The sequence below is a fragment of the Mobula birostris genome, unplaced genomic scaffold (assembly GCF_030028105.1).
Source record: "Mobula birostris isolate sMobBir1 unplaced genomic scaffold, sMobBir1.hap1 scaffold_1743, whole genome shotgun sequence".
In the NCBI taxonomy this organism is placed as follows: domain Eukaryota; kingdom Metazoa; phylum Chordata; class Chondrichthyes; order Myliobatiformes; family Myliobatidae; genus Mobula; species Mobula birostris.
In genome coordinates this window covers 15,054-81,765 of record NW_027274788.1, presented here as the reverse complement: position 1 = coordinate 81,765, position 66,712 = coordinate 15,054, and the positions used below count along the sequence as shown (strand labels likewise).

Here is a 66,712-nt window from a genome sequence, read left to right as displayed (position 1 = left end):
CATTGTTCCGTGTTTAACCCATCTCAAAGACCCCTGACGTACCCGGGTCAATGGCTCAGTGTTCTTCCCAAATCGAAGTCCCTAACGCACCCCACTCCCATTGTTCAGTTTTCTATCCATCTCAAAGACACTAACGCACCCCCGTCCATTGTTCAGTTTTCTACCCATTTCGAAGACCCCTGACGTGCCCCCGTCCATTGCTCAGTGTTCTACCCAAATCGAAGACCGCAACGTACCCATCGTCTATTATTCAGTGTTCTACCCATCTCGAACATCCCTAATATACCCCCTCCATTATTCAGTGTTCTACCTATCTGAAAGACCCTAACGTACCCCGTCCATTGTTCTGTGTTCCACGCATCTCTAAGACCCTAACGCATCCCCGCCGTCCATTGTTCAGTGTTCTACCCATCTCGAAGACCCCTGACGTACCCGGGTCTATGGCTCAGTGTTCTTCACAAATCGAAGACCCTAACGCACCCCCGTCCATTGTTCAGTGTTCTACCCATCTCGAAGACCCCAACATAACCCCGTGCATTGTTCAGTGTTCTACCCAAATCGAAGACCCGAACATATCCCCGTCCATTGCTTAGTGTTCTACACATCTCGAAGACCCAAGCGTGCGCCGGTCGGTTGTTCAGTGTTCTACCCATCTCGAAGACCCCTGACGTACCCCCGTCCATTGCTCAGTGCTATGCCCAAATCGAAGACCCTAACGCACCCCCGTCCATTGTTCAGTGTTCTACCCATATCGAAGACGCCTGACGCACCCCCGTCCATTGCTCAGTGTTCTACGCAAATCGAAGACCGTAACGTACCCACCGTCCATTGTTCAGTGTTCTACCCATCTCAAAGACCCCTAATATACCCCGTCCATTCTTCAGTGTTCTACCCATCTGAAAGACCCTAACGTACCCCGTCCATTGTTCAGTGTTCAATCCATCTTTAAGACCCTAACGCACACCCCCCCGTCCATTGTTCAGTGCTCTACCCATCTCAAAGACCTCTAATATGCCTCATCCATTGTTCAGTGTTCTACCCATCTGAAAGACCCTAATGTACCCCGTCCATTGTTCAGTGTTGTACCCATCCCTAAGACCCTAACACACCCCCCGTCCATTGTTCAGTGTTCTACCCATCTCGAAGACCCCTGACGTACCCGGGTGCATGGCTCTGTGTTCTTCCCTAATCGAAGACCCTAACGCACTCAACCCACATTGTTCAGTGTTCTACCCATCCCAAAGACCCTAATGTATCCCCCTCCATTGTTCAGTGTTCTACCGATCATAAAGACCCAAACGCACCCACCCGTCCATTGTTCAGTGTTCTACGCATCTCGAAGACCCTAATGCACCCTCGTCCGCTGTTCAGTGTTCTACCTTTCTCGAAGACCACAACATAACCCCGTCCATTGTTCAGTGTTCTACCTGTCGCGAAGACCCCAGCACAACCCCGTGCACTGTTCAGTGTTCTACCCATCTCGAAGACTCCAGAGCTAACCCCGTCCATTCCTCAGTGTTCTACCCAAATCGAAGACCCTAACGCACCCCACGTCCATTGCTCAGTGTTCTGGACATCTCAAAAACCCTAACGTACCCCGTCCATTGCTCAGTGTTCTACCCAGCTCGAAGACCCCTGACGTGCCCTCGTCCATTGCTCAGTGTTCTACCCAAATCGAAGACCGTAACGTACCCACCGTACATTTTTCAGTGTTCTACCCATCTGAAAGACCCTAAACGTTTTCCGTCCATTGTTCAGTGTTCTACCCATCTCTAAGACCCTAACGCAACCCCCCACCCGTCCATTATTCAGTGTTCTACCCATCTCAAAGACCCTAACATAACCCCGTTCATTGTTCAGTGTTCTACACATCTCTAAGACCCTAACGCACCCCCGCCGTCCATTGTTCAGTGTTCCACACATCTCGAAGACCCTAACGCACCACCGCCGTCCATTGTTCAGTTTTCTACCCATCTTAAAGACCGCTAACGTATCCCCGTCCATTGTTCAGTGTTCTACCCATCTCTAAGACGCTAACGCACCCCCGCCGTCCATTGTTCAGTGTTCCACACATCTCGAAGACCCTAACGTGCCCTCGTCCATTGTTCAGTTTTCTACCCATCTTAAAGACCCCTAACGTATCCCCGTCCATTGTTCAGTGTTCTACCTATATCGAAGACCCTAACATACCCCCCTCCAATGTTCATTGTTCTACCCAAATCGAAGACCCTAACGCACCCCCGTCCATTGTTCAGTGTTCTACCCATCTCGAAGACCCCTGTCACACCCCCGTCCATTGTTCCGTGTTTAACCCATCTCAAAGACCCTAACGTAGTGCCGTCCATTGTTCAGTGTTCTACCCAGCTCAAAGAGCCCTAACGTGCCCCCGTACGTTGTTCAGTGTTCTACCCATCTCGAAGACCCCTGACGTGCCCGCATCCATTGCTCAGTGTTCTACCCAAATCGAAGACCGCAACGTACCCACCGTCCATTGTTCAGTGTTCTACCCATCTCAAAGACCCCTAATATACCCCGTCTATTGCTCAATGTTCTACCCATCTGAAGGAGCCTAACGTACCCCGTCCATTGTCCAGTGTTGTACCCATCTCTAAGACCCTAACATAACCCCGTCCATTGTTCAGTGTTCTACCCATCTCTAAGACACTAACACACCCTCCCCCGTCCATTGTTCAGTGTTCTACCCATCTGAAAGACCCTAACGCACCCCCGCCGTCCATTGTTCAGTGTTCTACCGATCTCAAAGACCCTAAAGCACCCTCGTCCGCTGTTCAGTGTTCTACCCAAATCGAAGACCCTAATGCACTCCCGTCTATTGTTCAGTGTTCTACCCATCTCGAAGACCCCAACACAACCCCGTGCATTGTTCAGTGTTCTACCCATCTCGAAGGCTCCTGAGCTACCCCCGTCCATTGCTCAGTGTTCTACCCAAATCGAAGACCCTATCGCACCCCGTCCATTGCTCAGTGTTCTACCCAGCTCAAAGATGCAAACGTAACCCCGTCCATTGCTTAGTGCTCTACCCATCTCGAAGACCCAAACGTGCGCTGGTCGATTGTTCAGTGTTCTACCCATCTCGAAGACCCCTGACGTACTCCCGTAAATTGCTCAGTGCTCTGCCCAAATCGAAGTCCCTAACGCACCCCCGTCAATTTTCAGTGTTCTGCCCATCTCGAAGACCCCTGACGCACCGCCGTCCATTGTTTAGTGTTCAACCCATCCCAAAGACGCTAACGCACCCCCGTCCATTGTTCAGTGTTCTACTCATCTCAAAGACCCTAACGTACCCCCGTCCATTGCTCAGTGCTCTGCCCAAATCGAAGACCGTAACGCTCCCCCGTGCATTGCTCAGTGTTCTACCCATCTCAAAGACCAAACGTACCCCCGTCCATTGTTCAGTGTTCTACCCATCTCGACGACACCTGACGCACCCCCGTCCATTTCTGACTGTTCAACCTATCTCAAAGTCCCTAACGTACTCCCGTCCATTGTTCAGTGTTCTACCCATCTCAAAGACCCTAAGATATCCCCATCCTTTGCTCAGTGTTCTACCCATCTCAAACACCCTAATCTACCCCCGTCCATTGCTCAGTGTTCTACCCATCTCGAATACCCTAACGTACCCCCGTCTATTGTTCAGTGTTCTTCCCATCTCGAGGAAGCCTTACAAGCCCCCCTCCATTGTTCAATGTTCTACCCATCTCAAAGTCCCTAGCGTACACCCGTCCATTGCTCAGTGTTCTACCCAAATCGAAGACCCTAACGTACTCCCGTCCATTGTTCAGTGCTCTACCCATCTCGACGACCCCTGACGCACCCCCGTCCATTGTTCAGTGTTCAACCTATCTCAAAGACCCTATCGTACCCCTGTCCATTGCTCAGTGTTCTACCCATCTCAAAAACTCTAACACAGCCCCCGTCCATTGTTCAGTGTTCTACCCATCTCGAAGACCCTAACGTACCCCTGTCCATTGCTCAGACCTAAATCGAAAACCCTAACGCACCCCCGTCCTTTGCTCAGTGTTCTACCCATCTCGAATACCCTAACGTACCCCCGTCTATTGTTCAGTGTTCTTCCCATCTCGAGGAAGCCTCACAAGCCACCCTCCATTGCTCAATGTTCTACCCATCTCAAAGTCCCTAGCGTACACCCGTCCATTGCTCAGTGTTCTACCCAAATCGAAGACCCTAACGCACCCCCCTCCATTGTTCAGCGTTCTACCCATCTCGAAGACCCTAACGTACTCCCGTCCATTGTTCAGTGTTCTACCCACCTCGACGACCCCTGACGCACCCCCGTCCATTTCTCAGTGTTCAACCCATCTCAAAGACCCTAACACAGCCCCCGTCCATTGCTCAGTGTTCTACCCAAATCGAAGACCCTAACGCACCCCCGTCCATTGCTCAGTGTTCTACCCATCTCAAAGACACTAACGTAACCCTGTCTTTTGCTTAGAGTTCTACCCATCTCAAAGACCCAAACGTACCCCCATCCATTGCTCAGTGTTCTACCCATCTCAAATTCCCTAGCGTACCCCCGTCCATTGCTCAGTGTTCTACCCAAATCGAAGACCCTAACGCACTCCCGTCCATTGCTCAGTGTTCTACCCATCTCAAAGACACTAACGTAACCCTGTCTTTTGCTTAGAGTTCTACCCATCTCAAAGACCCAAACGTACCCCCATCCATTGCTCAGTGTTCTACCCATCTCAAAGACCCTAACGTAACCCCCTCCATTGTTCAGTGTTCTACCCATCTCAAAGACCCAAACGTAACCCCGTCTATTGCTTAGAGTTCTACCCATCTAAAGACCCAAACGTACCCCCGTCCTTTGCTCAGTGTTCTACCCATCTCGAATACCCTAACGTACCCCCGTCTATTGTTCAGTGTTCTTCCCATCTCGAGGAAGCCTTACAAGCCCCCCTCCATTGTTCAATGTTCTACCCATCTCAAAGTCCCTAGCGTACACCCGTCCATTGCTCAGTGTTCTACCCATCTCAAAGACACTAACGTAACCCTGTCTTTTGCTTAGAGTTCTACCCATCTCAAAGACCCAAACGTACCCCCGTCCATTGCTCAGTGTTCTACCCATCTCAAAGACCCTAACGTAACCCCGTCTATTGCTTAGAGTTCTACCCATCTAAAGACCCAAACGTACCCCCGTCCATTGTTCAGTTTTCTACCCATCTCGAGGAACCCTGACATGTCCCCATCCATTGCTCAGTGCTCTGCCCATCTCAAAGACCCTAACCTACTCCCATCCATTGCTCAGTGTTCTACCCATCTCGAATACCCTAACGTACCCCCGTCTATTGTTCAGTGTTTTACCCATCTCCAGGAACCCTGACATGCCCACGTCCATTGCTCAGTGTTCTACCCAAATCGAAGACCCTAACCTACACCCGTCCATTGCTCAGTGTTCTACCCATCTCAAAGACCCTAACGTACTCCCGTCCATTACTCAGTGTTCTACCCATCTCAGAGACCCCTGACGTACTCCCGTCCATTGCTCAGTGTTCTACCCATCTCAAAGACGCTAATGTACTCCCGTCCATTACTCAGTTTTCTACCCATCTCAGAGACCCCTGACCTATCCCCGTCAATTGCTCAGTGTTCTACCCAAATCGAAGACCCTAACGCACCCCCCGTCCATTGTTCAGTGTTCTACCCATCTCGAAGACCCTAACGTACTCCCGTCCATTGCTCCGTGTTCTACCCATCTCTAAAACCCTAACACACACCCCCGTCCATTGTTCAGTGTTCTACCCAACTCGAAGACCCTAACGCACCCTCGTCCATTATTCAGTGTTCAACCCATCTCAAAGACCCTAACATACCCCCATCCATTGCTTAGTGTACTACCTATCTCAAAGACCCTAATCTACCCCCGTCCATTGCTCAGTGTTCTACCCATCTCGAATACCCTAACGTACCCCCATCCATTGCTCAGTGTTCTACCCAAATCGAAGACCCTAACCTACTCCCGTCCATTGTTCAGTGTTCTACCCATCTGAAATACTCTAATGTACACCCGTCCACTGTTCAGTGCTCTACCCATCTCAGAGACCCCTGACGTACCTCCGTCCATTGCTCAGTGTTCTACCCATCTCAAAGACCCTAACGTACACCCGTCCACTGTTCAGTGTTCTACCCATCTCAAAGACCCCTGACCTACCCCCGTCAATTGCTCAGTGTTCTACCCAAATCGAAGACCCTAATGTACCCCCGTCCATTGTTCAGTGCTCTACCCATCTCGAAGACCCTATCGCACCCTCGTCCATTGTTCAGTGTTCTACCCAAATCGAAGACCCTAACGCACCCTCATCCATTGTTGAGTGTTCAATCCATCTGAAAGGCCCTAACATACCGCCGTCCATTGTTCAGTGTTCTACCCATCTCAAAGACCCTAATGCACCCTCACCCAGCAGCAGCTCCGTGCAGCTACCATCCGTGTCAAGAACTTACCTTTGACCAGTATTTTCCTCAATCACCTTAAAAATATGCTATTTTGCATTTGCCATTTCCACCCCTGGGGAATTGTCTCGGACTATCCATTTGATCCATGACTTATTATCTTGTACACCTTAATTGAGTCACCTGTCATCCTCCTTCACTCTGGAGAAAAGCCTAGCTTGTTCAGCTTAATGTCATAAGACATGCTGTCTTTTCCAGGCATCATCCTGGTAAATCTCTTTGCACCCTCTCTAAAGCTTCCACATCCTTTCAATAATGAGACGACCAAAGCTGAACACAAAATTCCAAGTGTGGTCCAACCTGGTTTTCATATAGTTGTAACATTACCTCATGGCTCTTGAATTCAATCCCCCTCATTACAAAGGCAAACACACCATATGGATGTGAACCCTGGGATTGTCTCAGTTCTCGTCACACCTGCAAAACTGAGCAAATCTTGCTCTGTTTGTTAGCTGGGACAAATGAGTATGGGCAGATTGGTCTGGCCGATGCACCTGGCAGTGACCTGGTCCACCGGTGTGCTGGATGGAGAATGGGGCAAGCTGCAGACCCAGGGTCCATAGGAGTGAGCAGGCATTTCCTGCACCACACAGCCATTCAATATCCTTTTTAGCTGAGGCAAACCAGAGTTTCACTTTTGAAATGCCATATTCAGAAATGGATATGCTCAGCTGGCCAGACAGCATCTGTGATGACAAGATATTTATTTCATATTTTTCTCTACGGTTGTGGATGGGAATGGATGATGGGTAAACCTTGGGCAGTTTGTGTAGTCACTCTGGCGGGGGGGGGGGGGGGGCTGTGCCTGTCCCTGCAGGAAGTGATGGTGAAGGGGTAGGGCTGTATCAGGACAGACAGCTGAGCTCATACAGTGGAGCCTGTGTGGGGAAGTCAAAGGCCCGATGCCTGTGAATCTACCATTCGACTGGAGGCTGAAGGTGAAGACGGCCTGTGCTGAGGTTGGTTCTACATGTGCATGGTTCGTACTCTAATGTGTCACCCCCAGCACATCCTTGTTAATGCAAATGACACAATTCACCTATGTTTCGATGCAGATGTGATCAATAAATCCAAAGCTGTCTGATGCCAGTCTCCCATCAGTATACAGAATGGTGAGCCATCCAGCCCCAATCCTGGGCTTCAAATGGCTTATCCTTCGGCGCGAGAATCCCACAGCTCAGAAACAGGGTCCTTGGGCCATCTGCTCCATGCCGACCGGATTCCCGTTTGCTTGTGCTTAGCCAGGTCCCTCTTATCTGTGTGCTGTACCTGTCTGAGTATAAAGCAGCTGTCTCCTCCCAGAGAACAGCTGCTCCCTCTCTCCACCCAGCAAGGTTTAAGCCCAGAGCCCATGAGTAAAGACACAATGTGCTTTCAGAATTTATTGGGGTGTTCACAATGTTGCAGAGAAACAGTTGACACAATCCTGTGCGTCAGGAACATGGTGAGTTACTCAGAGCCAAGCCGCTCATCGACAGAGAAGCTGGGACCCTCGGCCAGGGCTGGAGGGTGCAATGAGTTACGGTTTAGCCTCCAATGGCCAGAACAGGGCAAATTGGTCCCATTATTCCTGACAGAGCATCTGCTAAGGGAAGTCGAGAAGAAGAGACATGGAAACCGGCCAGGGAATGTGGGGGGGGGAGAGGAAGGGACGGCAAACGGACTCTGGGTACTCACCAAATGCAGGCCAGCTCTTAGGTACAGGGTCTCAAGCTTACTGAACTGATCAACAAGCACTGAAGCTAGATTGGATTCCCAGCAAAACTACATAGGTCTTATGAATATTAGAGAAATTATTGACCAGGGACAGAGCACCGCTGGAACTCAAAGTAAACTCTTTCTGAGCTAGAACGTTGACAACCAAAGATGTGACTGCAAATGACTGTTGGGTTTGCATGAGTTCTCCTGACCCAGCCGGGACAAGTCTGAGAGACAGGTGGAGTGGCAACCTTCACTTTAGACTGCCCACTGTGGATGTTAGCACTGCTTTCAGGCTGGGAATGATGGGGTCAGGGTGGTGAGGTTGGGAGGAGGTTGGCAATAATTTGAGGTTGGGAATAGGTTGGTAAGTTTGGAATAAGTTGGGAATGGCTTGTAAAGGCTAGACAGGCTGGGTGTGGTTGGGAGTGGGTTTGAAGGTTGGGAAGGACTCGAGGTTGAAGTGGGATGGGCTGGATTTCAGAAGATTGGAAGTGGGTGGCACAATGATTCAAATGCAATCAGTTTCAGAGAGAGCCAGCAAAGGAATCTGCATCTCTGTGTCCAGCCACGTGTCTGAAATGAATACACAATTTACATTCCTGTGGGCTGGTTCCTCCCCAACTCCAGATGTCTTAAGAGCTACTGCTTGTGGCTGTTAAAGTATTTGACGAAGGTGCAGACAGGTAAAGTTGCCCGTAACTGGCCATTCTTCAGCATGACGGGTCAGGATAGTACAGCACATTGGATTGGAGGGTTTGATTACAGATCGGTTGATCAGTTTGGCTCCTGCCAGTTCCACTCGTCAGTCTGCGCACAGAACTGGACAGACCAACCAATTAGGGTTGGCCAAGGAGGCGGACTCCTCAGTAACCCGCGGACTGTCCTCCTTTCCGGTAGTCTGACACAGCATCCCACCTTCCTCCGTTCCGCACGATGGCTTGGACCACGCCTGCTGCTGTCAGCTTGGTTACGACATTCAGCGCCTGGTTTCTCTCCGTCAGGCCCAGCTGTACCTCCTGAAAGCAACAGCAACATGTAATTTGCACTAGCTCCCGGACAGGGGAGGATTTTGTGGAGCATGTGGGGAGACATGCGGATAGGCGCAGTTAGACCTGGCACGTGGTGCCAGTGAGCGGTAGTGGTCCTGTGCTGACTGTAGTCTGCCCACTGCCCAGTCAGACCAGGCCTGATGCTCATCCCCTACAACAGGGATCCTGCCAATTACACAAGCCCACACCACTGCAAGGGCAGACCACCTAAATCTTGCCAAAACTGTAATCTCACAGCGCCTGGTGTCTTCCACCCTTCCTCCTTGTGCCTGTCCTCCTCTTACACACCCCCACTTCCCCCATTACACCCCATTCCACATACACCCACCCCCATTTTCCCCCTTACACCCACCCCCACTTCCCCTACACCCAATCCCACTTCCCCCTACACCCTCACCACTTACCTCCTACACCCACCCTCACTTCCCCCCTACACCCACCCCCACTTCCCCCTTACACCCAACCCCACTTCCCCCTTTACAACCCCCCACTTCCCCCCTACACCCCCACCACTTACCCCCTACACCCACCCCCACTTCCCCCTTACACCCACCCCCCCTTCCCCCTACACCCCCACCACTTACCTCCTACACCCACCCCCACTTCCCCCTTACACCCAACCCCACTTCCCCCTTTACACACCACCACTTCCCCCATTACACCCCCACTCCACATACACCCACCCCCATTTTCCCCCTTACACCCACCCCCACTTCCCCTACACCCAATCCCACTTCCCCCTACACCCCCACCACTTCCCCCTTACACCCACCCCCACTTCCCCTACACCCAATACCACTTCCCCCTACACCCCCACCACTTCCCCCTTACACCCAATCCCACTTCCCCCCTACACCCACCCCCACTTCCCCCTTACACCCAACCCCACTTTCCCCCTACACCTACCCCCACTTCCCCCTTACACCCACCCTCACTTCCCCTACAACCCCACCACTTCCCCCTTACACCCAACCCCACTTCCCCCATTACACCCCACTCCACATAAACCCACCGCCATTTTCCCCCTTACACCCACCCCCACTTCCCCTACACCCACCCCCACTTCCCCCTTACACCCCCACCACTTACCTCCTACACCCACCCCCACTTCCCCCTTACACCCAATCCCACTTCCCCCCTACACCCACCCCCACTTCCCCCTTACACCCAACCCCACTTCCCCCTTTACACCCCCCCACTTCCCCCCTACACCCCCACCACTTACCCCCTACACCCACCCCCACTTCCCCCTTACACCCACCCCCACTTCCCCCTACACCCCCACCACTTACCTCCTACACCCACCCCCACTTCCCCCTTACACCCAACCCCACTTCCCCCCTACACCCACCCCCACTTCCCCCTTACACCCAATCCCACTTCCCCCTACACCCTCACCACTTCCCCCTTACACCCACCCCCACTTCCCCCTTTACACCCCCCCACTTCCCCCCTACACCCCCACCACTTACCTCCTACACCCACCCCCACTTCCCCCTTACACCCAACCCCACTTCCCCCTTTACACACCCCCACTTCCCCCATTACACCCCCACTCCACATACACCCACCCCCATTTTCCCCCTTACACCCACACCCACTTCCCCTACACCCACCCCCACTTCCCCTACACCCAATCCCACTTCCCCCTACACCCCACCACTTACCTCCTACACCCACCCCCACTTCCCCCTTACACCCAATCCCACTTCCCCCTACACCCTCACCACTTCCCCCTTACACCCAATCCCACTTCCCCCTACACCCACCCCCACTTCCCCCTTACACCCAACCCCACTTCCCCCTTACACCCACCCCCACTTCCCCCTACACCCCCACCACTTCCCCCTTACACCCAACCCCAGTTCCCCCCTTACACCCACCCCCACTTCCCCCTACACCCCCACCACTTACCCCTTACACCCACCCCCACTTCCTCCCTTACACCCACCCCCACTTCCCCTACACCCCCACCACTTACCCCCTACACCCACCCCCACTTCCCCCTTACACCCACCCCCATTTCCCCCTACACCCAATCCCACTTCCCCCTACACCCCCACCACTTACCCCTTACACCCAATCCCACTTCCCCCCTACACCCACCCCCACTTCCCCCTTTACACCCCCCCACTTCCCCCCTACACCCCCACCACTTACCCCCTACACCCCCACCACTTACCCCCTACACCCACCCCCACTTCCCCCTTACACCCACCCCCACTTCCCCCTACACCCCCACCACTTCCCCCTTACGCCCAACCCCATTTCCCCCTTACACCCACCCCCACTTCCCCCCTACACCCCCACCACTTACCCCCTACACCCACCCCCACTTTCCCCCAACACCCACCCCCACTTCCCCCTGCACCCCCACCACTTCCCCCTTAAATCCAACCCCACTTACCCCCTACACCCCCACCACTCCCGCCAACACCCACCCCCACTTCCCCCCTTACACCCACCCCTGCTTCCGCCCTACACCCACCCCCACTTCCCACTACACCCACTCCCACTTCCCCCTACTCCCACCCCCACTTCCCCCTTACACCTACCACCACTTCTCCCCACTTACACCCACCCCCACTTCTCCGCTTACACCCACCCGCACTTCCCCCTTACACCCACCCACTTACCCTACACTCACCCGCACTTCCCCCTTACACCCACCCGCACTTCCCCATTACACCCACCCACTTCCCCCTACACCCACCCCCACTTCCCCTACACCCCCACCACTTACCCCCTACACCCACCCCCATTTCGCCCCTACACCCACCCCCACTTCCCCTTACACCCACCCACTGCTCCCTACACCCACCCCCATTTCCCCCCTTACACCCACTGCCACTTCCCCCTACACCCACCCCCACTTCCCCCTTACACCCACCCCCATTTCCCCCTTACACCCACCTCCACTTCCCCCCTACACCCACCCCCACTTCACCCCTACTCCCACCCCCACTTCCCCCTACACCCACCCCCACGTCCCCCACACCCACCCCCACTTCTCCCCTTACACCCCCCCTACTTGCCCCCTACACCCACCCCCACTTCCCCCCATACCCACCCCCACTTCCCCCTACACCCACCCCCACTTCCCCCCTTACAGCCCCACTTCCCCCCTACTCCCACCCCCACTTCACCCCATACCCACCCCCACTTCCCCCCTACACCCACCCCCACTTCTCCCCTACACCCACCCCCACTTCCCCCCTTACGGCCCCACTTCCCCCCTACTTCCACCCCCACTTCCCCCTGCTGCTGGTTAGCCTGGCTCGAGGAGAGAGGGCAGCAGGTTGAGTTCAGACTGTACCTATGGGGTCTGAAACTGGGAACAGGGTCAAACAGTAAGTGGAGCACACAGCCGATTTGTGTGGGAAATGCCACAGGTTCTGGGACAATGGGCAGTAAAAGAGCCTTCCAACACAAAGATAATGTTCATTCAGTCTCCTCTTCGTCCTTGGTTGATCCTTAGGATAGGGCAACACTTCACCCCGATAACCTCCTCATACTTTGATTAATAAACTCAAATGCGATTTCATCAAAGGTTTCAGAAAGTCTGAAGTGCACTTCCAGTCTGGTAGTCACAACTGCTCCGCCCAAACTCAGAGTTAACACTGCAATGCCGGACGAGCTTCAGATGGTGGGGGTGTGCTTGAGACCACTGGCTTCATTTTGTTGGGATGTTGGGGGGGGTGAGACCACTGGCTTCATTTTGTTGGGATGTGGGGGGGGGGGTGAGACCACTGGCTTCATTTTGTTGGTCAGTCCCAGCTAACGTGCTCTTGCAGTGTAAACAGGCATCAGGAAGTTTTGCTACCTTTTCCGTGGTTTTAAGGTGGCCAGTGTAGCGTCAGGGCCTAGCCTTTGTCTCGCCAGCACAAATCGCAAGTCTTCACGTGCAGTGTCAGCATTGGCGGAAAGCTCATCACTAATCTTCCAGAACTCCTCTGCAACTGGATCGTCAAGTTCCTCATCGGCAATCGTCAGTAAGGATTGGTAAAGATATCTCCTCCTCACTGACCATCAACACAAACGCGCTTCAAAGCTGTGCGCTCTGCTGCCTGTACGCACATGATTGTGTGGCTAAGCACAGCTCCAAATTCACCAATGATACTTCTATTATTGGACAAATCGCAGGTGGTAATGTAGGACGTCTTGCTGAGTGATGCAACAACAACCTCTCACTCAACATCCACAAGAGTAAAGAGCTGCTGTAGACTAGAGGAAGGGGAAGGAGAGTAAATATGTGCCAGCTTACATCAAGGGACTGACAGTGGAGCATTCCACAGCTTTAAACTCTTGGCTGGTAACATATCAAGTGACCTGTCTTGGACCCAGCACATAGATACAATCGCAAAAAAAGGTGTGCCTGCATCTTTCTCAGGAGATTAGAAAGGTGTGGCTTGTCGCTGAGCACGCAATCTTCTACAAATATCCTGGTTGCATCATGTTCTGGTGTGACAATTCCAAAGCATGGAGGTGGGAAGCTGCCGAGCAGTGGACCCAGCACAACACGTCGTGAGTATCTGATGCTACACACCCGTGATGCTGCTGCAAGCTTTTCACTGCACTTGTGCACACATGTACTTGTGCAAATTACAGCCAACTCATCCTGAAGGCTTGTTTCTCTCCGGCAGCCTAGTTGAAGCATGATGGCTTTCTTCACCAGTCAGCTAGGTTACACCTAACAACCAGCAGTCTGACATCCTGAGGTGACACACAAATGCAGGATCTGTCAGTCTTCCTTTCTCAAAATCAAAGTAATTTGGTTATCTAAGTACATGTCACCATACACTATCCTGAGATTCATTTTCTTGTGGGCATTCACAAGAAAATAAAGAAATAGGACACGAAACCTGACAGCACTGTAAAATAGAATGTATAAGAAACTGTGCATAAACAAAGACTGACAAACAACCAATGTGCAAACGAAGACAAACCGGCAATATAGCTGCCAGGGGTGATGGGAGAAGCAGATTCCTTAGGGCATTCCTTAGGTACATAGATGACGGAAAGAATGGAGGGCTATTTGGAGGAAAAAATTGATCCTAGCATATGTATAAAAGTCATAGGCTGAAGGGTTGGTGTTTGTGTTCTGAGTCCTATAATGCAGAGAACAGGAGTTAGACCATAAGACCATAACACATAGCAGGAGAATTGGGCCATTCGGCCCATTGACTCAGCTCTGTCATTACATCATGGCTGAATTATTATTCCTCTCAACCCCATTCTCCTGCCTTCTATCCGTAGCTAATCAAGAAGCTATCTGCCTTCACTTTAAATATACACAGCTGCCCATGCCAATGAATTCCACAGACCCACAACCCTTTGGCTAAAGAAATATCTCCTTCTCTCTGTTTTAAATAGACATTCCTCTATTTGGCGGCTGAGACCTCTGGTCATAGACTCCCCAACCATAGGAAACATGCTCTGCACAATTATTCTGCCCAGGCCTTGTAATATTCAATAAGTTTCAATGCAATATCCCCTCGTTCTCCAAACATTCAGTCAGCACAGACACAAAGCTGTCAAACCCTCCTCATACTTTAACCCTTTCACTGCTGGAACCTCCTCTGAATCCTTTCCAATGGAAGCACCACTTTTTTAGATTTAGATGATTTAGATTCAACTTTATTGTCATTCTGCCAAGTACAGATACAAAGCCAATGAAATGCATTTAGCATCTGACCAGACATGCGAAGAATAGTGTTAATTACAAAATAATTGTGAATAAAAGAAGTGCTGCAGCACACAAATATAAAAGTACTGAGACAGTACAATACAGATGCAATACTGCTTAGCGCTGTGATGTGAGGTTCAGCAGGGTCACAGCCTCAGGGAAGAAGCTCTTCCTGTGCCTGCTGGTGCGGGAGCGGAGGCTGCTGTAGTGCCCTACAGGACGGGAGGAGAGTAAAAAGTCCATGGTTAGGGTGAGATGCGTCCCTGATAACGCTTTTCACCCTGCCCAGGCAGCGCTTGTGGTAGATGTTCTCAATGGTGGGCAATTGGGTGCCGATAATCCGCTGGGCAGTTTTCACCACATGCTGGAGTGCTTTGCGGTCTGATATGGGACAATTGCCATACCACGCTGAGATGCAGTTGGTGAGTATGCTCTCAATGGTACAATGGTTTCTTAGGCAAGGGGTCCCAAAAACTGCTCACCAAATGGGGTCTGACCTAAGCCTTATAAAGCCTCAGCATCACATCCTTGCTCTTGTACTCTAGTCCTCTCAAAATGAATGCTAACATTGCACTTGCCTTCCTTATCACCGACTCAACCTGCAAGCTAACCTTTAGAGAATCCTACACAAGGACTCCCAAGTCCCCTTGCACCCCTGATGTTTGAATTTTCTCCCTGTTTAGGAAATAGTCTGTCTTTATTCCTTCTCACAAAGTGCACTTCCCCACACTCTGTTCCATCTGCCACTTATTTGTCCATTATCTCAATCTGTCCAAGCCCTTCTGCAGACTCCCTGATTCCTCAGCACTACCTGCCCCCCCGCCTGTCTTTGTATTGTCTGCAAGCATGGGCGCAAAGCCAGTTCCATCATCCAAAATTGTTGATACTGAATGTGAAGGGGTACTGACTCGTGTGGAATACGACCGGAGAAGGTCCCCTTTATTCCCATCCTTTGCCTCCTGCCAACTAACCAGGCAGAGATAGATAGGTTCTTGATTAGTCAGGGCATCAAAGGGTATGGGGTGAAAGCAGGAGAGTGGGGATGACTGGAAAAATTGGATCAGCCCATGATTGAATGGCGGAGCAGACTCGATGGGCCGAATGGCCTACTTCTGCTCCTAAATCTTATGGCCTTATGGTCTTCTATTCATGCTAGTATCTTTCCTGCAACACCATGAACTCTCATCTTGTTAAACAACCTCAAGTAGCACCTTGTCAAAAACCCAAGAGAAAAAACATCCATTGGCTCCTCTTTGTCTATCCTGCCTGTTATCTCCTTAAAGAATTCCAATAGATTGATCAGGCAAGATTTCCCCTTAAGGAAATCATGCTGACTTTGGCCTATTTTATCATGTGCCTCCCAGTAACTCTAAACCTCATCCTTAATCATGGACTCCAACATCTTCGCAACCATTAAAGTCAGACTAACTGGCCTATAATATCATTTCTTCTACCTACCTCTCCTCTTAAACAGAGGAGAGACATTTGTAATTTTCCAGTCCTCTGGAACCATTCCAGAATCTAGTGATTCTTGAAAGGTCATTAGTAAAGCCCCCACAATCTTTTTGGCCACCTTTCAGAGCCCTGGGGTGTGTCTGTCCGGTCCAGATAACTTATGCATCTTTCAGCTTCCCAAGCACCTTCTCCTTAGTGACACTCACTGCTTCCCCTTGACACGAACTTCCGGCACACTGCTAGTGTCTTCAACAGTGAAGACAGATGCAAAATACTTATTCAGTTCATCTTCATTTCCTTGTCTCCACTTACTACCTCTCAAGTGACATTTTCTGGTGGTTTGATATCCACTCTTCCCTCTCTTTTACTCTTCATATATTTAAATAAAATTTTGGTATCCTTTTGCTTTTATGCTGTTTTTGACCTCCCTTGTCAGACACAGTTGCCTCATCCCCCCTTTAAATTCTTCAACTTTGGGATATGTCTATTCTGCACCTTCTGAATTACCCCCCAAAACCTCAGCCAATGCTGCTCTGCCATCATCCATGCTAGTGTCCCCTTCCAATCAGCTTTGGACAGCTCATTTCTCATGCCAGTGTAACTTCCCCTACTCCACTGTAATACTGATACATCTGTCTTTATCTTCTCCCTCTCAAACTGTCAGGTGATTTTTATCTCATTATGATCACAGCCTCCTAGGTGTTCCTTTATGTTAATATCCCTAATTTAACCTGGTTTATTACACAACACCCAATTCAGAATTGCCTTTCCCTGAGTGGGCTCAATAACAAGCTGCTCTAAAAACCATCTCATAGGCATTTGACAAATTCCTCTCTTGGGATCTAGCACCAACCTGATTTTCCCAATCTACCTGCATATTGAAATCTCCTATGACTATCATAATGTTGCCTTTTTGACATGCATTTTCTATTTCCCATTGTAGTTTGTAGCCCACATCCTGTCATGGTCCGGATCGGGTTCCCTTTAAATTTCCTTTGTTGTGTTATGATCGGGAGCATTGGCTCCTTGTTTCCCTTTAATTCCCTGTTTTCCTGTGTCCCTCGGGCTTGGTGATTAAAGGCAATTTACTCTTGACTGAACCGGCAGTTTATAAGTCTCTGGCTTTCAGCCATTCGGCGCGAGAGCGTTATGGAGCGTAACCAAGTCACTGAAGCTAGTGCGAGCCAAAGTCATCTTGTCGAAGCCAATTAAGTTTCTTGCCGGAACAAGCGAAGTCTCTTCCTGAAGCAAGTGCCAGCAAGCCGCCTTTCCTTGCCAGAGCAGGCCCGTCAAAGTTAACCTGCCGGGGTGAGTCCACAGCTCGCCGCTGCTTGGAGCAAACTTTTGTCCAGATAAAGAACTGTCTATCGTTGAGTCGGGAACTGTCTCGTTGTGTTCAGCATTCTGTGTCTGAGTCCTGGCCCTACGTCCTGTTCCCAAGGAGGGGTCCCGGCTCTGTGTTCCTGTCTCTCAAGTCCAAGCTCAAAGGTTCAAGTATCAAGTCCATGTCTGGGTCCCGAGTTCCATCTTCCAGTTCCAAGTCCAAGTCAAAGCTTTGTGTTCTTGTCCTGTGCAGGAGTTCCACGTCCTGTCCTGTAGCCACGTCTTGTCCTTGCCTGGATCCGGGTTCTGAGCCCGAGTCAAGACCCATTTTCCGGGTCCCTGTCCAGTCTCTGGCTCCGTATTCTAGCTTAGGTCTTAGTACCAAGTTCCTTGATCTGGTCTTGGTTTCCTAGTCTTAGCACAAAATAATCTGCAGATGCTGGGGTCAAAGCAACACTCACAACACGCTGGAGGAACTCAGCAGGTCGGGCAGCATCCGTGGAAAAGATCGGTCGACGTTTCGGGCCGGAACCCTTTGTCAGGACTTCCTAGTCTTAACCTTAGCCCAGGCCCAGAGTCCCGGCCTAAATCCAGGACCAGCGTCCCGGCCTAAGTCTGGGGCCTGAGTCCCAGCATAAGTCCAGGCCCAGAGTCCCAGCCTAAGCCCAGGTCCAGAGTCCCAGCTTTAGCCCAGGGCCTGAGTCCTCGTCCATTATGCTTATTCCTGCTTCTGTTTTGCTCTCTCCTTGATTTCTCTCTGTTCTATGCTTGCGTCATGGCTTTCCTTGTAATTATTAATAAACTCTATTTAGTTAACCCTACAAGACGTGTTTGTGTCCTGCATGTGGGTCCACCCTTGCTCCGCACCTGTGACCCATCCTGCCTACTGTTCGGGGGCCTATATACAACTCCCATCAGGGTCTTTTTACCCTTGCAGTTTCTTAGCTCTACCCACAAGGATTGTACACCTTCCAACCCTATATTACTTCTTTGTAAGGATTTGACTTCATTTTTTTACCATCAGAACCATGTCACCCCCTCTGCCTCCCATCCTGTCCTTTCCACACTAAGTGTATCCTTGGATGTTAAGCTCCTAACATCTTCTTTCAGCAACGACCCAGTGATTCCCACAACATCATACCCGCCAATCTCTAACCACATTACATGATCATCTGCCTTATTCCATAAACTGCATGCATTCAAATATAGCACCTTCATTTCTGTATTAAACACCCTTTTCGATTTTGCCCTGTTACACTTCAACTCATCCCACTGACAGCAATTTTGCTCTATCATCTACCTGTCCTTCCTCACAGACTCACTACACACTGCATCTACTTGTATAACAACTGCCCCCTCCTCAGCCCCATTACTCCAGTTCCCATCCTCTGCCAAATTAGTCTAAATCCTCCCCAACAGCTCTGGTGAACCTGCCTGCCAGGATATTGATCCCCCTGGAGCTCAGGTATAACCAGTCCATTTTGCACAGATAATACCTTCACTAGAAGAGGTCCCAGTGATCCAGAATCTGAAGCCCTGCCCTCTACACCACTCCCTCAGCCACTCATTCATCTGTACCATCATCCTATTCCTGCCCTGACTAGCATGTGGCGCTGGGTGTAATCCAGAGAACACTACCCTGAAGGTCCTTGTCTTCAGCCTCTTTCCTAACTCCCTCAGGACTTTGTTCCCCATTCTGCCTATGTTATTGGTTCCAATATCCTCTGGCTGCTCACCATCCCTCCTGAGAATCTTCCACAGCCACTCTGAGACATCCTGGTTTCTAGCACCTGGGAGACAACACATCATCCTGGTATTCCTTTTGTGACCACAGAACCTTCTGCCATTCCCCTGACTATCGAGTCCCCTATCACTATCGCTCTGCCTGACTTTACCCTTCCCTGCTGAGCGTCAGAGCTGGCCACAGTGCTACTGGCCTGGCTACTGCGCCCTGACAGGCAGCCTATCACACCCTAGCTGTATACCTATTGCTGAGGGGAACGGCCTGAGAGGAGCCCTATACTGACTGATTACTCCCCTTGGTTCTCCTGGGGGTCACCCATCCACTATCTGAAACCTGCACTCTGGGTGTGACAACCTCAGTAAAAGTCTTAGCTATGAAGTTTCCCAGAAGATCTCAAGTACATCCAGCTCCAGCTCCAATTCCTTGACCTTGTGATTCAGGAGCTGCAGATGCAGTTCCTGTAGATATATTTATCAGAGAGACTGTCCGGTACGCTGAAGTCCCACATCTCACAGGAGCTGCATTTCACTTCCTGCTGCTAACTTCACAAGCTTGAGTTCTAGTCTGCGCCTGTTCTCACCCAAGCTTGTTGAGACAGAGGCTGACCACTCTCACACTGTAAAACGTTAGAACTTCAGAAAGTGTTTGACAAGAACAGGTTGTTCAGCCCAACAAAGCTTGCCAAATTCTTATTCACAAAGTGTGTGAAATAACTATGGAGTTTAGATTTGAAACTCTCTAAAGTACTACTCTCAACGACACAACTAGGTAGTTTACTCACTGTGTAAAGAAATGCTTCCTGATGCGAGTCTGCAATCTCCCCTTAACCAGTCTCCACCTGTGACCTCATGTCCTTGATGATGGACTGGTCTTGAAGTAGCAGCTGGCATCCACCTTACTTATACCCGCAATGATTTTGAACACTTCTATCATGCCTCCTCCCATTCTAGATCTACTTCTTCATAGATTTAATTCTTCCAATCTTTCTTCATAGCTCATGCCCTGCAGACCTGGAATGAGTCTCGTCACCCTTCTCTGGACTCTCTCCAGAGCCTTCACCTCCCTCACACAATATGGAGACCAAGGTGTAGCCTCACAAGTGGATTATACAGTTTAAGGAGAACGTCTCTTGACTTGAACTCACTGAGCGCATTATATAGCCATTATAGGACCTTGAGGGAAGTTAGTGTAGAAATAGCAGGGTCTCTGACAGAAATATTTCAAATGTCATTAGAAACGGGGATGGTGCCGGAGGATTGGCGTATTGCTCATGTTGTTCCATTGTTTAAAAAGGGTTCTAAGAGTAAACCTGGCAATTATCGGCCTGTGAGTTTGACGTCAGTGGTGGGTAAATTGATGGAAAGTATTCTTAGGGATGGTATATATAATTATCTGGATAGACAGGGTCTGATTAGGAACAGTCAACATGGATTTGTGCGTGGAAGGTCATGTTTGACAAATCTTATTGAATTTTTTGATGAGGTTACTAGGAAAGTTGACGAGGGTAAAGCGGTGGATGTTGTCTATATGGACTTCAGTAAGGCCTTTGACAAGGTTCCACACGGAAGGTTAGTTAGGAACGTTCAATCGTTAGGCATTAATATGGAAGTAGTAAAATGGATTCAGCAGTGGCTGGATGGGAGACACCAGAGAGTAGTGGTGGATAACTGTTTGTCAGATTGGAGGCCGGTGACTAGTGGTGTGCCTCAGGGATCTGTACTGGGTCCAATGTTGTTTGTCATATATATTAATGATCTGGATGATGGGGTGGTAAATTGGATTAGTAAGTATGCAGATGATACTAAGATAGGTGGCATTGTGGATAATGAGGTAGGCTTTCAAAGCTTGCAGAGAGATTTAGGCCAGTTAGAAGAGTGGGCTGAAAGATGGCAGATGGAGTTTAATGCTGATAAGTGTGAGGTGGTATGACTAATTAAAATAGAACTACATGGTAAATGGTAGGGCATTGAAGAATTCAGTAGAACAGAGAGATCTAGGAATAATGGTGCATAGTTTCCTGAAGGTGGAATCTCATGTGGATAGGGTGGTGAAGAAAGCTTTTGGTATGCTGGCCTTTATTAATCAGAGAATTGAGTATAGGAGTTGGGAAGTAATGTTGAATTTGTACAAGGCATTGGTAAGGCCAAATTTGGAGTACTGTGTACAGTTCTGGTCACCAAATTATAGGAACGATGTCAATAAAATTGAGAGAGTACAGAGGAGATTTACTAAAATGTTGCCTGGGTTTCAGCACCTAAGTTACAGAGAAAGGTTGAATAAGTTGGGTCTTTATTCTTTGGAGCGTAGAAAGTTGAGGGGGCACTTGATAAAGGTGTTTAAAATTATGACGGGGATTGATAGAGCTGGCTTTTTCCATTGAGAGTAGGGGAGATTCAAACAAGAGGACATGAGTTGAGAGTTAGGGGACAAAAGTTTAGGGGTAACATGAGGGGAACTTCTTTACTCAGGGAGTGGTAGCTGTGTGGAACGAGCTTCCAGCAGAAGTGGTTGAGGCAGGTTCGATGTTGTCGTTTAAAGTTCAATTGGATAGCTATATGGACAGGAAAGGAATGGAGGGTTATGGGCTGAGTGCAGGTCGGTGGGACTAAGTGAGAGTAAGAGTTTGGCATGGACTAGAAGGGCCGAGATGGCCTGTTTCCGTGCTGTAATTGTTATATGGTTATATATAGCCTTCCTCACTGCTTGTGTGCATTGTCTAGATGTTGATAGTGATGAGTCTATCAGGATGGCTAAATCCTTCTCATACATAGAAACACAGAAAACCTACAGCACAATACAGGCGCTTCAGTCCACAAAGCTGTGCTGAACATGTCCTTATCTTAGAAATTACCTAGGCTTACTCATAGCTCTCTATTTTTTCTAAGCTTCATGTACCTATCCAGGAGTCTTTTAAAAGACCCTGTCGTATCCGCCTCCACCAGCGTTAATGGCAGCCCATTCCACGCACTCACCACTTGCCCCTGCCATTTCCTCAGTATTTACTGCCAAGCACCTTAAAACTGTGCCCTCTCATGCAGCCATTTCAGCCCCGGGAAAAAGCCTCTGACTATCCACATGATCAATGCCTCTCATCATCTTATACACCTCTATCAGGACACCTCTCATCCTCTGTCACTCCAAGGAAAAAAGGCCAAGTTCACTCATAAGGCATGCCCCCCAATCCAGGCAACAACCTTGTAAATCTCCTCTGCACCCTTTCTATGGTTTCCACATCCTTCCTGTAGTGAGGCGACCAGAACTGAGCACAGTACTCCAAGTGGGGTCTGACCAGGGTCCTATATAGCTGCAACATTACCTCTCGGCTCTTAAACTCAATCCCATGATTGATGAAGGCCAATGCACCGTATGCCTTCTTAACCACACAATCAATCTGCGCAGCAGCTTTGAGTGTCCTATGGACTCGGACCTCAAGATCCCTCTGATCCTCCACACTGCCAAGAGTCTTACCGTTAATACTATATTCTGCCATCATATTTGACCTACCAAAATCAACCACCTCACATTTATCTGAGTTGAACTCCCTCTGCCACTTCTCAACACAGTTCTGCATCCTGTCAATGTCCCGTCATAACTTCTGACAGCCCTCCACACTATCCACAACACCCCCAATCTTTGTGTCATCAGCACATTTACTAACCCATCCCTCCACTTCCTCATCCAGGTCATTTATAAAAATCACGAGGAGTAGGAGAATACAGTGCACTTTTTAACTCAATCCCCCCATTGTATATTTATATCTAGTACTTACATTTCCTATATGTAATATTTTACATTTACTTATTAAATCTAAGCATTATCTACCCATATCTGGATTTTGTTTAGATCTAACTGTATTGATTCTGCTGCCTGAATATTATCCTCTGAATGTCCCTCTAATTTTGTGCATACTGCAAACTTTATTAGTTTCTTTGTTATGTGCCTATCCAAATCATTAATGTAAATTAGAAACAGCGACGGTCCCAAAACTAATCCCTGCGGGATCCCACTTTTAATATCTTCGACGTGTAAAAATGATCCTCCCACTATAACTCGTTTTCTGTTTTTGAATCAATTCTGCACTACTTCGCACACCTTATCCTGAATCCCTACCTCCTGTAATTTGATTATTAACTCTTTGTGGGGTACCTTGTCAAAAGCCTTCTGAAAGTCCAAGTAATTGATATCAACCACTCTAGTGTTATCATAAATTTTAGTTGCCTCTTCAGAGAACTCCAGCATATTAGTAGAACATGATTTCCTCTTTCTGAACCCAGAAAGGCTTTCTGCTAACATGTCTGTTCTTATCAGCTGCTTTTCCAGCTCAATCTTTATTACTGTTTCTATTATCTTCCCTACGAACACATTAAGCTTACTGGTCTATTGTTACGAGGGTCACTGTAGTCACCTTTCTTATATACTGAGACAACGTTAGCCCATTTCCAGTCCTTAGGGATTTTACCAGTCTTCATTGACTTTTGAAAAATACATGTTGGGGGTTTGTATATATAATCACAGACCCCTTTAAGTACCCTTGGATATATATTGTCTGGCCCTGGAGATTTATTAACTTTTAGCTTTTTCAGCTGAAGCAGAACCTCACTTTCTAAGATCTCCGAGTCACTCAAACAACCTTATTTTTCTCCTCCACTTACTGGCATATTGTTACATCTTCGTAGGTGAATACTTCAGCAAAATATGAGTCAAGAGTATCTGCTATGTCCTTCTTTGCATAATTAATCACCTCACTTATTATTCCTAATACACTTAACTTCCTCCTTTACCTTTCTTTTACCACTAAAGTATTGAAAACAAAATCGCTTGGGGTCAATCTTAGCCTAATTAGCAATATCCTTCTCAACCTGCCTTTTGGCGATCTGAATTTACCCCTTGACTATAGTTCTCATAGTTTCAAATGCCCTAGGGTTAACATCATTATTATTTTTTGTGTATTCCTTATATAGCTGTACTTTGTTCAATAATGTTTATATAACCATGCAACCATATAACAATTACAGCACAGAAACAGGTCATCTCAGCCCTTCTAGTCTGTGCCGAACTCTTACTCTCACCTAGTCCCACCGACCTGCACTCAGCCCATAACCTTCCATTCCTTTCCTGTCCATATATCTATCCAATTTAACTTTAAATGACATCGAACCTGCCTCAACCACTTCTGCTGAAGTTCCCCCTCATGTTACCCCTAAACTTTTACCCTTTAACTCTTGACTCATGTCCCCCTCATGTTACCCCTAAACTTTTAACCTTTAACTCTCGACTCATGTCCTCTTGTTTGAATCTCTCCCACTCTCAATGGAAAAAGCCTATCCACGTCAACTCTATCAATCCCCCTCATAATTTTAAACGCCTCTATCAAGTCCCCCCCTCAACCTTCTACGCTCCAAAGAATAAAGACCTAATCTGTTCAACCTTTCTCTGTAACTTAGGAGATGAAACCCAGGCAACAGTTTAGTAAACCTCGTCTGTACTCTCTCAATTTTATTGACATCTACATATATATATATGTGTGTGTGTGTGTGTGTGTGTGTGTGTGTGTGTGTGTATATATACACACACATCTCCCATGTATATATGTATTCATCCATTGTTTTTATTACTTCTCCTGACCTTGGGTATGGACATTTTCTGCACTGTGTGTATTACCTCTTCAAATCAACCCCATCGTTCCTCAGCTAACTCTACGTCAAATAAATCCTTCCAGTTTTACCTTCTGAAGTCTTTGCCACAGCTGCATAAACTTTGCCTTTCTGAAATTCAGTTTAATGGCTTTGGTTTTTACCAATATACTCTCCCAAAAAACTTTGAGATTAACAATGTTATGATCATTCATTCCTAAAGGCTCAACAACTTCCGTACTTAAAATTCTATCCTGATTGTTAATGAATATCAAATCTAGACAGGCCTCTCCTCTTGTTCGTGCATTTACATACTGGGTCAAAAAGCTATCATTCAATTACTCAATAAATTCACTTTCCTGTAATCCATTAGGCATTGGGTTCACCCAATCAATATTTGGGAAATTAAAATCTCCCATAACTATAACATCACCCTCAGAACATGCTTTTCTAATATTCTGATAGAGTTGTTTATTAAAATTATCAGCATTAGGGGGTCTATGATGTCCACCCAACATTATTCCTTATCCTATAGCTTTCAATTCTCACCCAGATATCTCCACTGTCTCGATTCATTTCCTGTCATAAGCAACCTCACGTTTAAATTCTCCCTATGTATATGGCAACTCCTTCATCTTGCCATCTTGCCTATCTTTCCCTTAATAGTGTATTCTTCAATATCCTTTGAGGTCAGCCAGATTTCTGTTATTGCTACTCTTCTTCTTCTTCTTCCTCTTCAGTTGTCCATCGAAATCCGATGACGACGTCCACTCCTTTAACGGTGAGATCTTTGATGACTATACAGTCCTATCCTGGACCCACAAGCTCTATTACTGGTGGGACATGTATATGTGGTAGTGGTGGTAACCATGGCTGCATTTCTCCTGGCTGTCTTCTGCTGTCTTCTGGTTGTTCTTTCCATCACCAGAATACAAACCCCATCCCTACACAGCTGTCGCCAAGTGGTACGGTCAGCAGCAACCTCCTCCAGGTCCTCGTGTCTGATCTTGCAATTCCTTAATGCATTCTTCATCTGATCTTTACAGCGCTTCTTCGGCCCTCCAGCTGAGCGTCGACCATGATGTAGCTGGCCGTATAACACTCGGCGGGGTAGCCGACATGGGGGCATCCTTATCACGTGTCCCAGCCACTGCAGCTGACGCTGGGTGATCATGGCCCCAGTACTTCTGCAGTTGGTCTTTACAAGTATTTCAGTGTGAGGCACCCGCTCACACCAGGTAATTCCCAGGATGTGCTGGAGACAGCTCATGTGGAAGCTCTCCAAGGACTTGATGTGACGGCTGTAGGTTACCCAAGCTTCACAGCTATAAAGGAGGGTGGTGACACAGACCGCTTGGTATACGGTGACCTTTGTGGATGGATGAAGGCTCCTGTTCTGAAAGACTCGACGCCGAAGTCTCCCAAAGGCAGCTGATGCCTGTTTAATGCGGCTCTGGATGTCGTTGTCAATGCCACTATCCTCAGAGAGAATGATCCCCAGATATTTGAAAGATGACACTACTGACAGCTTTTCATCACCAACAGTGAAGGCAGGTAGAGTGGGTGGGACACTGGTACTCCATTGGCAAACCACTTCTGTCTTGGTGGTATTGACAGTCAGACCCATCCTGCTGTATGCTCTCACCACCACAGCAAGGACAGTCTGAAGATCCTCCAGAGTATGGGCCACAAGAGCACAGTCGTCTGCATACTGCAGCTCCAGGACCCGCTGTCTGCAGAGCTTGGTGATTGCGTGGAGCCTCCTGATGTCAAAGAGGTTGCCATCTAACCTGACGTCCACTGCCACACCTCCGCTGTCTTCAGTCTCGTTGTGGAGAAGCTTGGTAACACACGAGGAAGATGTTAAAGAGCACTGGAGCTAGCACACACCCCTGCTTCACCCCTGTGCGTACAAGGAAGGGCTCGGACTCTTGTCCTCCTATGGTCACCTGAGCAGTCATCCCATCGAGGAACCGGTGGAGGATGTTAACAAATTTATTGGGACATCCCGTAAGAGCTCTCTTTGTACAGTGTCGAATGCTTTGGAGAGGTCGACTAAGGCCATAAGCAGGTCTTGATGTTGCTCCCAGCACTTTTTCTGAAGCTGCCGGACTGTGAAGATCATGTCGATCGTGCTCCTGTTCTTCCTAAATCCACACTGCGATTCAGGCAGCATTGACTCAGTGATGTTGCTGATGAGTCTCTGAAGCATCACCTTAGCCAGGACCTTTCCAGGAACAGAAAGGAGTGATATGCCCCTACTATTGTCACAGATGGTCTTGTCACCCTTGTTCTTATAAATGACAACCATGTTTGCATTTCTCCATTGCTGTGGGATGTTCTCATCAGTCCAGGTCTTGGTGATGTACTGGTAGAGGGTGCGCATACACATGTACCCTCCGTTCTTCAGTAACTCAGCAGGGGTATTGTCAGTGCCAGGGGATTTGTTGTTCTTAAGGAACTGGACAGCTGATAGGACCTCCTGGAAGGTTGGTGGTAGACTGAGGTCGTGGATAGGAGGAAGTTCAGGCAGTTGGTCCAAGATGGTGGGGTCTGCGTCAGAGTCCTGATTAAGCTGGGTGTTAAAATGCTCAGCCCACCTCAGCAGAATGGTATTCTGATTCTTCAGAAGTGTTAGACCATCTGCTGTTTTCAGGAGAGTAACGCATCGATTTATTGGGCTGTAGGTGGTTTTGACAGCATTGTAAAAATTATGCATGTCATTATTAGATTAGATTATAAAATTAGATTATGAGGACACACAGTCCTCTTTTATTGTCATTTAGTAATGCATGCATTAAGAAATGATACAATGTTTCTCCAGAATGATATCACAAAAACACAAAACAAACCGACTGAAAAACTGACAAAAACCACATTATTATAACATATAGTTACAACAGTGCAAAGCATTACTGTAATTTGATAAAGAACAGACCATGGGCACGGTAAAAAGTCTCAAAGTCTCCCGGAAGTCCCATCATCTCACGCAAACGGTGAACCTCCAGCGCCGCCAACTTGCCGATGCAGCATACTGGAAGCATCCGACCACAGTCTGACTCCGAGTCCGTCCGAAAACTCCGAGCCTTCGACCAGCTCTCCGACACCGAGCACCGGGCACCATCTCTGCCGAGCGCTTCAACCCCGGCCCCGGCAACAGGCAATAGGCAAAGCTGAGGATTTGGGGCCTTCGTCTCCGGAGATTCTCGATCGCACAGTAGCAGCGGCAGCGAAGCAGGCATTTCAGAAGTTTCTCCAGGTGTTCCTCCGTGCTTCTCACGGCTGTCTCCATCAAATCAGGATTGCGCACGGCCCCCTAGTTAACACATATCAATATCATTTGGAAAGGGCGAGCGCGCTGCGTCACGCCGCCATCTTCTCCTCCCTCCTCCTGGAGGAGAAGATGGCAAAGGACTGGACTTCATGTGCCTTTTCAGTCCACCACTCATTTTGTATGGCCCATATTGCCTATTGCACTTTCCTCCGAGCTGGCTGCCAATGCTGTCTGATGCTGGTGGATGAAGGGTTGTTTAAAGTTGCTTGGTGTGCTTTGTGCACGTCCTTAAGCAAGTTGTGGATGGTATCTGAGTTATCGTCAAACCAGTCTTGGTGGTTCCTGCTCTTACGGCCAGTGGATTGGGCTGCTGCCTCACAGATTGCAGAGCTGATACAGGTCCACTGTTGTTCCATGGTATTTTCTGAGTCCAGACAAGGTTCCAGCTCCCTTAGTTTCTCAGCTAGGATGCATCGAAACTCACTGCTTGCTTCTGTGTTTCTCAGGTGGTTGCAATTTAGCCGCTTTTTATTGGGTTTTGGCAGCCGCAAGGGGGGGACGCACTTTCAGATGGAGCTTGGCCAGTCATACAGTGATCAGTCCAGCACTCTGCATCTCTCATGGCACGGGTGATGAGAACACCCTTGGTGTCACTCCGTCTCACAATGATGAAGTCAATCATGCGCTAATGTTTAGAGCGAGGGTGCATCCACGAGGTCTTATATTTTGCCTTCTGCTGGAAGATGGGGTTGGTTATGGTAAGGTTATGCTCAGAGCAAAGAGTAAGTAGCCTCATGCCATTTACATTCACCTTGTCAATACCATGCCTACCTAGCACTCCACTCCATATCCTGTTGTTCTGTCCCACCCTAGCGTTGAAGTCGCCAAGCAAAAGGATCTTATCATTCTTAGGGATCCGGCAAAGAGCTTCATCTAATGTCTGATAAAAGCATTCCTTGGCCTCAATCTCAGATGGCAAAGTTGGTGCATGGGCACTGAGAATCGTGGCATAACGTTTCTTTGCCGGGGGATACGGAGGGTCATTAGTCTTCCACTAATGCCAACAGGTATTTCCCTGAGACTTGGTAGAAAGGTGTTCTTGATGGCCAATCCTACTCCGTAGAGATGTTGTCCACTTGGGGGGAAACCTTTCCAGAAGGAGGGGTAACCCACCCCTTCCTCTGTTAAAGAGCCTTCATCCCGGACCCTGGTCTCACTGGATGTTGTAGCGCCTCAGCTCAGCAGCGATTAAGGCTGTTCTCCGGTGAGGTCTGTCAGAGATGCCATACGAGTCCAGGAGAGTCCTTACATTCCACGTTGCCAGTTTTAGGTTGCATTGTTTCTTATTTCGACCGCAGTAGTGGAATAACCCGATAGGCGCGGTATCCTATGTGAGTGTGACTGGGCAATTTTTAGGCCACATTTTCTAGGCCCTTCCCCAATTGGGGTGAGCAGTGCAGTCCCTAAATAGAGCTGCTCAGTTGCACAGGGGTCTGCCGAAAACAGCTGCCACTCAGTCCCAGCTGCTAGCGGCCAAATACCCTGTGCTGCTGCCGTACAGGGTTCTGACTAGGAGCTCTCAGTCCATTCGTACCAACTCCCATTGGCAGATGCCCCATCGCCGTCAGACTCCAACCATATGTCAGGTCCAAGTGTTGTTCACCATGGTCAGAGGTGGAGACCTGCGCAAGGAAGATTTTAAGTGCCACAGGGGGTGTGCCATCCCCAGTAGCACTATCTTCACCATGATGAGGTAAATCCCGTTGGCAAGGGTGATCCCAGGACAACCGGTCCCACATCTTGGCTGCAGGAGGCTGCTGGGTCCTTTGTCTGATAAGGCCCACCTATTGCACGCTGCCAGCGCATTGCTTTTCTGTCAGGGTGTGCTCCCTTAGCCTTGTCTCAACAGACTTACCACAAGGCAGTGGGGCTATTTGCCCATAGCTGGGGCTATTTGCCCATAGCTGGGACAGCGGTTGAGGGGTGCCAGGGCGTGTCCACACAGTGGTGGGCCTGCACGCCCTGACTCTGGGTCCCACTGCTGCTCCGAGATCCCCTGTAGTTTAGCCTGGGACTGTAAGATACCCCGTTTCCGTGTGTGGCCCGGTGGAGGCACTGCAGGAGTCTTGGTGCTGGAGAGGCTCTGTACTGGCAGGAGGAGGCTTACAGACTCGGCTCCTCTTTTCACCCTCTGTTAAGAAGGCTAGCCAGCAGCAATAGCTGTAAGCAGAGAGCACTATGCGGCATACAGCATGCACTGACTACAAGCACTACTACACTACTGCACTACTGTACTACTGCACTGGACACTTCACACACACCCTGTCAGCAAATACTCCCACCCACGCACTATTCTATCATACTTATAAGCACATGCATATAATTCCAGCTCACTTACTTTATTCTTAATATTTGTTCATTTATGTTTCTCATCCTATTCTGACCCATTTTTATATTTTTGAAGTCTATAATCGGTTTATGTCCTCATATGTTATTCTCCAGTATGGCACTGAAAAGTCGAGCCTGGCCTGTCCTAAGTCCCCTGCCCCAGCCACTCCCTTGTATAAACAGTCCTCAGCTTACTGAAGCAGACGCCTTCCCGTGACATTCGTGCCCCTCCAGTTGAAATGCAACCCGTCTGAGCAGTACCGGCTCCATTTGCCCCAAAAGGAGCCACAATGTCCCACAAACCCTCACCCTTCTAGCCTACACCATGCGTTAAATCTTCTATTCTCCTCCATCTTACCTAGACTGGCGCGTGGCACAAGCAGAACTTCCGAAATGACGACCTGGTCACCTCTGTGCCCAAGCTTCCCACCGAACTCTTTCAATTTGTCTTGCAGAACCGCCCTTCCCGATGTCATTTGTTGCGATGTGGACAATTACGACTGGAGCCACCGCAGAGCTGTGGTGAGTGAAGTTATCCATGCTGCAGATGGTTGTAGTGCAAAATAATCCTGTCAGCCTGATGTTCGGTGGAGTGTAATGTCACATCTGACAGTGTGATGGAGAGTCCATTACAAAATGGAAGGAGCACCTTTGCCAGGAAATCTGCTGGGTGTGGGATACTTTCTCCACACTGTGTGAGGGGCTCCAACCGGGAGCATCACATTACATTTCCTTTCTTCACCAAACAGCAAAGAGGAAACTGGTTCCGTAGGAGACAGTGATGAGGTCTCACAGAAGAAAATCGGGGAAGAGGCCTCTGGCAGCAGTAAACCCTACTCCATGGAGAAGGAGAGAATGACTAAATGGTGCCTGACCATGGAGCTGTGTGTAGCCTGACAGACTGTGCAGTTCAACAAATCTCTTAAAAGAAGCAGGGGATGTTCTGTGTTTTATACATAAAAACACATGACATAAGGACTGGTCTTTGGAAACTGCTCCACCATTCATTACAATCATTGATGTAACCTCTGTCTCCCAAAGCCCTGGCTCCCTCGTGCCTTCAACATTTGTCGTAGAGTCAAAGAGCAATGCGGCACAGAAACAGGCCCTTTGGCCCATCTAGTCTATGCCGATCCTTTATCCTGTCCAGTTCTGTCAACCTGTATGGAGACCACAACCCTCCATACTCTCCTGGCCATCTAGCTAGTTACATTTCACTTCAATGTTGGAATTGGATCTGCATCCATCAATTCCACTGACAGCTCGTTGGCACTCTGAGCAAAGTTCCCCAGCAATGAGGCAGTGATTGTCTCCTCCTCTGTAATCCAGATGCAGTCCATGACCTCACTGCCGTTTTGTCTCCGTTCACTGCGGTTCCCTGGAGCAGGGAATTCCAAAGATTCACCACTTCTGGGGAAAGGAATTCCTCCTCCTCGCCAACTAGAAGGGATGACTCATTCTGAAGTTCTCTCCAGGGTTTAAATCCCCCATCAGGGGAACATCCTGTCCAAATGCACCCAGTCAAAGTCCCTCAGGAACTATGAGCACCCTTCAGTGAGCCTTGGCTCAGTCATATTTCACTATCTTATCTCAGGAATCAAACTAGAGCAGGCCCCAACGTCAGTCCTTTGGCGCAGGAGCCAAACTGTACAGGCAAGTAGTAGAGCAGGTTTACTGAACCATTCCCCCCCCTTACTGAAAAGGCAACATCCTGCTTGCTTTCCCAATGACCTTTCTACATTTGTGCTAAATCAGCAGGGACACATGGGACTGCAAGACTGCTGAGCAAACAAAAATAAACTGCTGGAGGATTTCGGCAGGTCAAGCAGCATCTGCAGAAGGAAAAAGTCAACATTTGGCATTCCTTCCAATGCTTTGTTAGGTTAGACCAATGTTGTAACCTGCTGAGTTCTGCCAGTAAATTGTTATTTTAGGCTAAATTTTCTATTCTTTTGTACTAAATCATTTTGTAACCTTTCTCGATTGCAATATTAATTTGCCTCTTCGATCTTCCTGCCACGGTGAATAGTCTCACAGCTTCCTGTATTACACAACGTCAGCTGATTTCTTCACGTATCCACTCCATATTCTTTCTAGAGCCCTTTGTGACTTCCTTAGAACTTGTTAACCCCTTCTCTACATTGGTGTCATCAAATATGCCTCTGGTACACCCATCCCTTTCTCCAAGTCATTTATTATTGGGGCCCCAGCACTGGTTCTGTGGTTCCCCAGTAATTACGGTTACCAATCTGAACAGAGATCATTTATTCCACCTTGTTTTCCTCCCCCCAACATTCCCCCACCACCCCCGTGTACAGAGAAACTGTGTGTGGTACTTTGCGTCTCCTAGAAATCCAGACACAATCCATCGACTGCTTTCCTTTACATCTTTCAAGAAGCTATCAAACAAGATTTCCCTTGATTGCACTGCTGTGTTTTAAATTTGCTTTTGTTACCTGGATAATGGATGCCGGCACTTGTGCAATGGCAGATATCAGGCCAAATACCCACTGTCTCTTGCTCTCTGTCTTGGGTTGTCTCACTACTTCTGCAGATTTGGTCGTTTACAGCAGACCCAATCAATTTTTTGGCAATCACCTCCATTAATACCCCAGGATACGTGTCATCAGGTCCAGGACTGTCAGCTAATTCTTCTCATTGTCATAGGATCACACAGCATGGAAAAAGGCCCTTTGGCCCAAATGCTCGCTGCTATCCCAGCTATTCTCATTTGCCAGCGTCTGGCCCATAACCTTCTAACCGTTTCCAATCCACATACCTGTCCAACTGTCTAGATGCATCCCCACTTCAACCACCTCATTCCCTATAGAGAGAAACAGCAACATAGCACACTATTTAAAAAAAGTAGCATCCCTCAATTTCCTATCCCTGTTTACCTTAAACCAGTGCCCTTTGATTCTTCATTCCCGAATCCAGGGAAAAAGGCTGAATGCATTCACCCTGTCTGTGTTCCTCAGTCACCTCTTAGCAGGGGCGGCGCTGTGGTGGTGTTAGCTAGTGCTATAGCCCCAGCAGAAATTGCAATAGCACCAGTGCAGCACCACCAAGAAATTTACTGAAATTTCACATACAAATTGCAGCTGCTTTGCTTGCTCTGTATAGTTTTGAATACAGCTTGTTTCTCCAGCAGCAATAAAGTTATAAACTCTGTCAGATCTACTCTACACTTCTGCTTATCCGTTCGTTGTCAATGTCTTGTCGTTGCTGTCCTCAGAGCAGTTAAGCTGCTCTAAGATCACTTAAGGTGGTGATGTTACTCACTCTCACTCACACGAGAGATTGATAGTGTACATCCAGGCGCAGATCCATGGTCCCGGAGACTAACAATACCCCCCCGCCCCACACACACACACACACACACACACACACACACACACACACACACACACACACACACACACATTGTGCTTTTACAAGCTAGCGTGGGCCTGGCACGTGCATTATTTTGGCGGTGTGAAAAATGGATCGATTTTTAGTGAGAAAACGACCTCATCCAGAGGAATCAGTGGTGTCTCAGCCTGAGCCTGTCTTAATTGAAAGTGACATTCAGAAAGAAGTAAGTGGGGATGAGGACAACAGCAGTTCATCGAAGGAGTGTGAGGGCGAAGTACAGGAACAAGAAATGGAGCGGGATTCAGAACAGAACATGGATGAAGCTGCTCTCAGTGCGAGTGGGAATACTGTTAACGATGTTAGCCAGCAGCCTGAGGAAGGACCCCGTCAGCCAGCATTGAAACATAGAAACATAGAAAATAGGTGCAGGAGTAGGCCATTCAGCCCTTCGAGCCTGCACCGCCATTCAATATGATAATAGCTGATCATCCAACTCAGAACCCTGTACCAGCCTTCCCTCCATACCCCCGATCCCTTTAGCCACAAGGGCCGTATCTAACTCCCTCTTAAATATAGCCAATGAACTGGCCTCGACTGTTTCCTGTGGCAGAGAATTCCACAGATTTACCACTCTCTGTGTGAAGAAGTTTTTCCTCATCTCGGTCCTAAAAGGCTTCCCCTTTATCCTCAAACTGTGACCCCTCGTATCCTTCGCTGCTCGCAACAGTTTGGCAATCATCAAAGGGGTTTTGTTCGTGGCTGGTTTGACTGACTAGAATATTCGATCATGAAAGATACTACGTTCTGCTTCGCATGCAGGCATTTCCTGTGTGGAGGACATGGGTTCCATTCTGAGTCTACCTTCACTGTCACCGATTACCACAACTGGCGGAAAGCTACAACAGCTTTCAAAACCCACCATGTAAGTGCAGCTCATAAGTTTGCTATGGAGACATGGGCCGAATTCAGATTGTGAAAACAAGACTGTTCAAGATTGGGAAAGATGCTTGACAGAGAACATGCAAAGCTTGTCCAAGAAAATCATGAGTATATGAGAGCTGTGGTTGAGTCTCTAGCAAGGACAGACAGTGAATGACACAGTGGAATTTCTAGCTCCAATGAGACCCTATCGCGATGCACTTATAGATTTATACAAACTAATCAGCATATCACTGACTCTACCTGTGACATCTGCCTCATGCAAACGGAGTTTCTCTTGCCTCAGACACCTCAAAGACTACCCAAGGAATAGCAGCGGTGATGCTCGGAACAGCAACTTGGCCCTGTTGGCCATAAACAGCCGGAGGACCAAAGCACTTGACAACCAGAAAATCATTGATGCTTCCACCACCAATCACAACAGACGGATTGTGCTTCTCTGAAATCATCAATGGTGAGGGCAGTTGATTTTTTTTAAATTTGGGCCAAGACTAATGCTGATTATTATTAGTATTTTGTGGTGGATACCCCATAGTCCTTATGTTTCCTGCAAATCCTAAACTATTACTTTTACTGCTATTAAGCCTGCTGGTTTTGCTTAGACTTCCAAGTCTCTGTTGATTTTTGTTTTAAATTCAGTAGCTGAATTAATTGAGGTATTGCATGGTCAGAGTATGATTTGTCCAACTCCTGGTAAAGCCTTGCATCTGTTGTTTGCCTTATTTGACTTTAATAACCATGTATCTTTTGGCATTGTCTGTCTATGTAATGAGAATAGCAGTGGACATTGTGGGTTAGTGTTGTGTTTTTCAGTTGAAAAGCAGGCATTTGACACTGATTGCGGGATTGGTGCGTGATTCACGTTGTCTGCTGTTGCTCGGATGCTCTGCTTGGTTTGTTTGTTTATGCTCTGTGTAGCCCGGGTTGTCTCTGATGCTGTTGACACTGTCACAGTTCACTTCTATATTATATTTATCAATTGCTGCTGCTTGTGAATCAACAGAGGAATTTATAGTAGGCACATAATGCTTGAAACTGACTTTTGAACGCCACTCGTCTGGCCTTGCAAATACATATTACCATAGGGTACATCCCTCAGCACCATCACTGAATAATTCAGCCCCACCGTAGCACCAGCAAGAAAAAACCTCTGGCACCGCCACTGCCTCTTAGTCTCCTACACTGTGAAGAATAGAATCGTCGCCTGCTCAACCTCTCCCGATAACTCAGTCCCTCCAGTCCTGGAAACTTTACTCCATTCTTTCTAGTTTAGTACTGTCTTTCCTATAACAGGGTGACCAAAACTGCACAAAATACTCAAATAGCTTCAACAAACAATATCAGGAAAGGTTGACTGAGCTAGAAGATTTCTCTTTGGAGAGATGGAGAGTGAGAGGTGGCTCGACAGTGGTGTACGAGATGATGAGAAGCATAGATCGAGTGGACAGACAGGGTGGAAATGGGATATCAGAGCAACCTTCTTTACACAGAATCAGAATCACTTTGTTGCCAGTATGCGCTTCGGTGCCAAGCAAAAAACACAGGACAGTATCAGAACAGACAGCACAACCGCAAACAACAATTTACAAGACAGCAGTGCAAACAGCCACGACCAACCAACAATTAGCAGAATGATCACATCTGCCAATGCAAATAATCAAAAATAAATGTCAACATATGAAGAGAGTTAATAATTATAAACGGAACAAGGAGAGCAGGATAGATCATTTAACAGCATGTTGTGCTGAGATAGTTGGGCAAGGGGATTATTACACCTGAGTGAGTTTTATTGAGGAGCTGGATAGCTACAGGAAAGAAGTTTCAGAGATGACTTGTAGTCCTGGTGGCGATGGACTTGTAGCATCATCGTGATGGCAATTTGATGGATGGGTGTCTGCTCGGATGAGTGGAGTCAGCAGTAATTTTCCAGGTCTTTTCTTCGTTCTGGTGATGAAGAAGCCTTTTAATGTTGGTCGCTGACATCCAGTGATCCTCCCTGTTGAGTCAATGACTGACTGCAACCCGGAATTGCAGAGGGGTGATCCAGCGGGAAACCAAACGGTGACAGAGCTGATCACAACACACTCAATGGTGGCTGTGTAAAAAGTTGTCAGGATACGCTCTGAGATGTTAAGTTTCCTAAACTGCCCTTGGAAAATCAATCTTTGCAGGGCTTTCTTAGTGATCAATGTAACGTACTTGTCCCACTTCAGTGCATTGGTAATGGTAGTCCCCAGGAGTTTGAATATCTCGACCACAGACACAGCCTGACCAGTAATTTCCAAGGGGGGCATGGGTGGCGGCGGGGAGGGGGTTGTCGGCAGCAGTCAATCCTCATTTCCACTGTCTTGATAGCATTCAGCTCCAAGTTGTTATGAGCCCACCGTGCTGAGAGACGGTCTACCTCTCTTTGATAGCAGCTCACTTCATCATTAGAGAGGAGACCAAATACGGTCTGTGAACTTTCGGATTTGAACGGATTTGAATGTATTTGTCTGTGGAGGTGCAGTCATTTGTATAAAGTGAGAACAGGAGGGGTGAAAGAACACAGCCCAGTGGAGAGCTGCTGCTTTTGTGCTTACTGAGTTGGGCAAGGTTATTGTTATCAGGTTTGTTGTAACCGGTATGTGATATGAAATTTGTTAACTTAGCAGCAGCAGCTCAATGTAATACATAATTTAGAAGAAAAAAAGAAGATAAATAATAATAATAAATAAGTAAATCAATTACAGTATATGTATATTGAATAGATTAAAAATCATCCAAAAACCAGAAATAATATATATTAAAAAAGTGAGGTAGTGTTCATGGATTCAATGTCCATTTAGGAATCGGATGGCAGAGGCGAAGAAGCTGTTCCTGAACCGCTGCGTGTGTGCCTTCAGGGTTCTGTATCTCCTCCCTGATGGTAAAGGAAAAGTATGTTGCATCCGGAGTTTCTCCAGCTGGCGGGCGATTTCCCTCCACGCCTCTCTGACGTAGTGGGGAACCACGTATGAGATAAGTTTCAGCAGTGGTTTGCCATTGCCTTCTGCTGGGTGAGTTTCCAAGGAGATCACCAGCTCGTAACCCAGCACGGATGGAAAGCGTGCAGGGGAGCCAGCTGGATTCGAACTCGGGACCTTTCGCCACGAAGTCCGGCGCTGATGCCACTACGCCACCAGCCTGATGGTAACAGTGAGAAAAGGGTATGCCCTGGGTAATGGACATCCTTAATAATGCTGCCTTTCTGAGATACCGCTCCTTGATGATGTCCTGGGTACTTTGTAGGCTAGTGCCCAAGATGGAGCTGACTAGATTTACAACCTTCTGCAGCTTCTTTCAGTCCTGTGCAGCAGCCCCTCCGTACCAGACAGTGATGCAGCCTGTCAGAATGCTCTCCACGGTACATCCATAAAGGTTTTTGAGTGCATTTGTTGACATACCTAATGAAGTATAGCCGCTGTCCTGCTTTCTTTATAACTGCATCGATATGTTGGAACCAGATTAGATTCTCAGAGATCTTGACACCCAGGAACTTGAAACTGCTCACTCTCTCCACTTCTGATCCCTCTATGAGGACTGATATGTGTTCCTTTGTCTTACCCTTCCTGAAGTCCACAATCAGCTCTTTCGTCTTACTGACATGAGTGCCAGGTTGTTGCTATGGAACCACTCCACAAGATGGTCTATCTCACTCCTGTACGCCCTCTCGTCATCACCTGAGATTCTACCAACTATGGTTGTATCGTCAGCAAATTACAGATGGTATTTGAGCTATGCCTAGCCACACAGTTATGAGTATATGGAGAGTGGAGCAGTGGGCTAAGCACACACCCCTGAGGTGCGCCAGTGTTGATCGTCAGTGAGGAGGATATATTATCACCAATCCACACAGATTGTGGTCTTCCGGTTAGGAAGTCAAGGATCCAATTGCAGAGGGAGGTACAGAGGCCCAGGTTCTGCAACTTCTCAATCAGGATTGTGGGAATGATGGTATTAAATGCTGAGCTATAGTCGATGAACAGCATCCTGACACAGGTGTTTGTGTTGTCCAGGTGGTCTAAAGCTGTCTGGAGAGCTATTGAGATTGCATCTGCCATTGACCTATTGTGACGATAGGCAAATTGCAATGGGTCCAGATCCTTGCTGAGGCAGGAGTTCAGTCTAGTCATGACCAACCTCTCAAAGCATTTCATCGCTGTTGATGTGAGAGTCATTAAGGCAGCTCACATTATTCTTCTCAGGCACTGGTATAATTGTTGCCTTTTTGAAGCATGTGGGAGCTTTCGCCTGTAGCAGTGAGAGGTTGAAAATGTCCTTGAATAGCAGGAGCCCAGCCTTACAGTCTGCACTGTAAGGTACGGCTTCCTGTGTAGCAATTCTGGAACAATAGTGTTGAAGGCAGAGCCAAAATCCACAAACAAGATCCTCACATCAATGTTGGGGAAGTCCAGATGTTGAAGAATGTGATGAAGGCATAAGTTAACTGCTTCCTCAACTGTGAGTTGCTCTATAAGCAAGCTGTAATGGGTCAAAAAGACAATCAGTAATGGCCTTAAGGTAAGGTAAACCAACATCAGATGTTCAAAGGTTTTCATAATGACTGAATTCAGAGCTATTGGCCTAGAATCATTAAGTCTAATGATCTTGTCTTTCTTGGGAACTGAAACAATTGTAGCAACTTTAAAGCAGTCTAGAACACTGCATAATTGCACAAGGTGAAATTATCTCAGTCAAGACAGGTGGGAGGAGAAGATGGCGGCGCAGCTCTCCAGTGAAATGATATTGCATTTGTAAGTAGGATGCCGTGCACAATTCTGATTTGATGGAGACAGATGTGAGAAGCACGGAGGAACATCTGGAGAAAACTTCTGAAAAGCCCGGTTGGCTGCCGCTGCTACTGTGCGATCGAGAATCTCTGGAGGGAAGCCACACATGTAGGCATGACCCTTTGCAAATGTGAGGGTCCTCAACTCCTTGGTGAGCTTGTCATTGTTATACCTCACAATAATCTTTTTAGGAAGACACATATCTTCAGAGAAGGATATGTAAGCTGTTACAATGTCAGCATATTCATCTGTACTGCTGCACCAACCTTCCAACAACTCAGGAATCCATGGCTGTCTGATGGTCCCAGTTGGTTTAACCATGGATGAATACCATGGTTTGTAGCTGGAACAACCAAGACCATGGCATGGTCAGAGATGCAAAAGGAAAATGGTGGAATGTCCCTTTGATCTGGTGTGTGTGTGGAACGTCCTGTCAGGGGTGGTGGTAGAGGCAGATACGCGAAGGGCATTTACGAAACTCTTAGATAGGACATGGATGATAGAAAAGCGGAGGCAATGTGGGAGGGAAGGATTAAATTAATCTGAGAGTACGTACCAGGTAGACCCAATGCCGTGGGGTCATCTCCAGACGCCAAAGGCAGTTTGGCGCAGCCATCAACCGAGCTGGGTTGGTGGGGGCTGAGCCCTCTCATCAGTGCCTGCCCCTCCAGTCTTCACTCAGTGGAAGACAAGCTGATGGTGTTCATCTGTAGCTGCTCGTGCGTATGACTGAGAAAATGCTGTGTGCTTGCTCCTGGAGAAACTTGGTGCTAGGACAACATCCCATGCATTGTCAATCTATGGGTCACGACACTCGGTCTTGGGTTAGGTTTTTTTTGACGACAGTTACTGCTCTCGTAACTACATGTGTTATACGTGCCTTGTGCTGTGTGTGCCTGTTGGTATTACGTCTTGTACGTTGGCCCCTGAGGAACACTGTTTCATGTGTGTGGTTGAATGACAATTAAACTTGAATTTCAACTTGAACTTGAGAGTAGGTTAAGAGGTTGGCAGAGCATCATGGACCGAAGGGCCTGTGCTGGGCTGTAATATTCCATGTTCTGCACGTCAGAATATTTTAAAAGTGCTACTCATGTTTTATTGATTGAATATTGTATTCGACTCTGTTGTTAAGATCATTAAAGCAAATACAACCTACATTAACTGAATGAAAATGGAGTAAGGTGAAAAAACTTGTTTCCAGAAAACATTCTTAGACTGTCGAATCCAGCTCTCTCTATTCTTCCACTATAGTCTCATGTCTGTTTTTTGCACTGAAGTACAGTCTACAGCTCTATCGTTTGCATCATTCTCCTAATTTGCAGCTATTTATTGTGACTGTATCACTCTGCGCACTTCAAACAAGCGAGGAATTTCATGGCATTCTGGTGGACACAACAGTAAACTCAAATGAATGTGAGCACATTGCGTGTGCAAATTGGACCAAGGACAGCCAGAACATCGATTAGGAGATTGTTCGTTCATATTATGTCGTGTCACATGACATGGATGACCATGGCCTTTCCATGACCGTGATTGGTCTTGCCAAATTCTTCCACAGAAATGATTTGCCATTGCCTTCTTCTGGGCAGTCTCTTTACAAGACAAGTGTCCGCAGCCATTACCAATACTCTTCAGAGACTGTCTGCCTGGTGTCAGTGGTCACATAACCAGGACTTGTGAGATGCACCAGCTGCTCATACGACCATCCATCACAAGATCCCTCGGCTTCACGTGACCCTGATCGATGTGGCACTTTGCCCAAGGGTGACCCGCAGGCTAGTGGAGGGAAGGAGCACCTTACACTCTCTTTGTTAGAGACGTATCTCCACCCCACCACCTACTAGGAGATAGGGAGAACAAAGGAGGCATTAGAAAAGTCAGGGGCTCAGACTGAGACGCAGTAAAGAGATGAGAGTGAATAGGTCTGAGTGAAAAAGAGAAACAGAAACACTATGGGGTTTACTGCCACCGACTTTGTGTACATGTCATGATATGAGGGATTTCACAGCAGCAGTACTGGGCAAAGACAAAGTACTGTAAGTTACAAAATAAATACTGAGACATATACTGAAATCAGAGGAAATAAGACAAACAATAAATGAAACAAAGTATATTTCTAGGAGGAGCAGAGTTTGGATAACTCCAGAAATTAGTAGTTAGCAGATAAGATCAGAGACAGAAAGTGTAGAAAAGATGAGGTTAGATGGGGAGGAAGGGGAATGGAGGGGCAGGGGGAATGAGGGGAGGCAGACAGTGGAGGGAAGGAAGGGGAGAGCAGAAGAGAGCAAAGTGGAGGATGGGGGAGGGAGGACCGTAAGTCATAGGAGTAGAATGAGGCTATTCAGCCCATTACATCTGCTGTGGCATTCCATCATGGCTGAGTTATCATCCCTCTCAACCCCATTCTCCTGTCTTCTCCCTGGGCCCTTGATTAGTAGATGCCCATCAGTCTCTGCTTTAAATATGCCTAGTGACTTAGTTTCTACAGCAATTAACTCCATAGATTCACCACCCTTAGGCTAAAGTAATTCCTCCTCATCTCTGTCCTCATACTGTGAGTCTGTCCTCTGGTCCTACACTCCCTTACTATAGGAAATATTCTCTCCACCCCTCCCCCCCCCATCTAGGCCTTTCAATATTCGATAGGTTTCAATAAAATTTCTCCTCGTTCATCTAAACTCCAGAAAGCACAGGCCCAGAGCTATCAAACGCTCCTCACACGTTAACCCTTTCATTCCTGGGGTAATTCTCATGAACCTCCTCGGAACCCTCTCCAATTGCAGCACATGTTTCTTTGAGAAGGGGGCACAAATCTCCAAGTGGGATCTAGCCTGTGCTTTATAAAGCCTCAGCATCACATCCCTGCTCGTACATTCTAGCCCTCTTGAAATGAATGCCAACATTGCACATGCCTTCCTCAACACCAACTTAAATTTCAAATTAAACTTTACAGAATCCTACATGAGAATTCCCAAGTCCCTTTGCACCTCTGATTTCTTAATTTTCTCCCCACTTAAACAATAGCATATGCCATTAATCCATCTACCCAAGCGCATGGACATATACATCCCTACACTGCATTCTATCTGCCACTTCTTTGCCCATTCTCCTTAACTGTCCAAGTCAGGGGTCCCCACCCTCGGTTAATCTCGGTTAATGGTAGGGGTCCATGGCATCAAAAAGGTTGGGAATCCAGTCAAATTTCTTCTGCAGGCTCCCTAATTCTTCAACACCATCTGCCCCTCACCTGTCCTTGTATCGTCTGCAAATCTGGCCACAAAGCAATCAATTCCATCATTGAAATCATTGACATATAATGTGAAAAGATGAGGTGTCAACTCCCACCCCTGCTGAACACCATTAGTCACGGGGAATAGTGGGGGGGGGAGAAAGGGAGGGAGTGGTGGGGGTGAAAGGGAGGGAGAAAGGGAGGGAGCGGGAGAGAAAGGGAGGGAGCGGGGAGAAAGGGAGGGGGTGGTGGAGGGAGAAAGGGAGGGAGTGGTGGGGGAGGGAGAAAGGGAGGGAGCGGGGGGAGAAAGGGAGGGGGTGGTGGAGGGAGAAAGGGAGGGAGTGGTGGGGGAGGGAGAAAGGGAGGGAGCGGGGGAGAAAGAGAGGGAGTGGTGAAAGGAGAAAGGGAGGGAGTCGTGGGGGAGAAAGGGAGGGAGAAAGGGGGTGGGGGGAGAAAGGGAAGGAGTGGTGGGGGGGAGAAAGGGAGGGAGTGGTGGTGGTAGAAAGGGAGGGGGTGGGGGAGGGAGAAAGGGAGGGGGTGGTGGGGGGAGAAAGGGAGGGAGTGGTGGGGGAGGGAGAAAGGGAGGGCATGGTGGGGGAGGGAGAAAGGGAAGGAGCGGTGGGGGAGAAAGGGAGGGGGTGGTGGGGGGAGAAAGGAAGGAAGTGGTGGGGGAGAAAGGGAGGGAGAAAGGGGGAGGGTGGGGGGAGGGAGAAAGAAGGGAGGTGGTGGTGGGGAGAAAGGGAAGGAGAAAGGGGGGTGGGGGGAGAAAGGGGGGTGGGGGGAGAAAGGGAGGAGGTGGTGGGGGAGGGAGAAAGGGAGGCAGATCAAAATAAAACCATCAGTCAACAGGACACAGCAAGAGAAAGAATACTCGGATTGGAGTCATTCCACAGGTAAGTCCCTGAGGCTTGCAGGGAAGGACTCTGTCCATTGCCACTTTCTGCAGGAGGCAGCTATCACAATTACATCTGCCAGTAGCTGGTCGTAGCCATGAGCACAGTCCTGAGTTAGGGGAAATCCAGTACAGTTCAGAAACACTATCTTAGGTTTGTGCAAACAACTCCATCATCAATTTCCTACTTGGGACGACAGAGCCTTAGGAAGTCTCCCAGCCCACACACCCAGAGACGTCCAGCACGTCTGCACTAACCTGCTCGAGTGCCTTCTCCACATCGGTGACATTTGGGTAGAGTTGATTGTGAAATCTGGGTGCCTTCACAGCTTCCTCCACATCGTAATGAAACCACAGCGTGTTCATTATTACCTGGGCCACCATAAAGACACTGAATGAATCACACGACAAGATATCTCCTCACCAAAATTTCTGCCCATTCATTGTTCTCTCCACTTCTGAAGATGTTGATCATAATCCTCTCCACCCCAGTACATACCAGCGCCGTTGCCGTAGTGATCTTCGTTCCCCCAGAGGCACCCACCACCATTTTCACCGAGTTGTCTCCGTTGAGAATTATAGCAGGACACATGGAGGACAGTGGCGTCTTGCCTGATGGGAAGAGAACAGACACTAAGGCACAGTGTACAAAGGGAGTACCTTGGGGAGGGGAATTATCACGCAATCAGGCAGGAAAATGGGAGCAACAATTGGGATGCATGTAATCAGGGAGAAATGCACAGTGGAGTGTGGGGCTTGTTTGGGGTGTAAAGGAGAAATTCACAGTGGAAGTGTTGGGGCTTGTTTAGAGTGTACTCAGGGAGAAATGCACAGTGATAGTTTGGGGTTTGTTCAGGGAACACTTGCTGTGGGTACTGAATAGATTTGTCTGACTGAGGTATGGAATCAATTGTGTGGTTAAACAACCGTGGTTGACAAAAGATATTGAACACCTCGTCAGGAGGAAGAAAGGAACTTACTTAAGCTTTTGGAAGTAAGGGTCACTCTGGGCTCATGCTAATTATAAGATAGCAAGGAAAGAGCTTAAGAAGAGATTTAGGAGAGCTAGAACGGGGTTGAGAAGGTCCTGGTGAGTCCAATTAAGTTAATCCCAAGGCTTTCTTCATGTATGTGAAGAAGAGGAAGATAGCCAAAGAGAACAAAGGCCCAATCATATTGGAGTCGCAAGAGATAGGGGAAGTACTTAATGAATACTTTGCCTCAGTATTCACCAGGGAGAGTGACCTTGACAAATGTGAGGCCAGCATAGACCAAGAGGATATATTGGAAAGATGTTGACATTAACAAAGAGGATGAACTGGAACTTTTAAAGAAAAATTTAGGATAGATAATTACCCAGAACGAGACAGGATATAGACCAGGGTACTAGGGGAAGCGAAGGAAATGATTGCTGCATCTTTGGCAATGACCTTTGTGTCCGCACTAGCTGCTGGGGTGGTGCAGATGATTGGAGGGAGGGAGATGTTCTTCCTTTGGTCAGGAAAGGGAGTGGTGATAACCCTGGGAATTATAGTCTCACTTCAATTGTGGACAAATAATTGGAGATGATTCTTAGAGACAGGATTATGAGAATTTGGAAAAGCATAGTTTGATTAGTGATAGGCAGCATGGCTTTGTGAGGGGCCGGTCAAATCTCACACCAGATCAAATTCTTAAATGAATTGACAAAACAAATTGATGAAGGTGGAGCAGTGGATGTGGTGTATATGGATTTTAGTAAGGTGTTCGACAAAGTTCCCCACAGTAGGTCGATTCAGAACGTTGGAGCACGTGGGATCCAATCAAACCCAGCTGCATGGATTCAGAATTTCTTGCTCGCATAAGCCAGAATGTGGTAGTAGATGGGGAGGTCGGTGACCAGCAGTGTTCCACAGGGATCTGTTCTGGGACTCCTGCTCTTGGGGATTTTTATAAATAACATGCATGAGGAAGTTGTTTGGGGGGAGTAGTAAGTTTGCACTTTGTCAAAGAACTTCTGAAAATCTAAGTGAGCACATCCGCTGACTCTGCTTTGACTATCCTACCCGATATTTCCTTAAAGAATTCCAGCAGAGATTTTTCAGGAAAGATTTTCCTTTAACGAAACCATGCTGCATTTAGCCTACTTTATCATCTGCCTCCAAAGACCCTAACACCTCATCCTTAGTAATGGAATCTGACAACCTCCCAACCACTGAGGTCAGGCTGGTCTATAATTTCCTTTCTTTTGCCTCCCACCCTTCTTAAAGAGTGGGGGTTGCCGTTTGCAATTTCTCAGTTCTCTGGAACCATTCCAGAATCTAGTGATTCTTGAAAAATCATTACTAATGCCTTCACAATCTCTTCAGTTACCTCGTTCAGAACCCTGGGGTGTAGTCCATCTGTCTACCTTCAGACCTTTCAGCTTCCCAAGCACCTTCTCATTAACGGCAACACAAATATGTCTGCTCCTTAACGTTTTCAACTTTCTGGCATAGTGCTGGTGTCTTCCACAGTGAAAACCAATGAAAAATACTTAGTAAGTTCAACTGCCATTCCCTTGACCCCATTAATACCCCTCTGGTGTACTTCTCCTGCAGTCTGATATCCACTTTTGCCTCTCTTTTGCCCTTTATATACCTGAAAAAAACTTTTATATTATTGGCTACTTTACCTTCATATTTCATTTTTTGTCTCCTTGTGGCTTTTTAATTGACTTCAATTGATATTTAAAAGCTTCCTAATCCTCCAACTTCCCACTGGTTTTTGTTCTATTATATATGATCTCTTTTGCTTTTATGTTGCCTTTCAGCTATGGTTGTGTCATCTTCCCTTTAGAATATTTCATCTTTGGGATGTATCTATCTGAATTGATCCCAAATACTTGAGACTTTGCTGTCCTGCATCATCCCTGCTAGTATCCCCTTCCAATTAATTTTAATGATTTCTTCTTTCATGCCTCTGTAATTCCCTTTACTCCACTGTAATACTGATACATCTGATATTAGCTTCTCCCTCTCAAACTGCAGGGTGAATTTTATCATATGACAATCACCGTCTCCTAAGAGTTCCTTTACCTTAAGCTGCTTAATCTAATCTAGCTCATTACACAGCACCCAATCCAGTATTAATTTTCCCTCAGTGGGTTCAACCACAATCTGTTCTAAAAAGCTAGCTTGTGGTTCAGCCCACTAGACATTCCTGTGAGCATACTACAAATTCCCTCTTTTGTGATCCAGCACCAACCTGATTTCTCCAATCCACCTGCATATTGAAATCTCCCACGACAATCACAACATTATCTTTTTGACATGCCTTTACCATCTCCCGTTGCAAATTGTATCCCAAACTTGGCTACTGTTTGTAGGTCTGTGTCAGGGTCCTTTTACTCTAGCAGGTTTTTTACTTTACCACAAGGATTCTATATCTTCTGATCCTATGTCACCCCATCTGATTGTCTGCTTGCTCTTTCGAGACAATGTGTATCCATGGATATTAACCCCAACTATCATTTTCTTTCAGCCAGAACTCAGTGATGCCCATAACACCATGCCTGCCAATCGTTAACTGCGTAACAAGATCATCCACCTTATTCTATATACTGTGTGCATTCAAATATAACACCTTCATTCATCACCCTTTTTGATTTGGCCCCCATGTTACACTTCAACTCCTCCCAATTTTGCTCTGTCATCTGCAGGTCTATCTTCATGGTCTCACGACACACTGCATCTACTTGTAGACCCACTGCCCCATCTGCAGCTCAATCATTCTGGTTCCCACCCTCTGCCAAATTAGTTAGTCCCAGCGTGGTTCATCAGATGCTGAGACGTCAGTCCCATGATTGAAGTGTCCTGCCATGTTAGAACATGAGCAGCATGCCATTCCACGGGCACAGCCCTGAGCATGTCATTCCACGGGCACAGCCCCGAGCATGCCATTCCATGGGCACAGCCCCGAGCATGCCATTCCATGGGCACAGCCCCGAGCATGCCACTCCACGGGCACAACCCTGAGTATGTCATTCCACGGGCACAGCCCCGAGCATGTCATTCCACGGGCACAGCCCCGAGCATGCCACTCCACGGGCACAACCCTGAGTATGTCATTCCACGGGCACAGCCCTGAGCATGTCATTCCACGGGCACAGCCCTGAGCATGTCATTCCACGGGCACAGCCCTGAGCATGTCATTCCACGGGCACAGCCCTGAGCATGTCATTCCACGGGCACAACCCTGAGCATGCCATTCCACGGGCACAGCCCTGCAGACACCAGCTGACCTGGTTTGATGAAGTTGGCAGCAGAAGGTGGAACACCGAAATAATTGTTGGCGCCCGGGGAGGAGAAGTCATCCATTTCGTTGTTGAAGATGATGCCATTGGTGGTGGACCTCACCTTGGATCCAAAACTGCAAAAGAAAGAAGTGATAACATCACGAAGATAAGGCACAGAGACAGTCCTTCAGCCCAGTAGTCCATGCTGAGCACCAACCACCCATGTACACTAATCCTTCATTCTTCCCACATCCCCATCATTGCTTCGATTCTACCACATACCTATATACCCTGAGGGAACTTACCTTGGCTAATTAACCCACGTGATGGGGAGCAAATCAGAAACACCACACAGACAGCACCTGTACCGTAGAGCCTACATTATAATAAGGGACTACTTTATGTTGCAGTAACACGTCGTTGCATGCGCTATTAGACGCGTATTGATCTGTTGTGTGTGTCGAGTTCGGACTCTACCAGTAAAGAACCATGAAACTTAGTTCGCGTCTCCAGCATTTTTATTAATAACATAGTTGTGTAAACAGGACACATACACAACAAATTGGCGACAAGAATTATGAACCTACATCTTATCGGAACGCCGTGTTTTAGTTGATAACGACACTCGGAAGAGAAGAGAGAGAAGGGAGATGAAAAGGAGCGACACACGCATCTAGATGGAGTGCGTTCGTGGCGCTAGCAAAAAGGACACGTGAGTCAAGTGGAACGTGCAGTGACTGCAAGTTGCTGGCTAAAAACAAAACAAGGGAAAACGGGGCTAAATTAACATAACAAAGATGGCGATGATTGCAACCATTACAGCATTTGATTAGTAGCATTGAAAACTGGGTAACTTACATTGAAAGAGTGGAGTTATAATGTGATGTTAACGGTGTTAATGATGAAAAGAAAGCCAGTGTCTTACTCAGTGTTATGGGAGCAAAAACATACCAACTGCTACGGAGCTTGTTAACCCCTGAAAAGCCAGTTGACAAAACGTTGAAGCAAATAGTACACACTCTCCAATAGCATTTAAACCCCAAACCACTGGTCATTGCTGAAAGATTTAGATTTCACAAATGGAATCAGAAAGATGAAAGCATTGCTGATTGTTGTGCTGAATTGTGCAAACTATCAGAACATTGTCAATTTGGAGTGGGTCTGTTGGATGCATTGAGGGACAGGTTAGTGTGTGGCATGGACTGTGAAACCACACAGAAGAAACTCCTGTGTGTAAAAGGAGTTTCCTTTTACACACAGGAGTGCCTTCTCAGTGTTCAAGAAGGCACTGAGCATTGCAATATCATTGGAAACAGCAGCACGTGGTGCTTCAGAGATACAACAAAAATCTCTGGAATATGCTACAAATAAAATGTCACTGAACAGAAATGAAGGAAAGAAATGTTACCGTTGTGGGAACAGGTCACATGACCCTGATGATTGTTGGTTTAAAGATAAAGAATGCAGAAACTGTGGCAAGCAGGGTCACACTGGCAGAGTATACAAAGCTAGTAAACAGCAGAAAAAGGACAAAATACAGAGAAACAAGAAACCTCAGGAGGAAAATACAACAATGCACACAAAATGAAAGAAAGCAGTTCTGATGAAAATGACTCAGACAAAAGTGAATTGTCTTGTCTGTAACTTCACAGTGTGGAAGAGACAGATGATCGAAGAGTAATATGGAGTAATATAAAGTGGCAGGCGTGAGACTGTAAATGGAGTTGGACAAAGGCTCAGCTTTAACAGTGATCTCTGTACACGACTACAAACGACTGTTTTCTCACATACCTCTGAAACGAGCTAAACTACTGCTAAAGACTTACACAGGACAGAGAGTGTGTCCCAAAGGTAATATTAAAGTGACAGGGACCTATGGAGACAAAACACAGCAGATGAACCTCTATGTACTGAAAAATGGAGGGCCACCATTGCTGGGACGTGAATGGCTCAGGAAAATTCAGTTGGATTGGCACACTATCAAGGCACCAGACGTGGCAGCAAAGGAGGGCAGCAAGGCTACATCTGAGAGACTGTCACAAACACTTGCTGACTCTGAGGAAGTGTTCATGAAAGGAATAGGAACACTTCGGGGAATGAAAGCAAGGATTGAGATTGAGGAAAATGCATGTCCAAAATTTCACAAAGCCAGACCAGTGCCATATGCAATCCGTCCTACAGTAGAGGCAGAGCTGAAAAATCTGGAGCAGACTGGGGTCCTGTCAAAGGTGGATTGGAGTGAGTGGGCCATGCCTATTGTTCCAGTGATAAAGAAAACCTCCAGCACAAAACCAGGAAAACCAAGCAAGGTGCGCATATGTGGAGACTTTAAAGTGACTGTTAACCCAGTTCTCCACACAGTACAGTATCCTCTACCCCGTATTGACGACATCTGTGCTTCCCTGTCAGGAGGGGAACATTTCACAAAAATCAGTTTGGCCCAGGCTTATCTCCAAATGGAAATCGATGAAGCATCCAAGAAATACCTAACAATAATTACACACAGAAGTCTTTACCAGTACAACAGGTTGGTGTTTGGGATAGCATCAGCTCCTGCAATCTGGCAAAGGGCAATGGACCAGGTCCTGCAGGGGATTCCAGGGACTCAGTGTTACCTGGATGGCATCATTGTCACTGGCACAGATGATGGTGAACATCTTTCCAACCTTGAACAAGTGCTCACCAGGTTATGAGAATATGGGCTCAGAGCTAATCGACAGGAATGTGAGTTTTTCAAAAAGGAAATCTCATACTGTGGGCATGTGATCAGCAAGGATGGCTTACACACGTCTCAAGACAAGATAGAAGCGGTGATTAAGGCACCACCACCTGAAAATGTGTCTCAGCTGAGAGCATACCTTGCTCTAGTGAACTATTACCACAAGTTCTTGCCTAACCTATCCGCAGTCCTGCACCCACTAAATGCACTATTACAGACGGCGACACAATGGAACTGGACTGAGAGCTGTGAGAAAGCATTTCAAGAAAATAAAAGACTCATAACTTCAGAAGGGGTGCTTGCACTCTTTGACCCCTCCTTACCTATCCGATTGGCTTGTGATGCCTCGCCACATGGGATAGGAGCTGTGTTATCGCACAAGTTTCCAGATGGCTCAGAAAGACCAATAGCCTTTGCCTCAAGAACGCTAACTTCAGCTGAACACAACTACGCACAGATTGACAGAGAGGCTCTAAGCCTCGTGCGGGGAGTCAGGAAATTCAGTCACTACCTGTATGGTCAAAAGTTTATCCTGTTGACTGACCATCAGCCTCTTGTGTCAATCTTCAACCCAAGGAAAGGTGTTCCAGTGATGACAGCACAAAGGCTGCAGCGATGGTCTCTTTTCTTAGGAGGTCACAGGTACGACATCGAACACAAGGGGACCAAGCAACACGGCAACGCAGATGGGTTGTTACGTTTGCTACTGCCGACTTTAGAGATAACTACACAAATGGATTCAGCAGAGGTCTTTCACACAACAATTGTTGAACAATTACCAGTAGCAAACAGTCTCATTGAAAGTGAAACACACAATGACCCTACGTTGTCAGAAGTGTATGACATCACGGTAAAGGGATGGCCAGCACGGGGTAACACACTGTTTCCAGCCTTCTCAGCGAGGAAAGAACAGTTGTCAGTGTGTTGGGGAACACTAATATGTGGCTCACGAGTTGTGATTCCTCCCAAGCTGCACACCAGAGTGCTGGAGGAACTGCACGAGGGGCACCTGGGTACCGTGAAGACGAAAGGTCTTGCCCGTGCCTATGTGTGGTGGCCAGGAATCAATAAACAAATTGAGGACTTGACCAAGAACTGCTCTGGATGTCAAAAAGTCCAGAACACACCACCACAAGCCCCTCTCCATCCGTGGGAGTGGCCCTCATCACCATGGCAACAAGTGCACATCGACTTTGCTGGACAATTCAGGGACTCTATCTCTTTAATCGCTGTCGATGCACATTCCAAGTGGCCAGAGGTCATCAAAATGAAGACAACCACATCAGAAAAGACCATTACAGTTCTGAGGACCATGTTCGTCAGGAATGGCATACCAGAACAAATCTGCACAGACAATGGACGACAATTTGTTTCTGAAGAATTCCAAAGTTTTGTGAAGAACAATGGAATGAAGCACTTTACATCTGCCCCTTACCATTCATCCTCAAATGGCTTGGCAGAAAGATTTGTGCAGACATTCAAGAAGCCATCAAGGCAATGGACAGTGAAAATCGACCACTGCAACACAAGATAGACAACCTGCTCCTTGCCTATTGTAATGCAGTACACGCAACCACTAATCAGACTCTAGCAATGCTCTTTCTGAACAGGAACCTGAGGTCCTGCATGGATCTTCTCAAACCAAATGTACGGCGTGATGTGGAGAACAGACAGTTCAAACACTTGAATGCTAAGTCAATACGGAGCTTCAGTGTGGGACAGTCAGTTCTTGCACGTGATTACCGGACTGAAAAGTGGCAGCCGGGTACAATTTCCACCATAGACAGGCCACTGGTGTATACAGTGGAGGTGGGAGAGAACATATGGAGACGTCATGTGGACCAAATCCTGGATGCTCAGGTGAAAAACACAACAACACCTTGCCCGGATTCCCATGACATAGAAGCAAACACTCCTGATGTGACCACATCAGCCGCATCCACAGATAAGCTGTCATCAGTGCTGAGGACCCACCTGATGTACCTGTGGAGACTCATTCCCCAAAGCAAACGTTTCAGGACAGACATTACCCGGAGAGGCAGAGAAGATCCCCCCCCCCCCACCGCCCCCGGCAGAGACTTGACCTCTCAATGGGTCTTAGACCAAAAGTGAAAAAAAGAGGAAGAAGGTTTGTTATAATTTGATATTATTAAGTTACTTTGTTATAATTTGTAAACAAATGGTAAGCGTTTGTGTGTTAAAGGTAAGCATAGTGCCCCACTAAAAAAACAGTTGATACACTGTTAAAATAAAAGGGGAGGAGTGTACCGTATAGCTTACATTATAATAAGGGACTACTTCATGTTGTAGTAACACATTGCATGTGCTATTAGACGTGTACTGATCTGTATGTGTGTGTCAAGTTCGGACTCTCCCAGTAAAGAACCATGAAACTTAGTTCCTGTCTCCAGCGTTTTTATTAATAACAGAGTTGTGTAAACAGGACACATACACAACAGCACCCAAGGTCAGGACTGGGCTCGGGTCTCTGGAACTGGGAGACAGTGGACTTGGCATCCGCATCACTGGACATCCCATTAGCAAAACAAGTTGAGGTGACAGAGACGTCAAACAAAAGTAAACTTCACAAAGACATCTTTGTAAGTGATAGGAAACTTCAGGTGTTGTGAAAGGATCTCACTCTAATGTTGTAAGGATGATCGACTCCTCCAGGATTTCAGCAACACACACCGACTGCCAGAGGAGGTCAGCAGATCAGACAGCACCAATGACAATCGAAGTTTCAGGCTGAGACCCTTCATCTGCACTTCGGATAACACTTCCCTGGAATATGGACCACAGTGCTGAAAGGCTGGATGAGTCAATAGTCGGCGCTACTCATGCCCTGAAAACCAAGTTCATCATAGCAAAAGGAAGGACATACAACAAAGCAAACATTAGTGGGAAGTTTTTGGTGTTTAAAAACCAATAGAAGGCAACTGGAAAAGCAGTAACGAGAGGAAAGACAAAATATGAGGTTAGGCTAGCAAATCATGAAAAAGAGTTTTATTTTTCAAAATATATAAATACATTAAGAGTAAAAGAGAGGCAAGAGTGGATATCAGACTGCTGGAAAAATATGCTGAAGAGGTAGTAAAGGGAGACAAACAAAATGGTGGATGAACTTAATAAATATCCTGTGTCAGTCTTTATTGTGGAAGATACAGATAGAATGCCAGAACTTTGAGACTATCAGGGAGAAGGAGTGTAGTTGCTCTAACTAAGGACAAGGTGCTTCACAAGGTGAAAAATGTAAAGGTAGGTAAGTCACCTGAACCAAATGAACTACACCCCAGGGTTCTGAAAGAAGTAGCTGAAGAGATTGTGGAGGCATAAGTAATGATCTTTCAAAAACCACTGGATTCTGCAATGGTTCCGGAGTACAGGAAAATTGTAAATGTCCCTCCACTCTTTGAGGGAGGAAGACAAGAGAATGGAAATTATGGCTAGTTAGCCTAACTCAAGTGGTTGGGAAAATGTTGAAGTTCATTATTAAGGATGAGGTTTCAGGGTAATTGGTGACATCTGATAAGATAGGCCAAAATCAGCATATTTTCCTTAAGAGGAAATCTTGCCTGATGAATCAGTTGGAATTCTTTGACAGACACAAGACAAAGGAGAGTCAGTGGAGGTTGCTAAATTGGATTTTCAGAAGGCCCTTGACAAGATGCTGTAGATAAGCCTGCTACACAAGAAAAGATCCCGTGGTATTACAGGAACAATACTAGTGGATGGAAGATTGGCTGACTGACAGGACACAGAGTGGAAGTAAAGGGAGACTTTAGCTGACTAGTAGTGGCCCGCAGGGGTCGGTGTTGGGATTGCTTCTTTTCAAGCTTTATATCAATGATATGAATGATGGCATTTACACCTTCATACTGCAAGGGTAAAAAAACAGAGTAGGAATTACATATAGGCCTCCAAATAGTAGCCAAGATGTGGTGTTGAGATTGCAAAGGGAGCTGGAAAAGGCATGTCATGAAGGTAATGACACAATTGTAAAGGGGGGGAACTTCAATATGCAAAGGGATTGGAAAAATCAGGTTGGTGTCAGATCACAAGGGAGGGAATTTGTTGAATGCCTACAAGACGGCTTTTTAGAGCAGCTTGTGCTTGAGCCTGCTCAGGGAAAGGACATCTTCGGGATTGGCTGTTGTGTAATAACCCAGATCTTACTGGGGAATTTAACATGAAGGAACCCTTAGGAAGCAGTGATCATAATATGATTAAACTCATACTGCAATTTGAGATAGAGAAGCATAACTCACATGAATCAGTATTGCAATGGAATAAAGGGAATTATAGACGTATGAGAGAGCAGCTTGCCCAGGTGGATTAGAGGAGGATACAGGATATAACAGAAGGATTTGTATCCTTGAAAGAAGGATCCAATTCAGGACCGATAAGAATACTTCGAGATACTGGAGCTTCTCAATCACTAATATTAGACAGTGTGCTAAAGTTTAGTGATGAGTCTGACATTGATGAGGTAAATTACATTAGAGGAGTTGGGAGTGCCCTTATGCCAGTACATTTACATAGAGTAAATTTAAGGTCAGGATTAGTTACAGGGGTTGTTAAAGTAGGGCTACAATCCAGTTTACCTATCAATGATGTTTCGCTTTTGTTAGGGAATGACTTAGCGGGTGGACAAGTTTTTCCTGAAGTGCATTTAACAATAAAGCCTAATCTGAGGAACCACAGAGGGATTCTAACACAGATTCTTCCTGTGTTGTAACCAGAGCTATGGCTAGAAGGACTGAAGTAAAGGATGAGGTTGTTACCCATGACTGTTCAACTCAAGATTCGAATTTTGAGGATGTATCAGAAACTTTCTCACCTACATTATTTGATCAGGATTTTGGTAGTAAGACTGACCAGGAAGATTTGTCTTTATCTCGCAAGGAGATGATAGCAGAGCAGGGTAGAGATCCTGAGATAGTTAAATTAAAGGAGCAAGCTCTTCCAGATAGTGAAATTGAAAAAGTGCCAGCAGGATACTATTTTGAAAAGGGAGTATTAATGAGAAAGTGGAGATCACCTATAATTCATGCTAGTGAGGAATGGGAAGTTAATCATCAGATAGTAGTTCTTAAAATTTACCGAAATGAGATTTTGACTATGGCTCATAGTATACCTTTGGGTGGTCATTTAGGTGTAAAGAAAACTATGAACAAGGTTCTAAACATTTTTATTGGCCTAGTTTAAGAAAAGATGTGGTGACATTTTGTAGAACATGTCATATGTGTCAAATTGTGAGTAAACCTAATCAGGTTACTCCAGTGGCCCCACTGCAACCAATTCCAGTATTTGGTGAGCCGTTCTCAAAAATCATTGTAGACTGTGTAGGTCCGTTACCAAAAACTAAAACTGGACATCAATATTTATTAACTATTATGTACACAGCGTCTAAGTTTCCAGAGGCAGTACCTCTTAGGAATATAGCAGCCAAAACTGTGACAGAGGCTCTTATAAAATTCCTTACGTATTTTGGGTTGCCCAAGGAAATACAATCGGATCAAGGTAGTAATTTTATGTCTGGATTGTTTCAGCAGATAGTTTATAAACTGGGAGCAAAACAGATTATTTCATCAACCTATCATCCAGAATCACAAGGAGCCTTGGAGAGATTCCATTCTACATTAAAAACTATGATTAGGACATATTGTGTGGAAAATGAAAAGGACTGGGATGAAGGTATACATTTACTACTTTTTGCAGTAAGAGAGGCAGTACAGGAATCATCAGGTTTTAGTCCTTTTGAACTTGTGTTTGGGCATAGAGTTCGAGGACCTTTGGCCTTGTTGAAGGAACAGTGGATTAATAAAGAGGTACACACTAATTTGCTGGATTATGTTTTACAATTTAAAGAAAGATTATATAAAGCTTGTAGCTTGGCAAAGGAAAATTTAAAATTGGCTCAAGAGAAGATGAAGACTTGGTATGATAAGGAAGCTAGGATGAGGTCATTTAAGCCTGGAGATAAAGTGTTGGTTCTTTTACCGGTGCAAACGAACCCATTACAAGCTAAATTTCATGGTCCTTATGAGATTAAGTCCAAAGTAAATGATGTGGATTATGTGATAAAAACTCCAGATCGAAGAAAGCCAACACAGCTGAGTCATATAAATATGATAAAACCGTATTATGAGAGAGAAGCTGCTACTATGACTGCTGTGATCAATAATGAGTGTGATCTTTCTAAAAACTTAATGGATGATTCATCTGAAACTCATTTTAAACCCAACATTATTTCAACCAGGTTACCAAATTCAAAAATTCTAGAAAATATTGATGAGAAATTAGCTCATTTACAGCCAGAGCAGAGAGAGCAGATGAAACAGTTAATTTTTAAATATAGGGATTTATTTCCAGATGTTCCTAGAAGAACCACTGTAGCTACACATGATGTAGATGTTGGAGATGCAAAACCCATAAAACAACATCCATATCGGATGAACAGGGAAAAATGTGAACTTGCTGAACAAGAAATTAAGTATATGTTAGTGAATAATATTATTAGACCTTCTAATTCAAATTGGTGTTGAGGAAACAGGGAGTCCGCAGAAGGATTTAGGCAGATTAGGAGAATGGACAAAAAAAGAGGCAGATGGAATACAGTGCAGGGAAGTGTATGGTCATGCACTTTGATAGAAGAAATAAAAGCGTATTAACGGGGAGAAAATTCAGAATTAAGAGATGCAAAGTGACTTAGGAGTCTTCATGCAGGATTCCCTAAAGGTTAACTTCAATGTTCCTCCTCAATGATTTTCACAGCTGTGACAACCAACCATTCCTCTGAGCGGGAAACGTTAAAACAGCCAGAAAATGACGTGACACTTTAATAAAACGTTATACAGTGTAAATGAAAATTCCAACTGCGCAGCAGCAGACACTGTACGGCATTATTTCAGTTCTTGAGCAGCCATACACCTCCGCAGTTTAGAGAGAACATGGTACACGGAACTTAGAAAAATAGAGGGCTACGCACTAGGCAGTTTCTAGAGTAGGTGACATGGTCAGCACAATATTGCGGGCCGAAGGGCCTGTAATGTGCTGTAGATTTCTGTGTTCTGTGTAGAACAGTGGTTAACTTGCAGATGGACGTGATGATGAGGAAGGTAAATGCACTGGCAGCGCCCATTCTGAGAGCACTCAGCAGGGATGGAGTGCTGAGGCTTTATCATTCATGGAGTACTGTCAGCAGCATTGCGCCCCTTATTTAAGAAAGAATTGGAGAGGGTCGAGACGAGGGTCATTAGAATGAAAAGGTTAATGTACGATTTGCTTTTGAATGTCCAGTTCTCACTGGTTCAGAGCAATGACAGATGATCCCATTGAAGCGTATTATGAACAAGAGAAAATCTGCAGATACTGGAAATCCGAGCAACAGCCACAAAACGCTAGAGGAACTCAGCAGTCCAGGCAGTATCCATGGAAAAGAGGACAGTCGATGTTTTGGGCTGACACCCTTCGGTAGCACTGAAACGTGTCATGGAATGGCTTTGCTGGACTGGAAAATGGCTGGTCCTGTAGTTGCCACTGCAGGCAGTTCAGAGATGGTCCATGCTGCAGTGGAAATTACTGGTGAGGTTGTCGAGTTCCAGATGCCCATTGGCTGGGAGTCCTCTCCCACAGACCCTCCCCACCCTCACTGCCCACCTTGTGCACTCAACCCTGGTCAACCTATCCACCCAGCGACCGTCAGCACCATCCTTCCCCCAATTATACCCCCTCCCTCCATTCCCTCCCACACAGCCATATCTCCCCATCTGTCCACCTCTTCTCCCCGGACCCAGATCCGCCCTCCACCCACTACAGAAGCACCAGTTTCCAGGAGGGGCCCAGTGCCTTACTACAGGTTGATGGTGCTGGTCGCCGACACAGCACTGCCATCCTCAGCAACCAACGACATGTGTGCGGTGCCGTGGGATTCGCTGGTGTAGAACTCTGGTTCATAGTACTCGATACCATGCGTGGTGTTGTCTGTGATCTTCGCCCAGAGTGTCGCTGCAAAGTAGTCGGAGGTCATGTTGGAGATGAGCTGTTAAGGAGAAGCAGGAGGCCTGGGGGTTGGCAGAGTCATGGGGATGGTATGAGGGAAATCACAATGGGTCTGTCATCCTTGTACTAACAACAGATCATCTCATTAATGAGGAACCGATTGTGTAGGTGCTGATTATCTCAGAGGCAACCCGATTAACCGATAGGTTGTATAGGTGTTGATCATCTGAGCGGCAACCCAATTAACTGATCGGTTGTATAGGTATTGATCATCTGAGAGGCAATCTGATTAACCGATTGTGTGGGTTTTGATCGTCTGAGAGGCAACCCGAACAACCGATCGGTTGTATAGGTTTTGATCGTCTGAGAGGCAACCCGATTAACCAATTATTTGGTACTCTGAGCATTGTTGTATAGGTTTTAATGTTGAGTAAATTGCGGAAACAGTGTCTGGAGACTGGCTGACGGAATGTGAGTAGATTGACAATTTAAAGTTGAATTGTAACCTTAGGCCATAAGGCCATTAGATGTAGGAGCAGAATTAGGCCATTCAACCCATGGAGTCTGCTCCGACATTCCATCATGGCTGTTCCCGCATTCCACTCAACCTCATACACCTGCCTTCTTGCCATATCCTTTGATACCCTGACTGATCAGGAAGTGATCAACTTTTGCCTTAAATATACCCATGGACCTGGACGCTACTGCAGTTTGTGGCAGAGCATTCCACAGATTCACTAATCACTGGCTAAAAAAATTCCTCCTGAGCTCCGTTTTAAAAGGTCATCCCTCAATTTTAAGGCTGTGCCCTGTAACTCTGGATACCATCACCATAGGAAACATCATGTCCACATCCACCCTCTCTAGTCCTTTCAACATTTGGTTGGTTTCAATGAGGTCCCACGCATTCTTCTAAATTCCAGTGAGCACAGGCCCAAAACTGGATCCCATGCATGAGCTGGGATCCCATGGACAGGCTGGGGTCCGATGGACGGGCTGGGGTCCGATGGGCGTGCTGGGTTCCCATGGACGGATTGGGTTCCCATGGATGGACTGGGTTCCCATGGACGGGCTGGGGTCCGATGGATGTGCTGGGTTCCCATGGATGGATTGGGTTCCCATGGATGGATTGGGTTCCCATGGACGGATTGGGTTCCCATGGACGGATTGGGTTCCCATGGACGGATTGGGTCCCCATGGACGGATTGCATCCCATGGATGGTCTGGGGTCCCATGGACGGATTGGGTCCCATGGATGGATTGCATCCCATGGACTGATTGGGATCCATGGACAGATTGGGTCCGATGGACGGATTGGGTCCCATGGACGTACTGGGTTCCAAGGGATAGATTGGGTCCCATGGATGGATTGGGTCCCATGGACGGGTTGGGTTCCCATGGATGGATTGGGGCACAGGGACGGGCTGGGGTCCTATCGACGGATTAAGGTCCGAATAATGGGCTGGGTTCATATGGACAGGTGGGGCTCTTGGATCACCAAGTGAAAGGCAGTTGGGCTCTAGGATCAGTAGGTGACGGGAAGATGGACTCTGGGATCAGTAGGTGAAGGGAAGATGGACTCTAGGATCAGTAGGTGAAGGGAAGATGGACTCTGGGATCAGTAGGTGAAGGGAAGATGGACACTGGGATCAGTAGGTGAAGGGAAGATGGGCTCTGGGATCAGTAGGTGAAGGGCAGGTGGACTCCGGGATCAGTAGGTGAAGGGAAGATTGGGATCAGTAGGTCAAGGGAAGGTGGACTATGGGATCAGTAGGTGAAGGACTGATGGGCTCTGGGATCAGTAGGTGAAGGGAAGATGGGCTCTGGGATCAGTAGGTGCAGGGAAGATGGACTTTGGGATCCATAGGTGAAGGAAAGGTGGACTCTGGGATCAGTAGGTGAAATGAAGATGGACATTTGGATCAGTAGGTGAAGGGCAGGTGGACTCCGGGATCAGTAGGTGAAGGGAAGATTGGGATCTGTAGGTGAAGAGAAGGTGGACTCTGGGATCAGTAGGTGAAGGACTGATGGGCTCAGGGATAAGTAGGTGAAGGGAAGATGGGCTCTGGGATCAGTAGGTGAAGGGAAGATGGGCTCTGGGATCAGTAGGTGCAGTGAAGATGGACTTTGGGATCCGTAGATGAAGGGAAGGTGGAAACTGGGATCAGTAGGTGAAGGGAAGGTGGACTCTGGGGTCAGTAGGTGAAGGGAAAGTGGAATCTGGGATCAGTAGGTGAAGGGAAAGTGGACTCTGGGATCAGTAGGTGAAGGGAAGGTGGACTCTGGCATCAGTAGGTGAAGGGAAGATCAACTCTGGGATCAGTAGGTGAAGGGAAGGTGGACTCCGGGATCAGTAGGTGAAGGGAAGGTGCACTCTGGGATCAGTAGGTGAAGGGAATATGGACTCTGGGATCAGTAGTTGAAGGGAAGATGGACTCTGGGATCCGTAGGTGAAGGGGAGGTACCTCTGGGATCAGTAGATGAAGGGAAGGTGGACTCTGGGATCAGACGGTGAAAGGAAGATGGATTCTGGGAACAGTAGGTGAAGGGAAGAGGGACTCTGGGATCAGTAGGTGAAGAGAAGATGGGCTCTGGGATCAGTAGGTGAAGGGAAGCCGACTCTGGTATCAGTAGGTGAAGGAAAGCCGACTCTGGTATCAGTAGGTGAAGGAAAAGTAGACTCTGGTATCAGTAGGTGAAGGGAAGATGGTCTCTGAGATCAGTACATGAAGGGAAGGTGGACTCTGGGATCAGTACGTGAAGGGAAGGTGGACTCTGTGATCAGTAGGAGAAGGGAAGATGGACTCTGGGATCTGTAGGTGAAGGGAAAGTGGAATCTGTGATCAGTAGGTGAAGGGAACGTGGACTCTGGGATCATTACGTGAAGGGAAGATGGGCTCTGGGATCAGTAGGTGAAGGGCAGGTGGACTCCGGTATCAGTAGGTGAAGGGAAGATTGGGAGCTGTAGGTGAAGAGAAGGTGGACTCTGGGATCAGTCGGTGAAGGACTGATGGGCTCAGGGATAAGTAGGTGAAGGGAAGATGGGCTCTGGGATCAGTAGGTGAAGGGAAGGTGGGCTCTGGGATCAGTAGGTGCAGGGAAGATAGACTTTGGGATCCGTAGATGAAGGGAAGGTAGAAACGGGGATCTGTAGGTGAAGGGAAGGTGGACTCTGGGGTCAGTAGGTGAAGGGAAGGTGGAATCTGGGATCAGTAGGTGAAGGGAAAGTGGACTCTGGGATCAGTAGGTGAAGGGAAGGTGGACTCTGGCATCAGTAGGTGAAGGGAAGGTGGACTCCGGGATCAGTAGGTGAAGGGAAGGTGCACTCTGGGATCAGTAGGTGAAGGGAATATGGACTCTGGGATCAGTAGTTGAAGGGAAGATGGACTCTGGGATCCGTAGGTGAAGGGGAGGTACCTCTGAGATCAGTAGATGAAGGGAAGGTGGACTCTGGGATCAGACGGTGAAAGGAAGATGGACTCTGGGAACAGTAGGTGAAGAGAAGAGGGACTCTGGGATCAACAGGTGAAGGGAAATTGGGTTCTGGGATCAGTAGGTGAAGAGAAGATGGACTCTGGGATCAGTAGCTGAAGGGAATGTGTACTCTGGAATCAGTAGGTGAAGGGAAGATCAGCTCTGGGATCAGTAGGTGAAGGGAAGATGGACTCTGGGATCAGCAGGTGAAGGGAAGATCGACTCTGGGTTCAGTAGGTGAGGGGAAGGTGGATTCTGCGATCAGGAGGTGAAGGGAAAGTGGACTCTGGGTTCAGTAGGTGAAGGGAAGGTGGACTCTGGGATCAGTAAATGAAGGGAAGGTGGACTCTGGGATCAGTAGGTGAAGGGAAGATGGACTCTGGGATCAGTAGGTGAAGGGAACGTGGAGTCTGGGATCAGCATGTGAAGAGAAGATGGGCTCTCGGATCGGTAGGTGAAGGGAAGCCGACTCTGGTATCAGTAGGTGAAGAGAAGCCGACTCTGGTATCAGTAGGTGAAGGGAAAGTAGACACTGGTATCAGTAGGTGAAGGGAAAGTGGATTCTGGGTTCAATAGGTGAAGAAAAAGTGGACTCTGGAATGAATAAATGAAGGGAAGGTGGACTCTGGCATCAGTAGGTGAAGAGAAGATAGCCTCTGGGATCAGTAGGTGAAGAGAAGGTGGGATCTGGGATCAGGAGGTGAAGGGAAGATGGACATTTGGATCGGTAGGTGAAGGGCAGGTGGACTCCGGGATCAGTAGGTGAAGGGAAGATTGGGATCTGTAGGTGAAGAGAAGGTGGACTCTGAGAATCAGTAGGTGATGGACTGATGGGCTCAGGGATAAGTAGGTGAAGGGAAGATGGGCTCTGGGACCAGTAGGTGCAGGGAAGATGGACTTTGGGATCCCTAGATGAAGGGAAGGTGGAAACTGGGATTAGTAGGTGAAGGGAAGGTGGACTCTGGGGTCAGTAGGTGAAGGGAAAGTGGAATCTGGGATCAGTAGGTGAATGGAAAGTGGACTCTGGGATCAGTAGGTGAAGGGAAGGTGGACTCTGGCATCAGTAGGTGAAGGGAAGATCGACTCTGGGATCAGTAGGTGAAGGGAAGGTGGACTCCGGGATCAGTAGGTGAAGGGAAGGTGCACTCTGGGATAAGTAGGTGAAGGGAATATGGACTCTGGGATCAGTAGTTGAAGGGAAGATGGACTCTGGGATCCGTAGGTGAAGGGGAGGTACCTCTGGGATCAGTAGATGAAGGGAAGGTGGAATTTGGGATCAGACGGTGAAAGGAAGATGGACTCTGGGATCAATAGTTGAAGGGAAGATGGACTCTGGGATCCGTAGGTGAAGGGGAGGTACCTCTGAGATCAGTAGATGAAGGGAAGGTGGACTCTGGGATCAGACGGTGAAAGGAAGATGGACTCTGGGAACAGTAGGTGAAGAGAAGAGGGACTCTGGGATCAGCAGGTGAAGGGAAATTGGGTTCTGGGATCAGTAGGTGAAGAGAAGATGGACTCTGGGATCAGTAGCTGAAGGGAATGTGTACTCTGGAATCAGTAGGTGAAGGGAAGATCAGCTCTGGGATCAGTAGGTGAAGGGAAGATGGACTCTGGGATCAGCAGGTGAAGGGAAGATCGACTCTGGGTTCAGTAGGTGAGGGGAAGGTGGATTCTGGGATCAGGAGGTGAAGGGAAAGTGGACTCTGGGTTCAGTAGGTGAAGGGAAGGTGGACTCTGGGATCAGTAAATGAAGGGAAGGTGGACTCTGGGATCTGTAGGTGAAGGGAAGATGGACTCTGGGATCAGTAGGTGAAGGGAACGTGGAGTCTGGGATCAGCATGTGAAGAGAAGATGGGCTCTCGGATCGGTAGGTGAAGGGAAGCCGACTCTGGTATCAGTAGGTGAAGAGAAGCCGACTCTGGTATCAGTAGGTGAAGGGAAAGTAGACTCTGCTATCAGTAGGTGAAGGGAAGATGGTCTCTGAGATCAGTACGTGAAGGGAAGATGGACTCTGGGATCAGCAGGTGAAGGGAAGATCGACTCTGGGTTCAGTAGGTGAGGGGAAGGTGGATTCTGGGATCAGGAGGTGAAGGGAAAGTGCACTCTGGGTTCAGTAGGTGAAGGGAAGGTGGACTCTGGGATCAGTAAATGAAGGGAAGATCGACTCTGGGATCAGTAGGTGAAGGGAAGGTGGACTCTGGGATCAGACGTTGAAAGGAAGATGGACTCTGGGAACCGTAGGTGAAGAGAAGAGGGACTCTGGGATCAGTAGCTGAAGGGAATGTGTACTCTGGAATCAGTAGGTGAAGGGAAGATCAGCTCTGGGATCAGTAGGTGAAGGGAAGATGGACTCTGGGATCAGCAGGTAAAGGGAAGATCGACTCTGGGTTCAGTAGGTGAGGGGTGAGGTGGATTCTGCGATCAGGAGGTGAAGGGAAAGTGGACTCTGGGTTCAGTAGGTGAAGGGAAGGTGGACTCTGGGATCAGTAAATGAAGGGAAGGTGGACTCTGGGATCAGTAGGTGAAGGGAAGATGGACTCTGGGATCAGTAGGTGAAGGGAACGTGGAGTCTGGGATCAGCATGTGAAGAGAAGATGGGCTCTCGGATCGGTAGGTGAAGGGAAGCCGACTCTGGTATCAGTAGGTGAAGGGAAAGTAGACACTGGTATCAGTAGGTGAAGGGAAAGTGGATTCTGGGTTCAATAGGTGAAGAAAAAGTGGACTCTGGAATGAATAAATGAAGGGAAGGTGGACTCTGGCATCAGTAGGTGAAGAGAAGATGGCCTCTGGGATCAGCAGGTGAAGTGAAGATGGACATTTGGATCGGTAGGTGAAGGGCAGGTGGACTCCGGGATCAGTAGGTGAAGGGAAGATTGGGATCTGTAGGTGAAGAGAAGGTGGACTCTGGAATCAGTTGGTGATGGACTGATGGGCTCAGGGATAAGTAGGTGAAGGGAAGATGGGCTCTGGGATCAGTAGGTGAAGGGAAGATGGACTTTGGGATCCGTAGATGAAGGGAAGGTGGAAACTGGGATTAGTAGGTGAAGGGAAGGTGGACTCTGGGGTCAGTAGGTGAAGGGAAAGTGGAATCTGGTATCAGTAGGTGAAGGGAAAGTAGACACTGGTATCAGTAGGTGAAGGGAAAGTGGATTCTGGGTTCAATAGGTGAAGAAAAAGTGGACTCTGGAATGAATAAATGAAGGGAAGGTGGACTCTGGCATCAGTAGGTGAAGAGAAGATGGCCTCTGGGATCAGCAGGTGAAGTGAAGATGGACATTTGGATCGGTAGGTGAAGGGCAGGTGGACTCCGGGATCAGTAGGTGAAGGGAAGATTGGGATCTGTAGGTGAAGAGAAGGTGGACTCTGGAATCAGTTGGTGATGGACTGATGGGCTCAGGGATAAGTAGGTGAAGGGAAGATGGGCTCTGGGATCAGTAGGTGAAGGGAAGATGGACTTTGGGATCCGTAGATGAAGGGAAGGTGGAAACTGGGATTAGTAGGTGAAGGGAAGGTGGACTCTGGGGTCAGTAGGTGAAGGGAAAGTGGAATCTGGGATCAGTAGGTGAAGGGAAAGTGGACTCTGGGATCAGTAGGTGAAGGGAAGATGGACTCTGGCATCAGTAGGTGAAGGGAAGATCGACTCTGGGATCAGTAGGTGAAGGGAAGGTGGACTCCGGGATCAGTAGGTGAAGGGAAGGTGCACTCTGGGATCCGGAGGTGAAGGGGAGGTACCTCTGGGATCAGTAGATGAAGGGAAGGTGGACTCTGGGATCAGACGGTGAAAGGAAGATGGACTCTGGGATCAGTAGTTGAAGGGAAGATGGACTCTCGGATCCGTAGGTGAAGGGGAGGTACCTCTGAGATCAGTAGATGAAGGGAAGGTGGACTCTGGGATCAGACGGTGAAAGGAAGATGGACTCTGGGAACAGTAGGTGAAGAGAAGAGGGACTCTGGGATCAACAGGTGAAGGGAAATTGGGTTCTGGGATCAGTAGGTGAAGAGAAGATGGACTCTGGGATCAGTAGCTGAAGGGAATGTGTACTCTGGAATCAGTAGGTGAAGGGAAGATCAGCTCTGGGATCAGCAGGTGAAGGGAAGATGGACTCTGTGATCAGCAGGTGAAGGGAAGATCGACTCTGGGTTCAGTAGGTGAGGGGAAGGTGGATTCTGGGATCAGGAGGTGAAGGGAAAGTGGACTCTGGGATCCGTAGGTGAAGGAGAGGTACCTCTGAGATCAGTAGATGAAGGGAAGGTGGACTCTGGGATCAGACGGTGAAAGGAAGATGG

General features: G+C 47.5%; 1 protein-coding gene across 1 annotated transcript; it reads right to left on the bottom strand.

The window, feature by feature from the left end:
• Nucleotides 1–7,867: 7,867 nt before the first annotated feature.
• Nucleotides 7,868–58,988, bottom strand: LOC140192586 (glutathione hydrolase light chain 1-like). Its single transcript, XM_072250146.1, has 5 exons — nt 58,804–58,988; nt 48,235–48,362; nt 44,473–44,585; nt 44,232–44,345; nt 7,868–9,209 (listed from the first exon to the last, which is right to left on the bottom strand). Exons 1-5 carry the CDS (start codon nt 58,977–58,979, stop codon nt 9,057–9,059), a joined length of 684 nt encoding a protein of 227 aa, XP_072106247.1. The 5' UTR covers nt 58,980–58,988; the 3' UTR covers nt 7,868–9,056.
• Between the last annotated feature and the right edge of the window lie 7,724 nt (nt 58,989–66,712).

What these genes read in the sequence shown, in the direction of transcription:
- LOC140192586 (XM_072250146.1), bottom strand. Translation starts at nt 58,979, where the DNA reads ATGACCTCCGACTACTTTGCAGCGACACTCTGGGCGAAGATCACAGAC. An exon ending in ACCAGCACCATCAACCTGTA is followed by an intron (nt 48,363 to 58,803) that starts GTAAGGCACTGG and finishes TTTCTTTTGCAG; the next exon opens with TTTTGGATCCAAGGTGAGGT. An exon ending in TGGAGAAGGCACTCGAGCAG is followed by an intron (nt 9,210 to 44,231) that starts GTTAGTGCAGAC and finishes TGTTGCTTTCAG; the next exon opens with GAGGTACAGCTGGGCCTGAC.